Genomic DNA, 72,089 nt, shown 5'->3' on the forward strand with positions numbered 1-72,089 from the left:
TGAAGAAGATCTGATTTTCTAACGAAGTTTTCCTGTCCCGGCCTAATAAAAATAATATATTAAAATTAAAGTCAAAATTAGCCTACGGAGTCCAAACAAGAGTTGTAGAGCATAATCTCACCTACGCGTGGATATAAAGAACAATGAAAACGGAGCTTGTATGCGAAAGTTATGAATTTCTGAAGGACGGGGCGCGAACCTTAAAGCTGTGTCAGAGTTCACGACGTGAAAACAATGTTCACGACGTGAAAACAATGTTCACGACGTGAACTGACTTCTGACGCCTTCTGGAGCCTGACAGACACAAGTTGTGATGACGCATGCAGTGACGATCAAGTCCTACGACATGAGCTTTAGAAACTCACGACGTGAGGGTCAAAATCTAGCCCTATAAATAGAAATCAAGGGTCAGCCGATTTTGGTTGCTCCTCCCTTACTCTCCCACTCCCGATACACTCTCTAAGCCCTATTTTATACCCCCGAAGCCCCGACATCATCCCGAGACCCAAAGCGAGTCCCGAAGCCTGAAGATCCCGAGAAATGAAATTCCTGAGCCGAAGCTCTGCCCGCGAAAAGCCAATTTTTGTGAAGATCTTCCAGATCTATCGAAGAATACTACTTATACAAGCCGTATTGTTGTCCGATCATCTTCTGATCAAGTGAGAGTGTAGTTACTTTCTTCTAACACATAGATACGAAGTATTTGCTATGAAATACGTGCTATGTGTTTATATATTGCTTGTCTATTTGATATGGGCATAGAATTGATGTTTTATACAGGTGTTAAATGATTTAAACTGTGTAAGTATTTGTATCTACAAAAATGTTGGGTAGAACATGGGTAGATAAGATAGTTGGTGACTATGGAGTTAGCGCCTATTGTATAAACCTTGGTGACTATGGAGTTAGCGCCTATTGTATAAACCTTGGTGACTATGGAGTTAGCGCCTATTGTATAAACCTTGGTGACTATGGAGTTAGCGCCTACTGTTGAGTAAACCTTGGTGACTATGCAGTTATCACCTGATAACTTTGGATTTAGTACCTGATAGATAAACGTTGGCAGCAATGGACTTCGTTCCAATCCGTTAGATAAATCCTTAGGAATGAATGGATGAAGGATTGTTGATTCTTAGGGTAAACCCTTAAGAAATAAAGGAGAAATGGGGATGGGTGTTTGGGTTGATTGTTTGATGATTGAATATAATAAATGGATTATTGTGGGTTCAAAACCCTATATGCTCACCAGGCTCCCAAGCCTGACCCACTCAGTTTTCTTTGTATCGCAGTTATCGATGCGAAGACCCATTTCACTGAGAGATTAAAAGATATGTAAATCACTAGTGTAAATAAATGTACGATATGTTTATGCTTATGTTTCTGTATCAGAACATGACATCCCGATGTTTTATTATTAAATAAAAACACATTCTCTTTGAGAAATGTTTTGATAAGTTATTATCATATCTTGTTTTGGGAACAAATTCTGCAACTATTTTCTTTAAAAGATTACTCTGATTTTAAAAACAAAGCATAAATAAATCGATCTTTTCTGGCCGTGAAATTTGGGAATGTCACAGTTGGTATCAGAGCATTAGTTTAAGCGAACTAGGAATTTTGTAGGAAATTTCTAGACTTAAACTTAGAATGCTAAGTAATGATCGTGAGGAGTGTGTCTAAAATATGTTAGGTAGTACACCTAAATTGACACGAGCACTAGTTTATTTTAGGAAAGTTGCCTAAAATTCTTTTTTGTGCTAAATGTTATATGTTTCCATATATGACATTATTTGTTCGGATCTATGGTCTGTTGCCGACCGGATTGGGAAACCTTATGTGTTTAGGATTCTAAGTGTACGTCTACGATATTAGAACTAGCATGTAAACGTTTTGGAGTGATAAGGATGATATATGTATCTATCGTGAATGAGGATCTAAATTCACCTTATTCGGTGTATAGATCAAGAATGGTAAGAACTAGAAGCGGAGTTGGAAACGCAAATAAGAACAGGAATCAACCACCAGTGATTGAGCAAATACCTATTGTAGCTGCAGCACCTGAGCCAATGGCGATGGCTGGTGTACATGCAATGATGCAGGCGATGTTGGATCGTCAAATGGAGGAGACCAGACAGTTGCTTCGATAGAATCGTGAAGAAATGTCAATTCAAGTGGAAGAGCCCGAAGTAAATGGAGGGCATTCGGAAGGAGGGAACTACAATGGGACCGTTGGTCAAGTCAACCCACCAATAGTTCGCCGAAACAACTAGGATGGAGGAAATGACGGACATGGATGCAAGTACAAGGATTTCATGGCATCCAAACCACCGTGTCTTTCTGGGAGCCCGACACCGGTGCAAGTCATGGACTGGATCTTCGAGATGGGGACAATGTTTGAAAGTTGCGAGTGTAGCAACAGACAGAAGACCGATCTTGCAGTTCCCCTGTTAAAATCTGGAGTACTGAGCTGGTGGAACTTACTGGCTGGTTCGATGCCCAAGGGGGAAGCTACCAAGATGTCGTGGGAAGATTTCGTGGTGCAACTAAAAATGCAATAATGCTCTGAGCATGATCTTCTGGAAATCAACAATGAGTTCCAGAATCTAAAGAAGGGGAAATTAAGCGTCATTGAATATGCTACAAACTTTACGGAGAAGATGAAGCTTATTCCATACCTAATTCCAACTGAACTTTCCAAGGTCAACAAGTTTGCCAATGGATTACCAGCGGACTTTGGTCCGATAGTCAAGCAAGCAACCACTCTGAAAGCCGCCATCTGGGCAGCCAAGAATGTTGAGACCCAAATAAGGGAAAAGGGTCTGGAAAGAGCTGAAGTTGGAGAGAAAAGGAAACATGAAGGATCTTCAGCGATCAACAAAGAAAGAAAATTCTCAAAATCTGGGGGAAGAGATGAAGCTAAGTGGTGTGAGAAGTGTAAAAAGAAACACTTCGGGAAATGTAGTGAGGAGATGACTTGATACAAATGTGGGAAGACAGGGCATTACGCCAACAAGTGTGCGCCTATCAAGAAGGCGTGCTACAGATGTAATGAAGAAGGGCATATTTCCAAAGACTGCCCAAAGAAAGACACACCGCCACAGCCGAGGGCATTCCACATGCTCCTCGACGAAGCAGAAAACGATGGGAGGATTAAAAGATGAAGACTTCATATTCATATATAAAGTCTATATCAAGAAGCATAGCCTGTTAGAGGCATAGTATAGGGTGAACTTGAACTTTTATGTAATAGTTTCAAGAAATAATATAAACCCTGGTTTTGTTATCTGATGTGTTGAATGATTATATGATTTATGTATGGTGACTTGGTTGACTGCGAGACAATACTTGGGACGAGTATGAGTATGTGTGAATGGTAGTAGAGATCTATACTACCGGAAGCATAGGACTCGCACTTGGATCAGGGAAAGTCACAAGGTTACCAAGAAGCTGGTAATTGATTCCGTTTTATTCAAGTATGTCATTACCCATGTTTCGGTAATCACTAGTAGGATGATGGTTATTCCGACCCTAGTGGTCATATCAAACTAAGTCCGACTACGATGAGTTTGTTACGTGGTTCGGAGAACCAAGTTCGATGTAACATCTGACTTAAGTAAGAATATTGGAATCATTTTGCAAGCTTTATTTCGTTGTTGATTCTGGTACGTAATCATCCTAAGGGGGTGATAATTGTAACGCCCGTAGATCAGGGCTAGTCAATTTAGAGACGATAAGCATCAAAAATGGCTTTTGATGGAAGATTATTTAGAAGGATTAATCTTAAATAAGTTGTAGTATATGTTACAAGGAATCCGTACATATAAAGAACGTCGAAATCCGAGTTACAACGAAGAAGTTATGACCTATCGAAGTTTCGCGACAGAACCGGCACGACACATCGTGACGTAAATAGTGAATTTATGTTAGAGCGATATTTGTCCTTAGCGATCTAAATGAGAGTCGTAGAATACGTTAAACCGAGAGCGTGCATAAAAAGAACGCCCAAATCTGACTTCGTATGAGGAAGTTATGATTTTTCCGAAGTTTCGACTTAGCAGTATGCAGCCCGAATACTCGATTTGATATCGAGCGGTTTTTAGCTGAAACAATCTAAACGAGAATCGAATATCTCGTTATTAGTAGTCCAATGATAAAAAGACAGATGGAAACGCACGTCAGATGAAGAAGATATGATTTTCTAACGGAGTTTTCCTATCTCGGCCTACTAAAAACAATAGATTAATAATATATTAAAATTAAATTCAAAATTAGCCAACGGAGTCTAAATAATAGTTGTAGAGCATAATCTCACCTACGCGTGGATATAAAGAACATCGAAAATGGAGCTATTATGCGAAAGTTATGAATTTCTGAAGGACGGGGCGCGAACCCCAAAGCTGTGTCAGAGTTCACGACGTGAAAACAGTGTTCACGACGTGAAATGACTTCTGACGCCTTCTGGAGCCTGACAGACGCAAGTTGTGATGACGCATGCATTGACGATCAAGTCGCACGACGTGAGCTTTAGAAACTCACGACGTGAGGGTCAAAATCTAGCCCTATAAATAGAAATCAAGGGTCAGCCGATTTTGGTTGCTCCTCCCTTACTCTCCCACTCCCGATACCCTCTCTAAGCCCTATTTTATACCCCCGAAGCCCCGATATCATCCCGCGACCCGAAGCGAGTCCCGAATCCTGAAGATCCCAAGAAGTGAAATTTCTGAGCCGAAGCTCTGCCCGCGAGAAGCCAATTTATGTGAAGATCTTCCAGATCTACCGAAGAATACTACTTATACAAGCCGTAGTGTTGTCCGATCATCTTCTGATCAAGTGAGTGTGTAGTTACTTTCTTCTAACACATAGATACAAAGTATTTGCTATGAAATACGTGCTATGTGTTTATATATTGTTTGTCTATTTGAGATGGTCATAGAATTGATGTTTTATACATGTGTTAAATGATTTAAACTGTGTAAGTATTTGTATCTACGAAAATGTTGGGTAGAACATGGGTAGATGGGATAGTTGGTGACAATGGAGTTAGCGCCTATAAACCTTGGTGACTATGGAGTTAGCGCCTATTGTATAAACCTTGTTGACTATGGAGTTAGCGCCTATTGTATAAACCTTGGTGACTATGGAGTTAGCGCCTATTGTATAAACCTTGGTGACTATGGAGTTCGCGCTTATTGTACAAACCTTGGTGACTATGGAGTTAGCGCCTATTGTATAAACCTTGGTGACTATGGAGTTAGCGCTTATTGTTGAGTAAACCTTGGTGACTATGGAGTTAGCACCTGATAACTTTGGATTTTGTATCTGATAGATAAACATTGGCAGCAATGGACTTCGTGCCAATCCCTTAGATAAATCCTTAGGAATGAATGGATGAAGGATTGTTGATTCTTAGGGTAAACCCTTAAGAAATAAAGGAGATATGGGGATGGGTGTTTGGGTTGATTGTTTGATGACTGAATATAATAAATGTATTATTGTGGGTTGAAAACCCTATATGCTCACCAGGCTCCCAAATGGCCCACTCAGTTTTCTTTGTATCACAGATATCGATGTGAAGACCCATTTCACTGAGAGATTAAAAGAGATGTAAATCACTAGTGTGAATGAATGTATGATATGTTTATGCTTATGTGTCTGTATCAGAACATGACATCCTGAGGTTTTATTATTAAATAAAAATACATTCTCTTTGAGAATTGTTTTGATAAGTTATTATCATATCTTGTTTTGGGAACAAATTCCGCAACTATTTTCTTTAAAAGACTAATCTGATTTTAAAAACAAAGCATAAACAAATTGGTCTTTTCTGGCCGTGAAATTTGGGGATGTCACAGAATCCCTCAAACCAAGGCTCTGATACCAACTTGTAACATCCCAAAATTCAAGACCAAAAATTTCGTTTTTAATTAGGTTATTATAAAACCAACAGTACAAAAACATTCATAATAACATCACATGTCAAGACCAAAGTGTCAGTAATCAAAATTTTTTATCATAAAATAATATCAGAGTGTAATCCCAAAGATCTGATGTGCAGAAAAACATAATGTGATGCGTTGCGATCGAGCCGACTCAATTCCTTTGAAAACGAAGTACCTGAAACCAAAACTGAAAACTGTAAGCACAAAGCTTAATGATTTCCCCCGTCATACCACATACCGTACAGTAACATACATAGCCAATCATATATGGGTGCCGACCTCCCATTCGATCTATTTCAATCGGATAACTGCCTAGCATGTCTGGGTGTTGGCCTCCCTTTCGGTCCGTTTCAACCGGATAACAGGGACTATTTCACCCCTACCACTACCACATAATAACATAGCATAACATACATAAATATACTGTCAGACATATCTGTGTTCCCTACCTACCCCTTCGGTATCTTTCAACCCGTATCCGGGAGCTGACCTCCCCTTCGGTATCTTTCAACCGGTAATCGGGTACTATTTCATCCCTACTACTAATAACATGTATCACAGAGCATCCTAGCACACAAACATAACAGATAATGGCATACCAGATAATTATCACAAAGACAATCATCTAACAAACAACTCCTATTAGTGGACTGGCATTGTGGCCTTAGACCCACTTCTACTGGAAGGTAACTAACCTCACACTGCTGAAGTCCCGCAGACGAAACCCTGACGCTGGATGCCAGCTTCCCGAACTGTCAATATAAAAACAACACTCAATTAATAGTTGGGTTCCATCACAAAAATCATAAGTCCATGCTTGGGGCAAAAGACTGCTTAACCCCTATCTTAGCTAGATTCAACTCAAGGTCCAATCCAAAGGCCCAAAAGTTATACTATGAATCAAAGCCCAACATATGGCCCAATTTTCCAAATTGGGCCCAATCCTTTACATGGTCTTAATCAAATTTTCCAAAAGTTATACTTTGCCCACCTATTTAATCCAGTCTAACCATTTGGCATTTCTAATGGCCCAATGTCTCATAATCATAAAGGCCCAAACTATGGCCTATTTATGGCCCTATTTTCCAAATTGTGCCCAAACCTTCATATAGGCCTTACCCTAAAGCCCATCAACATATTCTAGTCCATATGATTATTTGTGGATGACCCATTAATAATCCAATTACCAAAGCCCAATGGAAAGGCCCAAGTGAAATTAGGGTTTTCACATAAAATGATGATTAGGGTTAAGTTTTCCTACTTAACCCATTAAGTCCAATATTGACTTAGGTTGATTGCAAATGATTATTAATTAATATATTAAGTTTACTGAATAATTCAAGTGTGGGTCCCGATCAAATTCCCAAAGTTAGGGTTTCACATAAAATGACAATTAAGGTTAAGTGTTTCTCACTTAAACTATTAAGAACTTAATCCATTAAGTCTATCACTCTACTAGATAAGTCATATGGTGTGATTGGGTGTAATTCACAATTCCATTCCAATGGCCCAAATGTGGGTCCCGATAAGTCCAAGGCCCATATATCCAAAATTAGGGTTTTCTAAACCCTAATTAAGGTTTCCAACCCAATCATAGCCCAATAGGCCCAATAGCTAGGTCTTTTGATCAATTAGGGTTCATTAGGCCCATTAGGATTTCAGTAGGCCCATTAGGGTTTTGCTAGTCGGGCACCACCCACTACCACCTCGGGTAGTGGTGGTCAACGGTTCACGGCGGCGGCGGCCACCTCACGGTGGTGGTTTTGACTTTCTTTTTATTATTATAGCTCCGGTTACAATGTGACAATGAAAATAACAAATGTACACACCCACAATCACTAAAACACACCCACTCACTATGGTACATGATGGCAGCCACCACCTCACGGTGGTGGCGGTGGCTTCCTTGCGATTTCCGAAGTAAATGGGTGGTGCAGCAGCTAGAAGAGGGAGGCATAAGGGTGGCGGCTATGAGGGTGTTCAGGGTTAGGGTTTGTACCTGGGGTGACGGGTTTAAATACCCCGATCCCCACAACTTGTTTCCATAATGACCAAAATGGTCCCTCCTTCACCCATTTCTTTCAAAATAAATCCATATTTTACCTTTTTAACCCTCAACATTAAAATTCATTACAGATCAAGTACAATACTTACCAAACAACCCTCCATTTTTGAATTTCTTTCCAAAACCAGTCTAGAAGTTACCCTTTTAACCCCCAATATCTCAATTATGACATATTCAACCCTTCCACCTCTTTTCCTTTCAAATTAAATCCGAAATTACCCAAATAGCCCTTAGTCTTCAAAATCCTTTCAAGTTAAGTCTCAATAATTTATCAAGTAGTCCCTACCTTCATAAATATTTACAAAACCAATCCAAAACTTATACTTTTAGCCCCTAACTTCTAAATTGTGCCAATTAACTCCTCGAATCCAACACCTTGCTATATAATTATTGATTTTAGAGCTATTATACAATCTTTAATTAATTTATTTATTTACTTAATAAATGGGGTGTTACAACCATATTTTTGGTCCTTGCTTTCTAAAGACCAGCAAGGAAAGGAGTAAGATTTATTTGCTATAATAAATCTAAGGTATGTAAAATCTTATACTTCTTGTATTTATGAAATAGCTAGGGTTTATTAGGGGTTTTGATGTTCATTATTTATTGCTATGAATTAGAAAAAACATAGATCCAAAGTAGTTCCCCATTCGGAGTACCTTGGATAATATGGGGATTTAGATGATGGTTTCCTTCCTGAAGGAGGAGCAAGTGGTGCCCCATTCGATGAACTCTAAGGACATACAACTACCGAAGGTCCCAACACTACTCTCACCATTGGTTTTGGAGGAGGAGCCGACTAAGGATGATGAAGAGGAGGAGGTCGGTGGTGCTGTAGGTTCAAATACCTTTGAGCCCTCTGGAGACGATTCCACTATGAAGGAGTCTGATCACATTGATTACTCAGAACCACACTCCGAGTATGAGCTAGAAGAGGTTGATGACACCACTACATCATCCTTGGAGGTCCTACCGTCACTTTGTAAACCTTGTTATAAACAAAATTAATCTTTTATAATATATCTCTATGTATTGTTTAATGTATCCAATAATTGTGATCCAACATCCTAATGTCGCACAGCCCGACGCTTCCACCACAGGCTGGGGGTGTGACATGTATATTCATATAAAATTTATAGAATACAAGTAGTTATCAAAATACTATTATATAACAAATGTTGAGGATCAATTCAAGTAATAAAATTTACTTATATGCCAACATGAAAAACTATACAAGCCACTCAAATTCGTCTATTTTTCTATTACATGTTTACCCTTATCGAGGTTACTTAGACATGAAAGGCATATTAAAAAACAAAGGTTAAGATACTAAAGTATAGTAACTCTAATAGTATATATATATATACACACACACACACATATATATATATATATATATATATATATATAATATCTACAAACCAATCATATCAATTTAACTAACTAATAACACAAATGAAATCTCATAATGCCTTTTCACATTGATTTAACATTTAAAAATAATATATTTTATCCCTAAGGCTCACCAAACCAATGGTTCTTTCCATGAGGGCTCACCATACTCAACACATCTCATCCCAAGGGCTCACCATACCTAATGGATGTTATTATTTCATTACCGTTTTACCATAATTAATGGTTAACATCACATAGGGCTCACCATACTCAATGAATATTGCTAAAAATAATTACCATACTCAATGGTTCTCATCACAAAGGACTCACCATAATTAATGAATATTTCCACCAAGGTTCACCATACTCATTGCAACATTTATTATACATGGTAGTTTCAATATAACTCAACAGTAACCATATTTAGCTACCATGTATTAAGGGATAGGGTAAAAGTTACTACTTTAACCCTTTTCTCATCATAACTCTCATTTACACCCACCAAAAAATTTACATGCTCATTTCCATTTTTCTAACACTTTCGAAGTTAGGGTTTTAATCCATCCTTCAAAATTCATCAAAACAAAAGTTTCAAGTGATTACTTATGAGTTTAAAAAATAAGAGTTCTACACCAAATTTTTCTTTATATGACCACACATAACATATAGGGTTCATAATCTCCTTCCAATTTGAGTTAGATTCTAATTTATAATTTTCTTTCTACAAAGGTTACAATGCCATATATAAGTGTAACATCCCCAAAACCAACCATAAAGTTTTTGAAATCAATCATGTCTCATCACATTACCATATTAAACATAGTATCATCATATTGTGGAAGCATAATTATTGTTTTGAAAATCATATCACAGAGTTTATAAATGTTATATATATGTCATGCCCTTAAAAATGTCCAGATGTCATAATTATGTCGGCTCCTACCCATCCATTCATCTGGCAGGCCTGCTATAAAAACATTAGCCAACAACTGTAAGCCTAAGGCTTAGTGAGTAATCACAACACTCATCCATTATACAGATCATATGCATTTCACATCATATCACATAAGAATCAAATAGTAATCACATATAATTTCATTCAAACACATAATGTGTGCTAGAACACATAACCCTAGTCAACTAGATTCCATCTGAGAGGCTTTTCTCTAGTTGAATTAATATTGACCACTTCCTTCCGAAAGGCTTGTCATGGTATTACATCCTTTTAATCCAACTAGATTCCCTCTGAGAGGCTTTTCTCTAGTTGAAATACGTATAACATATAGTCCATATAATAACTAAGTCCATGAGAACTCACTGGAATAACTGGTAAGATAAATCATACAACGAGCTAAGCGGCATCGATATTACCTCGAACCACTACACAATAATTATCCTAATTTAATAGTTAAGGTAAAACATTTATTTACACTTCCTTATCGATTCTAAGTCTATTAAAATCTAATCCATGAACAAAAGACCAATTTTCCCTCCTAAGACCTAAACCCAATACAATTGACCAAAAGTCAAACTTGGTCAAAAGTCAATAATCAATGGTTACCGTGTGTTGGTCAGGCCTTGACTGCATCATGGTCTAGTCATGAAAAAACAGTTGTTGGACTCCCTTTCCTATGACATCGTGGTCAGTCCTTGGTCTCCCCATGGTTGTTTTGGCAGAATACTACTCTCATTAAGCACTTAATCCATACAGATCGGGGCTTAGATTTTCATTTCTGATTCTCTTTAATGGTTTAATGGATAAAGTTTCCAACTTTTATCCATTATAATGACTAAAATTGATAGGAATTAGATAGTTAAATACTTAAAGGGGTAAAAGGGTAATTCCTAAGAGAGGTTGGTAGAGGTTTTCTAATAAATAGAGGGTAGGATTGCATTGTTAGTCAGGCAGAAATATCATAGATTCTTATTAGTCTCTAGAGTGAGATTGGATAATTGGCTAGGCCTTTGAGAGAGGGATTCATCCCTGGGCAATCATCCTATCAGGAGATTGTATTCTCTATTTTGTTAAATCCTCCATATCAATTCCACTTTTATCTATCAATCATCAATTGGTTGTTTATTCTATTTCAATTCTTCATCATTGGTCCGACCTACCCTTGACCTGCCCCACTCTACCGTATGAGGAGGATAGTTCAGCCAATAGTTGACAATCGATCTCAGGATTTACATTTAGATCAACATGTGGAACAAATTTGAAGATTAAAGCTACTATCAATGAGAAGAAGAACGTGAATTCCAAAAAGTGATGCTAACTTGGATGAAGCAACGTGGTCTTGACTTTTTCTCTGATATTAGCAATTTTCTAGATTCGATCGTGACGTTACTAGAAACGACGGTTGATGATGTGTAGCACCTGGTTCCCGGTACGTACTCCTCGTAATTAACATTTTTAAATTAATATATTTTTGTCTTGGACTCGGCGAGTTGATGGACCAACTCGCAGAGTAGGAGCGGGATAAGACGCGGGGACTGCACTTTGGACTCGGCGAGTCGGTTCTCGGACTCGGCGTGTAGACCCTGTTTGGGAAAAAAACCCTAATCCGGGTGTTTGCACCCTATTTAAACGCTCTAACTTGGCCTCCTTTGTCCCTAACACTTCCAGAGAGCTGAAGAGCGAAACCCTAGCCCCTTTTTGTCCTTGTGAGTGATTTTGGCCTTGTGAAGGAAGTTTGAAGCTTAAGAGAAGAGGAAGGAGGTGGAGGAGTGCAAGGAGGGGAAGTAGATCCGACATCTACCCTGCAAGAGGCTTCCATTCAGGTAGAAAAGTCCCTACCTTGATCACTAGTTCATTAGATCCCTTTTTGTCCCTAAAACAGTGGTTTTCAAGCCCTACAACACCATACTCCTTGTGTTTGTGCTTAATGATCCGAAAGGACTTCAGATCTAGACCTTATGGACGTATTAGGAGTATAAAGTTTTTGTGGTTGGAGTGATTGAGGTCCCCATTTAGTGTATGACCTCATAAAAAGCTTGGATTTTCCTTTTGGAGCTTGTAGGGCCATGCATGCACGTAAAGTTTGCAACTTTACGTGATAAGCATGCCCTAGGAACATAGATCTATGGTTTGGAAGCGTTGCATGTCTCAGATTTGGCCTGTATAGGAAGTGAGTTGAAGGGAATCAGCGAGTCCCAAAGCGAAACTCGGCGAGTTCTATGAAGATGGCCTTAGACTCGGCGAGTTGGAGGAACAACTCGGCGAGTTCTATGAAGATTGCCTGGTACTCGATGAGTTTTTCTTCAAACTCGGTTGGAGGTCCAACCCTTCGTATCTACACGTGGGATTAGCAATTTAGTGTGAATCAATAGTCCCAGAAACCCAAATCCTCAAAAAGATGCTCTGGTGAGGATTTGGAAGCGAGCAGGAGATCTGCTTGTGGGGACTTGGCGAGTTGTTCCTGAACTCGGCGAGTCGGGTCGCGAGTTGGTTCAATCGTCCCAAGTAGTTAGTTAAGGGTGACTCAGTGAGTGGGAAGAAGGACTTTTCGAGTAGGACCGGGTTAGTAGGAGAAGGACTCGGCCAGTCTATGCCATGACTCAGCGAGTCCAGTCAACTAGAAGTTGTCTTTGACCAAGGAGTTGACCTTCGACCAAGGGAGGGTCAGTCATTTAACCTAAGGGTATTTATGAGTGTCTAATCTATGTTCATGATTTATAGTTGGAGGATTACCGGTTCAGCAGTCAGGCGCTCAGCAAGTAGACTTTCAGCATCTACTTTCGAGGTGAGTTACCTTCTAGTAGCAGTGGGTCTACGGCCACAATGTCGGCCCACTAGTAGGAGTTGTATGATTAGATGATTGTCTCTGTGATATTCATCTATGGTTGCTACCATCTGTGTTATGTTTATGTGCTAGTATGATATGATGCTATGTGCTAGTGACAGTAGGGGAGATAGCCCCCGGTTTACCGGTCGATAGGGCCGAAGGGGCAGTCATGCCCAACCATGCTAGATAGATTATGTGTTATGTGTTATATGGTAGTAGTAAGGGGGTGAAATAGTCCCCAGTATCCGGTCGAGAGGACCGAAGGGGAGACCAGCACCCAGATATGCTAGTTAGTATCCGGTTGAGAGGACCGAAGGGGAGGCCAGCACCCAGATATGCTAGCTAATATTCGGTCGAGAGGACCGAAGGGGTAGGTCGGGAACCTAGATATGCCTGAAAATATATGTATGATATGTGTTTATATGGTATGTGGTACAGTGGGGGAACTCACTAAACTTCGTGCTTACGGTTTTTAGTTGTTTTTCCAGGTACCTTTTCAGCCAAGGGGAAGGAGTTGGCGTGGTAGTGGCATATCACACACACGCTCTTGTTTTTCCACACTATGAGACATTTTGGGATTTGTACTATGATATTATTATGATTTACGTTTTGGTCTACAGAAACGAGACATGTTTTATTAAATGATATGGTCGAATGATATTTTGTTACAAACGTTTTGCAAATCACTTAATTAAAAATGAAATTTTTGGCCCGTATTTTGGGGCGTTACGAGTTGGTATCAGAGCCCTGGTTTGAGGGATTCGGACACACCTTCGGAGGTGTCTAAACTCAAATCGAGGGATTAAGGAATTTCGAAAAAAGAAAAAGCTTTATAAAGGGTTAAGTAAAGAGTTTTAAGAAAGAACGAAGTGTGTGATGTGCGCGACCGGCCAAGCTCAAGTAAGTATTCCCCAAAGTACCCATACAAGTTTATGTTATGTTTAACAGTTTCAGTAGAACAGAATGCTAGAATAGGACTAAGGATCTAGGAGTGATGCCTTATGTGCCTGCTTTATGTGCTTCAGCTTATGAGAATTGCATGCTAGTAATGAGTAGACAGTAGTAGGACAACCTATTTAGGTTATGCCTGGTAGTATGAGCGTAGCATTATATGCTAGTTCAGTTTCTCACAATGAGGACATACTTGCTTGAGTAGTTTTCCTGCGTCCGAATGTTGCTTGATTTGTGCTTAGTAGGGCTCCAAGTGATGGGAGTTAGTCATTAGGTGAATACGTCATGTCACATATGATCAGGGTTGAATAATCTCAGAGTGCTGGATTTGGCCCTATTGCGTAGCTCTTGTTTGAGTCTAACTGTTGTAGGGACGAGTATGTTACTCGAAGGATTATCTGAGCCTCATCACATGTGATGGTATTCAGGTAATGGCTAATTGGCATTACAAGGAAGCCTTTAGTAGCTGAGGACCAGTTTGGGTAGAGCCAGATATTTTCCCTAGGGCAAGCCTAGAATGGGAGTAGCAGTGATTAGTAGTAGTGAAAGGGATCTGGTGGAGTCGAGGCAGTCCTTAAAGAAGGTACGGATAGATGTGGAAGGTAGTATGGGCCCGTACTACTGAAAGCAGAGGATCCATACCCGAACTAAGGAAGGTCGAGACAAGACCAGGGAACTTGATAGATGGTACGGATAGATGTGGAAGGTAGTATGGGGCCGAAAAGCCAACAGGGGCGGGGCCGCTGCAGAAAATGAAGCAAGACGCACGAGGGAGCGTGCAAGTTGGGATTGTCAGGCTTCTATAAGTGCGGCAAGTCAGGGCACTTCATCAGGGATTGTACCGCCCCTGCACCTGTGATACAGACGTCTGAGTTGCTATGTCTCCATTGCAACCAGAGGGGCCACAAGAAGGCCAGTTGCCCCTAGTTGACAGCAGCAACGGTGCCAGTAAAGGCGCCAGCTCCAGCGACCCTGCGGATCACTGATGGCCGGCAGGGCAAGGCAGAGGATCCAGTGGTGAGGAGCCGGGCGTTTCAACTGACGACCGAGGAGGCACGCACTGCACCCGATGTGGTGATGGGTATGATTCTTTTCCTCTATTTCATTTATATGATGTTATGATATTGATATGTGCTCTGTGTATATGCATTAGGATCGTTCCATGTGAACGGTATCCCAGTTCAGGTGTTGTTTGACTTGGGTGCCACCCGATCGTTTGTTTCTCTTGTGCTTAGCAAGAAGTTTACTGAGCCTTCGGGCATGTTGGGTTGCCCTCTAGAGGTAGAGATTGCCGATGATCGATCGGTGCGAGCATCAGCAGTGTTCAAGGATTGTGTTCTAAGGTTGTTTGAGGAGCGCTATTTAGTGGATTTGGTTCCCATTCTGTTGCGTGGGAACAAGGTGATCATAGGCATGGATTGGTTGAGCCCTAATGGGGCGGTGATAGATTATGCACAACAGCTGGTGCGGATCAGGACCCCAAGTGGGGGAGAGTTGGTAATCCACGGCGAGAGGCCATAGCGTGGACCCACAGTATGTTCAGCAGCGAGAGCTAGGCGCTACCTTCAGTAGGGTTGCGCAGGATATGTCGCGTATGTTATGGATACCCGGGAGGCGGGTAAGGCGACGGCGAGAGAGGTTCCAGTGGTGCGAGACTACGCTGGTGTGTACCCAGAGGAGCTTCCTGGAATACCTCCGGAGCGTCAGGTAGAGTTCAGGATCGACCTAGTCCCTGGTGCGACTCCGATAGCCAAGGCACCGTACCGGTTGGCTCCTCCTGAGATGCAGGAGTTTTCTACGCAGCTGCAGGAGCTGTTAGACAGGAGATTCATTAGACCAAGCAGTTCACCCTGGGGAGCCCTGATTCTGTTTGTGAAGAAGAAGGACAGATTGCATCGAATGTGTATAGATTATCGGGAGATGAACAAGGTAACGGTGAAGAACCGTTACCCACTCTCGAGGATTGATGACCTCTTTGACCAGTTACAGGGAGCATCTTGGTTCTCCAAGATCGATTTGCGTTCAGGTTACCACCAGATGAGGGTCAGAGAGGAGGATGTGCAGAAGACTGCGTTTCGGACGTGTTATGGCCATTATGAGTTCGTGGTGATGCCGTTTGGGCTCACCAATGCTCCTGCCGCGTTCATGGACCTCATGAACCGTGTGTGCAGACCGATGCTGGATCGGTCTGTGATAGTTTTCATTGATGACATCTTGGTTTATTCTAAGACGCAGGAGGAGCATCTGAGAGAGGTTTTGGAGACCCTGAGGAGGGAGAGCTTGTACGCCAAGTTCTCCAAGTGCGAGTTTTGGTTGCGCGAGGTGCAATTCCTGGGGCACCTTGTCAACCAGAATGGTATACTGGTTGACCCGGGCAAGATAGAGGCCGTGATGAGATGGGAGGTTCCGAAGTCTCCATCTGAGATTCGGAGTTTCATGGGTTTAACGGGCTACTATCGGAGATTTATTCAGGACTTCTCCAATATAGTCGTACCCCTGACACGGTTGACTAAGAAAGTCGTGGTCTTTCAATGGGGGCCTGAGCAACAAGCAGCGTTCGAGGTTCTAAGACAGAGATTGTGCGAGGCGCCAATCTTAGCCCTGCCAGAGGGCGTAGAGGATTTTGTGGTATATTGTGACGCGTCCATTTCGGGGTTGGACGCGGTACTGATGCAGAGAGGGCACGTCATTGCCTACGCTTCGAGGCAGCTGAAGCCTCATGAGGCGAACTACCCGACGCATGATTTAGAGTTGGGTGTGGTGGTCTTAGCCCTCAAGATTTGGCGACATTACCTCTATGGGGTTCGGTGTACCATTTACACGGACCACAAGAGTTTGAGGTACCTCATGGATCAGCCGAATTTGAACATGAGGCAGCGTCGGTGGCTTGATGTGGTGAAGGATTATGATTGTGAGATCCTTTACCACCCGGGGAAGGCCAATGTGGTGGCCGATGCGCTTAGCCGCAAGGCGGCGCCGATCAGGGATAATTGCATGCAGATGACAGTGGTGACGCCGCTTTTAGAGCGGATTCAGGAGGCCCAGCAGGAGGCCCTAAAGGAGGAACATCGGAAGAGTGAGCGCATAGTGGGTCAGGTTTCCTCCTTCGACTATGACAGCAGGGGATTATTGACATTACACCGCAGGGTGTGGGTGCCATACCTCGGAGGCATGCGCCAGATCTTGATGGAGGAGGCGCACAAATACCGATTCTCCATTCATCCCGGGGCGACGAAGATGTATAGGGATCTTCGTCTGGACTATTGGTGGCCCTGCATGAAGTGGGATGTGGCTTGGTACGTCGAGCGGTGCTTGACCTGTAGGAAGGTCAAGGCCGAGCATCAGAGACCGCACGACAAGATGCAACCGTTGGATATCCTATTGTGGAAATGGGAAGATATTACGATGGATTTTATCACGAAGCTTCCCAGGACTGCGCGATGAGTGGATTCTATATGGGTCATCGTGGATTGATTGACCAAGAGCGCCCATTTTATCCCGATTCAGGAGAGCATCTCGGCCGAGAAGTTGGCCGACATCTATATCAGGGAGATAGTGGCGCGACATGGGGTGCCAGTATCAGTGGTTTCAGATAGAGATGTGCATTTTACTTCCAGGTTTTGGAAGAAGTTTCATGATGAGCTGGGCACTCGTCTGCATTTTAGCACTTCCTTTCACCCGCAGACGGATGGTCAGAGTGAGCGGACCATCCAGACTCTTGAGGATATGTTGCGGGCATGTGTGTTAGATTTCGGTTGTAGTTGGGATACCTATCTTCCTTTAGCTTAGTTCTCATACAACAACAGCTACCACGCGAGTATTGACCGTCCTTCCTTCGAGATGTTGTACGGACGGAGATGCAGGACCCCGATATGTTGGGGAAAGGTTGGCCAGAGGGTCATGGGAAGCGCCGAAGTGGTGCTCTAGACGACAGAGAAGATTCAGCAGGTCCGGAGCAAGCTTCAGACTGCTCAGAGTCGGCAGAAAAGTTATGCCAACAAGCGCCGTTCAGACTTGGAATTCCAAGTCGGAGATATGGTTCTTCTGAAGGTGTCGCCATGGAAAGGCGTCATCCGATTCAGAAAGCGAGTAAAGTTAGGCCAAAGGTACATCGGGCCATTCAGGGTTGTAGCCCGGGTGGGCAAGGTGGCGTATAGGTTGGACCTGCCAGCCGAACTCAGCCAGATCCACAACACTTTCCACGTCTCTCAGTTGCGGAAGTGTTTGGTGGAAGACTCGGCAGTGGTGCCTTTGGAGGATATTCAGGTCGATGATAGCCTGAATTACATTGAGCGGCCTGTGGCAATCCTCGACAGGAAGTCGAAGGATCTGAGGAACAAAATGGTGGAACTCGTGAAGGTGCAATGGCAACATCGGAAGGGATCGGGGTGGACTTGGGAGCCGGTGGAAGAGATGATGGAGCACTACCCTGAGTTGTTTCAGGATCGAGCAGCAGACTTCGAGGACGAAGTCTAAGATAAGTGGGGGAGATTTGTAGCACCTGGTTCTCGGTACGTACTCGTTGTAATTAACATTTTTAAAATAATGCATTTTTGTCTTGGACGCGGCGAGTTGATGGACCAACTTGCCGAGTAGGAGCGGGATAAGACGCGGGGATTGAACTTTGGACTCGGCGAGTCGGTTCTCAGACTCAGCGAGTAGACCCTGTTTGGGCAAAAAACCCTAATCTGGGTGTTTTCACCCTATTTAAATGCTCTAACTTGGCCTCTTTTGTCCCTAACACTTCCAGAGAGCTGAATAGTGAAACCCTAGCCCCTTTTTGTCCTTGTGAGTGATTTTGGCCTTGTGAAGGAAGTTTGAAGCTTAAGACAAGAAGAAGGAGGTGGAGGAGTGCAAGGAGGGGAAGTAGATCCGACATCTACCCTGCAAGAGGCTTCCATTCAGGTAGAAAAGTCCCTACCTTGATCACTAGTTCATTAGATCCCCTTTTGTCCCTAAAATGGTGGTTTTCAAGCCCTAAAACACCATACTCCTTGTGTTTGTGCTTAATGATCCGAAAGGACTTCAGATCTAGACCTTATGGACATATTAGGAGTATAAAGTTTCTGTGGTTGGAGCGATTGAGGTCCTCATTTAGTGTATGACCTCATAAAAAACTTGGATTTGCCTTTTGGAGCTTGTAGGGCCATGCATGCACGTAAAGTTTGCAACTTTACGTGATAAGCATGCCCTAGGAACATAGATCTATGGTTTGGAAGCGTTGCATGTCTCAGATTTGGCCTGTATGGGAAGTGGGTCGAAGGGACTCGGCGAGTCCCAAAGCGGAACTCGGCGAGTTCTATGAAGATGGCCTGAGACTCAGCGAGTTGGAGGAACAACTCGGCAAGTTCTATGAAGATTGCCTGCTACTCGACGAGTTGTTCTTCAAACTCGGCGAGTCAGATGAACTGTTACTGAGTGAGAGGGGTTTAATGTATGGAGGTCCAACCCTTCGTATCTACACGCGGGATTAGCCATTTAGCGTGTAGCAATAGTCCCAGAAACCCAAATCCTCAAAAAGATGCACTGGTGAGGATTTGGAAGCGAGCAGGAGATCTGCTCGTGGGGACTCGGCGAGTTGTTCCTGAACTCGGCGAGTCGGGTCGTGAGTCGGTTCAATCGTCCCAAGTAGTGAGTTAAGGGTGACTCAGTGAGCGGGAAGAAGGACTTGTCGAGTAGGACTGGGTTAGTAGGAGAAGGACTCGGCGAGTCTATGCCATGACTCGATGAGTCCAGTCAACTGGAAGTTGACTTTGACCAAGGAGTTGACCTTCGACCAAGGGAGGGTCAGTCATTTGACCTAAGGGTATTTATGAGTGTCTAATCTATGTTCATGATTTATAGCTGGAGGATTACCGGTTCAGCAGTCAGGCGCTCAGCAAGCAGACTTTCAGCAGCTACTTTCGAGGTGAGTTACCTTCCAGTAGCAGTGGGTCTACGGCCATAATGCCGGCCCACTAGTAGGAGTTGTATGATTAGATGATTGTCTCTGTGATATTCATCCATGGTTGCTACCACCTGTGTTATGTTTATGTGCTAGTATGATATGATGCTATGTGCTAGTGACAGTAGGGGAGATAGTCCCTGGTTTACCGGTCGATAGGGCCGAAGGGGCAGTCATGCCCAGCCATGCTAGATAGATTATGTGTTATGTGTTATATAGTAGTAGTAAGGGGTGAAATAGTCCCCAGTATCTGGTCGAGAGGACCGAAGGGGAGACCAGCACCCAGATATGCTAGTTAGCATCCGGTCGAGAGGACCGAAGGGGAGGCCAGAACCCAAATATGCTAGCTAATATCCGGTTGAGAGGACCGAAGCGGTAGGTCGGGCACCCAGATATGCCTGAAAATATATATATATGATATGTGGTTATATGGTATGTGGTACAGTGGGGGAACTCACTAAGCTTCGTGCTTACGGTTTTTAGTTGTTGTTTCAGGTACCTCTTCAACCAAAGGGAAGGAGCTGACGCGGTAGCGGCATATCACACACACGCTCTTGTTTTTCCGTACTATGAGACATTCTGGGAGTTGTACTATGATATTATTATGATTTACGTTTTGGTCTATAGACACGAGACATGTTTTATTAAATGTATGGTCGAATGATATTTTGTTACAAACGTTTTGCAAATCACTTAATTAAAAATGAAATTTTTGGCCCGTATTTTGGGGCGTTACATGATGCTTCTAGGGATACATCTTCTGGAGTTCTAGATTCCTCGGGTACATCACCTGTCATCCCTGTACCTATGAGTGAGGATTCGGTATGTTAATCTCACTGTGATTCCACTCCAACGTCATCAAAGGTGGTGGAGAGCTCGTTATGGATATTGAATAAGATCGACTATGAACAGTTGGATACGATCAAACAAGCATCGTCAGTTTCTGAGTCTGAGATACACTTGTTAACCTCCTCCAATCCGAAACCAGATGGGGGGGGAGGGAATTTGGGACCGGATAAATCTTCAACGACTGGAGCAACGTACGAGCATCATACGTGTATACTTCCGATCAGGACATTGACGGAGTGCAAAGGGAGCTTCACGGAGATAACGACTCCGTTAAATGATGGATGGGAGGAGGGTTATTTAGGTCAACACAATAATGGGCTTAAAAATGACAAGTGGGCTGGAATTATATCTATGGGCCAATCTAATTTGAATTAGACAATGGTTTATCTAATCAGGAGAAAACAAGCCCTAGTGCATCTAAAACAACGGTAACACATTTACCCCTTTCACTGCTGTCCACGTACTCATCATTCCTTCACTAATCACTTCTTATCTCCCATCACCATTCACACAATCATACCAACTAAACCCTTTCCAAAGTCTTTTCAGTCCTCAAAATCACCCTTCCTTGATTACATTTCGTCAAGAAACGCTTAAGACCTCATCTAACTCAAGTTTCTACTTTTATCCTTGTGCACGAGTCGAATAGGGCTCCCTTTACGATCATGAAAATGGTTTGACCAAGTTAAGGTATTTTCAAACCTATAGAAATTACAATTCTAAGTTTCATGACATGTGTAAACTTGTATCTAGTAATTACATGCATACCCTTGGTGAACCACCGCATCATGTGTTGTCAATAACTGATTGTGGGGAAGATGGGTTAAATTCTAAAGAGAAATGTTATAAAGAAGTTCAGGAGATTCTACTTTCAAAATTCACTGAAACTTGTGATTGGTCTCTAATAGGGAAAATCATGGGGAAGAAAACAAGTGAGGCTGCTCGATTGTTAGTCAAAAAGCCCCGAATTATTAATGGTCTCATCACTGAAGGCTATATTTTGGATGCATGGATATGCGATGAGGGAAATTTAGACACGGTTTTAGGAAGGGTTTGGCTCAAAACCTCGAGTGAAGTCGATCAAATCGAGGATAAGTCAGCGATATGTTTGAGGTATCAAGGAGTGTCGGCTCATCTTCAAGGGCTAGTTTGGATAGTATTGGAAGCAGTGAGTCATCATCTTAGGGATCAGTTCAGTTGGTGGCCAAATGGAATTTTTTGGGCTGAGTTTTGGTATGTTGCCAACTTCAAGGGATCCATGAAGCTTACATATGAGATTATGTATGGCCGAAAACCATTAATGGAAAGTCAATACGTACCAAGAGGGATATGAGTCAAAACAAGATCTGTAGTTTATACGTTGGATTTCTCTTCCTTTATCAAGATGCAACCGATCCTTCTTACTTCATTGCTTACAAAAGCAATGAGTTCTCTCTTTGAACAAGTTTTACTATCAGAACGGGAATTGAGTGCTTTGGATTGGAGGGTTCCCATTTCTATACCTGTTATCCATTCTATCATTACTCACTGAAAAAAAAGGTTGAATGGTGGTTAATCTGGTGGAAAGGGCGCACGACTGAGAAGGCTATAGAGGAGGAAACATGGGCAATTAAGAGTCAATTTCTTGAAGCAAGTCTTGAGGTCAAGACTTTGTTGAAGGGGGGAGTAGTGATAGGAATTAGATAGTTAAATACTTAAAGGGGTAAAAGGGTAATTCCTAAGAGAGTTTGGTAGAGGTTTGCTAATAAATAGAGGGTAGGATTGCATTGTTAGTCAGGCAAGAATATCATAGATTCTTATTAGTCTCTAGAGTGAGATTGGCTCATTGGCTAGGCCTTTGAGAGAGGGATTCATCCCTGGGCAATCATCATATCAGGAGATTGTATTTTCTCTTATGTTAAATCCTCCATATCAATTCAAGTTTTCTTTATTAATCATCCATTGTTTGCTTATTCTATTTCAATTCTTCATCAAAAATCAACCAAGATCTCCAACCCTAACTTGATTTGTCCAATAAAGCTTAACACCCTTTGCATGGTTGGTCAAAAACACAAACAAGGATATTTTTCTTTATCTTGAGGGTCAAAGACTTGCTTATTAAATTTTCGGGGACCACAATCTGAGTTTATCTGTTGGGTTGACAAAGCAACAGGCAATAATTTGTTGATAATCAGTAACTTATTTTGACCAAAGAACAAAATTGAAACCCAAAATATGCACTTGAAGATAACGTTAACTCATAGTTGGATTTTCTTTTTTGGAACCATTGTGTATAAGTTGTAAGCTTTATGTTCCTCAACTAAGTTTCCCTTTTGTAACGCTTATTAATCTTTTTAATATGTAATGCTTGATTGTTTGTAAGTATTACCATGATACTTTTAAATTATGTTTTTTCTATCTTTGTAATATGTAACAAATATTAGGGCAATAATAATATTTTTTGTTACAAACTGCAAATCAATTATAAACATAATTAACTGCAATTACATTGGCAATAAAACTACAATCAAAGGGTCTGGTATATCTCATTCTGATGGAATGGGAAAAGGGTGCATGGTTTGTGTTTGGTAGGCAGTCTGAAACATATCAACCCGATAATATATCTGAACCATATTAGGTAATTTATGGATGTTCGAATGACGTGATACCACAATAGCATGGTCGCAAGCTATACCCAAATTGCGCCATTTCCCACATGAACATGTATGACGGTTCAAATGAACAACACAAGTTTTTTTTAAATAAAAAACTAGATAAATGTCGGATGGAAGCAGAGACGGGATCTCTAGCGGGATCTTTGTTGCTTGCCACCGAACCGACTTTTGCATCCTTTTATGAAGCACCATTTCAACATACGAGGTGAGTATGATAGTCAAACTTGTTGAAAAGTAAATATGATCAAATAAGGTTTTTGTACAAGTATTTAAATAAATTTAATATTTCACCAAGTATTTTACTTACCATTAATCCATGTTCATCGAAATTCTATTGACTGTAGTCACGAATTGCCTCAGTAGGCATTATTATTGGTACATTACGTTGATTTACCGATAACACAAAAAAAAATTACGGAACATCAATGTTGACTACATTCCAACAGATGTTAGCGTAATAAGCCTTGCCCATTTCGCATGACCGATGTTGGCAAGCGTTTCATGAGCATCAGGGGTCAGCCGACGAAAGTTTTCTTCAAAATCTGACATAGTATATGAGCCGGATGTCATCCAAAACAAAGGTTGTAATGTTCTGCCGGAGACGCCTCTTGTGCGCATATACTTGAACACACTTTTAGAAGTATACCCATGATAAGAATCAGAGAATACATGCTCTATGTAAGAACTAACGACATCGTCTATATTTGTTATGAACGATACTTCCCTACCCTGTCAACTTCTCTTAACCTCATAAGGAACCATGTACAATAGTAGAGATTTATTTTCCATTGCTAGAGCAAATGCTATATGGATGGTCTGGTTGTTCTCGTTGATAACAACAGCTATAAACATTGTTTTTAGGTGGTCCCCTCTAAGATGGACACTATATATGAAGATGACATGCAAGAAGCAGCATATGAATGCATGGACCTGTAATTTTTTGGGAACAAAAACGAATTAATTTAGATGTAGAAACATTATCAATTTTAAAGAAACAATAGAAAAGTACAAAAAATAAATATACCACTCATCCAATAACCGCAAAACAATTTTCGAAACGATCCATTAAATAAGTTCTGATGTGAGTGTAAGTATGCAAGTTAGTTCGCCTAACGTTATAAAGGTAAACAGACAATCTGTTAAAGCTTTCTTTGCGTTGACTTTCTGAAAAACTCATTTTGAAACAGTTTTATAAGCGATAATTACGAGTTACTTGGTTGAAGGTAAGGTTCGTGCGCGCGCGCGCGCGCACACACACATATATATATATATATATATATATATATATATATATATATATATATAGAGAGAGAGAGAGAGAGAGAGAGAGAGAGAGAAAAAAAAAGACGGATGTTATAATCTAGAGTAGTAACCCCGAAATATTCCAGAGCTCCAGAATATCATGTCGTGAAGTAAGTGGTCATTTTATAAAAGAAAATATTGATTATTTTTATTAAAATCACGGTTTATAATGATACATATCGCTCAATTTCCCTACAATAAAGTATATATAAAGAATGAAGTGAGAAATGAAAAAAAGATGCTCAAAGTAAACGTGATTACCTAGTCACTATCCATAAAAATTATTTGTGAGATGGTGCAAGGGTCCGTGAACGTTGAATGTTGAAACCTTCGATCTACGCTGCTAACCTTTTTGACCCTTTTGTCCCCCCTGGAATCTCTCTTTGATTAGATGCACATATGCTCATCACTCTCTGAGTGACTTCCTTCCATCGCCCACTCCGACTTTACTCCATTATTGACTCACTACATGAAAGATTCTCCATCAAACCTACAATCAGAGAATACATTATTGCTAATATGTTAGGCCCACTTCCCTTTTCTCTGTAAAGTTCATTTATGGAACCGTAATTTCTATGTTGTTTCTCGAATCGGCCTCTCGAATTTCTCCAACTTCAGCATAGATCCATATTTGCTTTCAGATTTGAGTGTAACCACACACTTCCCTCATTTGATTGAAATTAACGATAAGGGTACTTCGATTTCTCCTCGAATCTAAGACGGAAAAAGGAATTGGTGTTTTTTGTGGTGAAGACTCGCTTATCTGAGGTGGGTATCCATTTAAAATGTGTATATGAGCTAATATAATTTTGGGAAAACATTAGGCTGTAGCTTTGAATCCTTTGATGCTAGTTGTAGTAATAGTAAATGTAGTTTCAACGATTTCTGGATCATTTTTATTGATTTCAGAGGCATGACTACAATTAGAAGAACATTGTCTCCGGTGCCTAGACCGGGGACTTTGCTAGGTGGAGAAGCATGTTCTGTTTCTTCTCCATTGTCCAAGTGTTCGTCCTGTGATCAGGATTCGGTCCCCAGTTCATCTTTCACATCAACAGAATATGCTTTTTTATATCATTTTCAATCTTTTGTGCTAAATCTATTCCCGAAAAGAACTTGTAGGGCATTAGAAAAGCAAAAACCAAAAGGGAATGTTTGGAGGAGGTCGCTTTTCCATTTCTTAATATGTTTCCTCGTTGGAGTTTTCGTGGGGTTTACCCCAATTGTTTCCATAAAAACATCCTCCATTCTCACTTCAAGAAACCAAGATTTTTCCTTCGAGGAAATTGAAAAAGTTCAATCACACGATGTCAATCATGTGGAAGCTTCAGTGGCGAATAATATCACCAACGATATTGTTGTTCTTCAAAAGATCGAGGGGCTTGAAAGAAATTTGGGTAAACTTTTGATAATTGTAACCCCAACATATCCTAGGATGTTTCAGGCATATTACCTTAATCGATTGGCACATACATTAAGGTTGGTGGAGCCGCCATTGTTGTGGGTGGTTGTGGAAATGAGCAGCCAATCGGGGGAAACTTCTGAGTTATTGAGGAGAAGTGGTGTTATGTATAGGCATCTTGTATGCAAAAAGAACACAACAGAGATAAAAGATTTGAGAAATGTGGGTTTATTACATATTGAAACACATAAGCTTGATGGAATCGTGTACTTTGCAGATGATACTAATATCTACTCAAGTGAACTTTTCCACCATATGAGACAAATCAGGTACATGGCTTTGTTTCACTCCTCGAATGCTGTATTTGACCCGAATAAATTTGGTATAGTGTGACATTTAACCCTATATTTTACCAAAATAGGAATACATTCATGTAAATTTATGTTAATTTTAAGCTTTTCAACTTGAAGGCGATTTGGTACTTGGGTTGTGGCTGAACTAAAGACAAGCACAAGGGTAGGGACATTTGTGGGGCCCATTTGTAATGGGACACAAGTTATTGGATGGCATACAAGTAATGTTATGAGAAGATTCCATAGATTTCATGCGGATTTATCAGGATTTGCTTTTAATAGCACTATACTTTGGGACCCAAAGAGATGGCAACGTCTTACTCTTGAACCGATTAGGTTTCTTGATACTTTCCAAGTTAGTTTCTTTGTTTTCTTTTTGGTTAAATGCAATAAATAGCAATGTACTTTTATCCTTAATGATTATCTTAATGAAACAAGTTTTCTTAGAGGAACTACTTCCATGCTTCCCCAAATCTGATTATTTTGACCCTAAATAACCATAATAACACTTAAGACTGATTATTGTGACACATTATGATTCACAGGTGAGCACTTTGATTGAACAAATTGTGGAGGATGAGACACAAATGGAAGGAATAGCAGAGGATTGCTCAAAGGTATTCGTTTGGCATCTTCCTATGGAATCATCATCATCATCATCATCATCATCATCTTCCCATCCTCAAAAATGGTTATTTAATGCTAATCTTGATGCTGTACTTCCACTTTGATGCCACAATCCAACTATCCAACTTCTTCTGTAAGGTATAAGCTTAATTTGTTTGTATATTATCGCATCCTACTTTCATTTCTTTCTATTATAACATTGTACTTTGAAAATATATAAAGATATTTTCAGTGCTACGTATAGTATAATGCTATAATTTGGGAGATTTTTCAAAGTACAATGTCTTGACAAGAAAAAAAATTAAAGTACAAAACATGTAATAGAAAGAATTGAAAGTACACTAATAAATGAAAGTAGTTGCTATTTCTTGCATTTAGTCCTAGCAAAGGTAAGACGCTACAATAAACAAATAAATAAAATTTGTTGCTATATCGTGCATATAGCCCTAAAAAGGGCTAAATGGAAGAAAGAATCACCAATATGCTTTCATATATTTTTGTATTATCGCATCTTTTCTATTCAACATTGAAATTTCACTTCTTTTCTTATTAAAACATTGTACTTTAAAAACTCTACAACATTATACTTGATTTTTTTTTCTTACTGTGAAAATCTATCCAACTATACGGTGAAATTTGCTTTGTATTTGGATAACATTACTATAATTGGGTAGATTTTTCAAAGTACATAGTTGTAATAAGAAGAAATGAAAGTAGGATACTATATAATAAACAAATTGATGGGACTACTTTTCTATTTATTGCATATAACTCCAATAAAAAATTGTTTTGACATTCCATATCATTCTTTTATTGTTGGCATGAAAATTTATATTCATTCGAATCTACTTGTATTGCAGGGAAGATTGCTTGTGAACTCTTGTTTACTATAATCATAGACATCATTAGGGTTTGTATCTTGGAAGCAATATTTGCATATGTAGTTGTATGATTTCATTTTGTGTTTTCTTTTTTTGTTTTTTTTTGGTTTGTAAGATGAGGCGACAATTGTTGTATAGTTGCTAACTACCTCTCGATTCCTCTTTGGCTGCATTTTTCACAAAGAAGCGAAAAGTTGCTAGGAATTTGGGTAGAATGAGTTGTGTTTGGAATGATAGCATATGTATATGCACTTCCTCGAAACATTTGTTGTTTGTTACATTACATAGGACATGACAAACAAGTTGTTCAATGTTTGTGTTTGTCATGCATTGGACTGAGATTTAGACTGATGTCACGAGATACAAATTGCAGATCTTTATCCCACCAAAAAAGGTGGGACCAGGGGCTCGCATGCTGTTAGTTTTTTTGTCTGTGGACAAAACATGAATGGCCTTCTTATCATTATCATTTATAGTGGACCTCTGAAGCTTGGCATGTACTAATGTCCAATCTAGTCGTATATAACCAGGGTCGGTCCTGAAAAATGAAATATTCTTAAAGGCCTAGGACGAACAAGAAAAAAGGCCCTTATCTTTATTATAATTTTGTATTTTTAAACAAAAATATATAATGAGAAAAATTGGGCCCTATGTAGCTGCCCACTTTGCCCCTCCTCTAAGCCCCCCATGCATATAACAGAAGGATTTGTTGTTTACACTCTTCAAGTTGTAACATACCATTTATTTGTATTAATGAAGTATATGATCGAAGAAGGGAAAGAATATTGCTTATTGAGGAGCTAAAATGAAGATTTATTGAAAACTTGGGAGCAAAAGTTGTAAAAGAAATTGTGGGGGAGTCAGATGTAAATAACACAAAATGGAAGCGTCAAACTATATATATACATTAGGTGTATGCTCGTATGTTATTTAGAATAAAATCATGATAATTTGGTGAATCTAGCCTGGTGTAAAGAATATTGAGATTTCAGGAGGTCTAATTGTGAGCTTACGCAGTATAATCATTATATTAAGAGAAAATTACAAAAATAACCAAATTAGCTAATTACTTTGTAGAAAATAGCCAAAAAAAATTGAAGTTGCAAATTTAGCCACCGAAATTGCGGATGAAAATGGTCCATCTACGGTTTGCCTATCCCATCTGTGAATGTACAAGTGGCTAAAGCACATACGTTTTTTAGCCACTTGTACATTCGCAGATGTTTTTTTTTGTGTATATATAAGGAAGAATCATACTAAAATCGCAGATGGACAGTGTCCATCTGCGATTTCCTCTCCCTTTGATCTGCAATTATGTTTATTTTATTTTATTTATTTATTTTAAATTTTGACTATGAAATCAATAAGTTTGACTACGAAATCAATAAGTTTGACTACGAAATAACCTTATTGAAAAATGAAGAGTGAAAAATGAAGGGAAATCGCAAAGGAATGGCCTAGAGAGAGAGTTTCTTTAAAATGAAAAGTGAAAAATGAAGGAAAAAAAAAACGTTTTTATACTAAAAAAAAGGGAAATCATAGATGGACTAGTCCATCTGTGAAGGTATAAGTACCTAAAGCACAACTGTGCTTTAGGTACTTTAGGTACTTGTACCTTCACAGATGGAAGGACAAAATCGCAGATGGACCATTCTCATCTGCGATTCAGTGACTATTTTTGCAACTTCGATTTTTTTGGCTAAATTTGAAAAGTAATTAATGTTTTTGGCTAAATTTGTAATTTTCTCTTATATTAAAATAGATAGCAACACATATTCGACACTTCCTTACATTGCATATTCGATTTGCCAACTTTAAAAATCATAATAGAATAGCGGACTATTTTTTCATACCCAAAGTTGTATTTCTTAATAATAATAACAACAACAATAATAATAAAAAACAACAACAATAATAACAATTACATGAAGCTTCAAAATTCTCATAAATACCAAATATGCTTATTTTCTAACCATTCATTTAAAATCTCAGCTTCCTGTCTAGCTTCTTGTCCACTGGGCAATGCAAGAATTATTGAAGCAAATACAGACTTCAAATATTGCCATATTTCACCCATTTTAACTACTAAACACTCGTTTTCATCAATTGTTAAAGAATCAAACAAAGGCTTCAAAATTCTCACAAATGGAAGCCAAATTTTCACCATATGAAGCCGTTTTATAGTAGATAGGATTACACTCCCATATGATATTGCCTCTAAAACTTTGGAAGTTACCTTAATATTTTCTGATACCATGATCCAATTCTCCACAAAATCTTTTAAAATTTATAATTTGGTTAATATTTGACAAGCCCATGACATATCTACTAAAAAGTATTGAAACTGATGCATTTGTGCATCCCTTGTTTCACAAGCTAGGTTGACTGCATTGTTGAATCTGGTTGAAAATTCCTTGAAGTATTGTTTGACGTTGGATTTTACCTCTTGTTTATTTTATTCCATTTGTATTTGATGGGGAAATAATTCAAAAGCCATTGACCATGGACTGTACATTAACAATATTCTGAACAATACATGAAAATATAAGCACCCAACTACACAAGATTATATTGAAAAAATATGGGTACAAAACAGAGCAAGAATAACAGAAATAGACGAAAACAGGGGAAACAGATTACAATTACAAAGGAATCGTTGCTAACTATATATTAACAACTAATTTGCAAATTGACCAAAACAACAAACATCAACATAACAACAAACAAAAAACAATAACAATAACAATAACAAAACACCAAAACTCTGAAATTCAAACAACAAAAATATGACCCAATCAGTCTTAAGAAACTATACATTAGCAGCAAACAATAACACAACAACAAACAACAAAAATCGGCTATATAATAGCAAAAATCGGAACACCAAATAGGAAAAGAACTACAATAAAAGATAAAAAAAAACGGATCTTTAAACAAGAAAAGAAGTTACCTGATGAGAAGAGGAACAAAAAAATCGGACCTTCAAATCGACGATTCTTGTTGTTCAAATCAGAACATAAAAATCGAAACTTTAAATCAAGGATCTTGTTGTTCTATGAAGAAGAAAAACGTGTTGAAAGAGGATAAAAACCGAAGGGGATGGAGGCGCTGGTAGTTCTACAAAGGCAAGGGTAAAATTGGAAACATAGAAACCCTTTCTCGCTCAGCTCCTTTTTTTCTTCTAACCCACTCAGATATTCCTTTGTGAGTCAGACAACCAAAATTAATCTATCAAACACCTACATCTGACCGAGTCAGCCAAAAACGTCTGACTCGACTCGGTCACACACAAATCAAATAGAGCCTTAGTCTAAAATTGTCGTTTGTAAGATATTTGCCTATATAAGGCTTGTTCTACTAATGACAAAAAATCAGAGTTGTTTTGTGTAAGACTTGCAATTTATATTTCTGAATAGCAAAGTGCATCCAACATCTAGATTCACACCCTCCATTATAATCACAACATTCAGGTTAGTCTATCTATTTATCTTTATTATTATTTCACACATCCGTTTTATCCCAAACGTGAGGTAATGATGTGATTTGATTTAACTGTTCTTCCAATCAAGGTTACATAGGGTTACAATTCTTGTAATAGGTGTTTATTTCACTTAGGGATAGACTGAGATCACTTGTGTGTTTAAATTAAAAATCTCAAAATAAAAATGTGTATTTTAACTTTCCAAAATGACAAATTTGTTGAAAGGCAATTCACCATTTTATATGGAGTATTTTAAGTCAGTTTATTTTATTTTGAATAAAGCTATATATTTTTTCACAAGTTTTTCTTCAACGGTAGAAAAAATGTATGAAGATTATAGGTTGATTGTGTGAATCAAGTGACTGATAATTTGATTAGGTCATTTGAAGAATATCAACTTTTTATTTTTCCTTAGAAATAATGTATTTTGTTAACATGTTTTTTAAGTTTAGGATTAAGGAAGGGTGTTGAGAAATAAAAATAAATCTTGATCAATCATAAACTTGAAAAATGTGGTAGTTAGAAGTTTTTAATTTGTTTGTTTGAAAGTGTAGGATATAAATTGTTGAAAATAAAAGATATGGCTATTAATGACAAGTTGTACAAAGTTGGAGGTTACCGAAGCTATAGAAAGAAAATAGAGGGACTACTTTTGTAATTTCCTGATTTATAAAATGCACATATTAAATTAGTGATTGTCTTTGGCAAGTCTTGGTTTGTCTCTTTTATTCAAACCCTAAGCCTCTCTCCCTGGCTTTTACTCTTCTTTCCATTATTGTATTTTGTTGGAACACTATAAAAAAATATAGGTATTATTGGCGACAAATGTCACCGCTAAATTGTCGCCGTTAAAGGTATTACCGATGACTTGTCACCGTTATTACATCGCTGCTAGTAGTCTGTCGCTAAAAGACTTTTATCCTCAGTAATAACTATCGCCGCTAACAATCTTTGTCGTCAGTATTAACGATCACTGGCACAATGTGCGTCGTCGGAACTGTAGTCCCTGATATACGTCGCCGGTAATAAGTAGTGTCGTCGATAATTCTATTTATTTATTTATTTTTAAATAATTCTGCTAAAGTATTTAATAAAAATCTATAGATTGCAATACTAAAATTGTGTAAAATACATAATACATAATCCACATTGTATTTAGTCATTACATAAACTCCTAATTAATAAACATCAATTACATACTTAATTAACAAAAATCCGATGATAAAGTATTTAATCATTAACAAACATGGAAAATACTAAACATAAATTAACTAATCATCATTGTCGTCTTCTGACTCATCATTCTCCTCATTATCACCCGCGATATCCTCTTCATCTCCACCACCTCTGTCACAACCTTTTTTTTTGGAATCGATTGAGTTTCTTGCTATATGTCGTGTTTTTTATAATAACATTAACGGGATTGTCCACCTACAAAATAAATATGAACATTAATAATAACATCCTAATTGACAACATAACAAAACAACAATAAATATAAACCAAACTAGATAACAAACTTCCAATTACCAAAAATACCAAATACCAAACTAACATACACCAAACAAATTTCTAATTACCAAAAGTATCAAATACCAAAGTAACATAAACCAAACAAACTTCCAATACCAAAAATATCAAATACCAAAATACATAAAGCAAACTATATAACAAACTTTCAATTACCAAAACTAGCAAATACCAAACTAACAACATACCAAACTATCAAGTTACAAGTTATCAATATACAAAAATACATATCAAAATTTAAATTACCAAAGATACCAAACTAACATAAACTAAAATACCAAAGTAAGAACATAAACCAAACTTCCGATTATAATGAGTATCAAAATTACCAAATTAACATGCATTTATCAATCTTTATATGAGATTTTGAAATTAAAAATAAATTGGTTTATGTTACGTTTACCTCCATTTGTTGAGGTTGTTAGGATTCTTCCTTACAATAGTTTGAGGGTCTACTAGAAGGCATACGCCCAATCTTCATTTGATATGTCCTCGGAGCACCTAACACATTTTCAAATGACGTTATCTCAACCGTTGTTGCTAGGTTAGTTCCTTCGGGTAAACCTTATGTTTGCATTTCTATCTCTGGCGCTATTTCATTATGTATGTTCCAAAGATAATATATTGATATCTCTTTAAAAAAAATAATAGATTTATATATATATATATATATATATATATATATATATATATATATATATACACACACACATAAGAAAATTATTCTTTAGATAACCACTTACATATTGTTGCTCGCATGATACATTGTCAAAATTCTCATTTCTATCGACATGAGATTTACGAAAAGTTTGAAGTCTACTCCAGTTCTTTGGACATTAAAAATTAGATTAGACCTTTATAAATAAACAATTATATATATATATATATATATATATATATATATATATATATATAGAGAGAGAGAGAGAGAGAGAGAGATAGAGGAAGGATCATTTGAGAACTTATAGTTTCCCGAGAACCCGAGAACTAAAAGTGGAACGCTGGATAAAAAAAGAATGGTCAAGATGCATAATGGCGTTTTTGTAATTAATCAGAAAACTAAAAAGGAGGGGGCATATCAATTAAATTATATAGGGGTAATATAGGAAACAAATATATAACTAAATAATATCTTAAATCTATTTTTATTAATCGACATATGTTAAATATGTGAACTAATTATTTTCCCCAGATCTCTTTCTCCATATATCTCGTTGTCGTTCTCTCAATCCTGCAATATGCTCTAATCGACCACTCATACGTAATCATCGTTGTTTTCTCCAGATTAGGATGTCAATGGAAATCTGAAGAAGGAGTATGATAGATCAGAAAGCATTTTTGTACAATCATAATTTAGATTCAGAAAAGAGACTCGTATTGATGAAATCGAGGAGTTTGGCAAGTTCTTCGATTTCAACACATAATTTTAGAAATCCAGGTATATCGATTTGTATTATTGCATTAATTTCGATCTAGTGGATTGTAACAAAACTAATATTAAATTGTTGGTTATTTCAATTAGAGATGAAATGAATCTGTATGGCATCAAAGCGTTACTCTGTTCTTCATTCAACAATGACGATCTCACCTTTAAAACCGTTTTAATTCAATTTTTTCTTCCTAATATGTGGATCTATTCATTCTGCACTCAATTTCAAATGGTGACTTCTTCAAATTCCATTTGATATAAATTAGGTAATTCAAGATTCGGAGATTCTATTTTGAGGTAATTATATATAAGTTTTATCTGTTATTGCAGAAGTCCAGCATATTACAATACTAAGGAATTGATGATTCCATTAACAGAACTGGCAACTAAAACCGGAATCCAACATAAGGCAACCGACATTGAAGGGGAATTACATGAGATGGGAACAAGATTTCTGTATGAGAGGGAGAAAGAAAAGGCAAGCTGAAAATCGTTTGAAGGATATGAAAACTCAATGGGTGAGGATTTGAGAAAAATTAGCCATTGTTGGATTGAATCTTCCTTTAGACCCTACTGTAGTGGAGGATGATCTAGCTAAAGATCACGGAGATGAAATATGTCATCAGGTTGATGTTTTATGGTTTGTTTGATGAATTGCTGCTCAATCAAAATCTTGGCTAGTTCATTCATATCTAGAATAAAATCATTCCGATAGAACACACACACATCTGAGAACTATATCCTATGTATTTTTTCAGAGCATTAGCTACAAAGGGTTGTAGATATGGAATTTTGCCCGACTTATGGGATGTTGTTGAAGTATGAGTTGCCAAATTTGCATCTTCCTTCCAGATTTTTCTGCCCCACATGTCCATATGTTAGCCAAATATAGCAGAAGGTAATAAAATTATCAATTTATCATACTCAATCATGCAATATTGCAACACATTGTTTTTCCTTTTCCTTGTAGTTAAATGCATCTTTTTTCTTCCCTTTTACAGGTCAAGATCAAAAGAAAGCAATTTTTAGTTAAAAAGGAGATTGACCCCATCATCACCCAAGATGACATGAAGAATGCACCAAAAACAGATCAAGGTATTTATATGCTTCACAATTTGAGTAAAATGATGCACTTTTTCTTTTTTCAACTTTAATTTATGATGTTCTTTGTCTCTTGCAGCCCAGATTGTGGTCACAACAAGGCTGCATACATCCAGTTTCAAACAAGGTCAGTTGATGAACCCATGACAATAAACTTCACTTGTAAGAAATGTGGTAAATGCTGGAGTGAGGACTAAAATTCAAACCGAAGGGAAACCTGGATTTTTTTTTGCCTCAGATATTGAAACAAAGTATTTCTATTATACTTTTGGTACTAATGAAATGAAGGTATGATTTTTTTATCTGCTTTACCTTTTTGCTAACAAACATGAATCTACAAATCTTGCTAAAATTCAGAATTCAGCTTTTGGGTTTAAAAGACGGGGAAGAAAATGTCCATTTATCTGATATTGTGATTTACATGTGAATCACTTGTGACACATGTGAATCATTTTTGATTTACATGTGAAGCACATGTAATTTACATGTAATTCATCTTAATTATTTATTTTTTCTAGCCATATAGTTTATTTTAATTGTTTCTATATTGAGCTTCATGAATCACTTGTGATTTACATGTGAATCACTTGTGATTCACATGTGAATCACAAGTGACACATGTGAATCATTTTTGAATCACATGTAATGCACATGTAAATCATCTTAATTATTTATTTTTTCTAACCTTATAGTTTATTTTAATTTGTTTCATTTTAGCAATATATTTGTCACACCCCAAAACCGAGAATGGCGGAATACATTCTGGGGTGGAGGACGTCATGTACAATATCATAACAATGCATAATAGTAAAGACAAGTAACAACATCCATTGCATTAATATAATAATTTTAATACAAGCGTGTCCTGTACAGTTTGTTAGACACCAAAAGTATAATCAAAATAAAAGATGAGTCTTGTATGTACTCCATTTTCTCAAAAGCTTCATCTGTACCTGTCTACTGATGACCTGAGAATACAAGTTATTTTGAAAACGAGTATCAGCATAAATTTGGTGAGTTCATAAGTATTTAGTGTCATTGCTTGTATAAAAGTGTTTACAATCATGTAATATAATAGTTGTTATCAATGTTTGAAAATAGTATGATCCCTAGAAAATCCTATATTTTCCAGCAAAAGTAGTCTTCTACCAAGACTCAGTTATTTGTATGTTTGATCCTTTGAAAGTGTAAAAGTTTTCCCAGTGAAACTATTAGTATGAAAATATAGTTTTAGACTTCATTCATGTAAAGTAATTGGGAAAATAATATTTTACCCCAACAGTGTCACTGCCGGATGAATGTAATAAAAATGCAGACTCCAGGTAGTATTAAATGTACAATACACCTCAGGGAGTCTGTTTCGCCTTTAATTCTTAATGTGTTAATTAAAGGTCCGAATGTGAACTCGTATGTAACCATGCTGATTGACGATCGAATAACAGATGACCCTCTAGGTCATACGTAGTATGGTGACATTTTGTCACCCCTGGGCCTAGTCGGCTCAAACTGTAGCTAGCAGTCGGGATGTGGGAGTGTCTGTCCCGTATAGATCTATACACATAATGCCCGCTCTCCCTCCAGGAGACTCTGGTTACAAGGTGATAGCACAGTGAAGTGTCGTATCGAGAAGTAGTATGTCACATTCTGTTTTAGTATATTCTCTTGTATTAGTGTATAATGTACTTTCTGGTATAATGTATAGAGTGTTCTCTTGTATAGTATATAGTATTCTCTTTACATAGTATTTAGCATGTATCGACTCGTAACTGTACTGTGACAACTCTAAATTTATTCCGTCACTATAACCTATTTCCGTTAATAAAAATATAGTTTTTATTTTTATTAAAATTTTCCGTTAACTTTTGGATTAAGTTAATTAAATTGCGACTTTTATTTTGACTTCATAAGTGTCGGAAACTTTTGGAAATTTTTTAGTTTCAACTAAGTCGGGTTACGGCAAATTAATCGGGTACGACCAAAAGCTCCGTTTAGCGTCGGTATCGGGTAGATTTCCTCTGGGCCACAAACTCAACCTCTATATAAGGGATTGAGTGACCATATTTTGAAGCTTTTTCACTCTCTTAAAACACTTTCTCTCACTACTCTCTCTAAAACTCGGGTTTGATCCAAAAACACCCCTTTCAAGCTTCAAATTGGTAAGTAATCTATCCTAGCTTGTTATTAAGCTTGTTTATCATGCAAATTCGTGTTTAAACCATCCAAATGCATCAAAAACTTGTGTTTACAGTCCAGGAATATCCCTAAAACGTGAACACCTATAAATGGGGTTTTGGAGCCCCGAAACCCTTCCAAATCACTTCTAGTGCTTAGATATGACTTAGGGGCTTGCATGAATGGACTTAGAGCACCAAAATCTTACCATTTGAGGAGTAAACATGAGTTTATGGCCCAAGAACATGCTTGGACCATAAACCCTCATTCATGGACCATAAACACCATTTAAGGGTGTAAAAGTGCGCCTAACACCTTGTATGGCTTTGGGTCTAGAACTTTGTATGCTTAACCTATAACCACCAAAACACATGAATCATGGACAAACATGAGTTTAAGGCCATAAACTCATGTGTTTACGGTAGTAAACTCAACAAGAACACCTTCATAAACCGTAAACTCCTTTCCAAGGTCAATTCAAGTCCCGATCACTTCCTAAGCCTTTGATTCAACCCTAGAACGTTCCCTTGTGCATTGTAAGACCATTTAGCATCCAAGAACACACCACCCATGAGTTTACGGCTATAAACTCATGGGGATATGGTCAATGGGCCGTAAAACTCCTCAAAGAGTTTACTCTTGAAGAGCAAACTCCATATTTAGGCCCTACACACCCTTAGATGGAACCCGAATCATTCTAAACACTTGGGATAAGGTATTATCGCACCTCAGAATGTATTATCTTATTTAATTAGTAGTTCAAAGTCTAATTAGATACAATTATGTATCTCTTCATGTTGCATAGGATCCTCGCGCGTATTCAAGCCCTAAACTGACACTTAGCATCCAACCAACACTTTTCTCGACTGGTGAGTTCATACCCCTATGCTTTTTCCGAGTTTTTCATGTTTTTTCAGGGGGGGGGATACAAGTAATTCATAAAGATTTTAGTAACTTAAAAACTGATGTAATTATACGATTTTTTGATAAACTTTTAGATATCTTTATCCCTTTTGTAATATGCGGAGCATAAGGGATGTTTTCTCAATATAATTACATAGTTTTCAATACAGTGTGGGAAACTTACCAAACCAATCAAATTATTATGGGAAGAATTTGGGATTATCATTACTTGTTTTTACGGATTCAGATTTCATGCAAAGTCAATAGATAAACTATGTCCGATTTAGTTTATCCATGTTAATTTAGAGTATTATGCTTAATAACCACTTTGAATTCAATTATTAATACTCTTCTATGTTCCAAACGATTAGGAAATTCGATAACGATCAAGTATACCGTGAATAATTTAATACTAGCTTGTGAGATTCGTCTTCGTTATACCCTTCGGGTTATCAATAAATCCTCTCCGGAAGTATAACCAAAGTCTCTTGGAGGGAGAGCATGGAATTTGTGGATAGATCTATTCGGGACTGACAATCCCACACCTTAACTGCTAGCTACAGTTAGGCGGGCATGCCTGGGGTGACAAATTTCGGATATCGTTCGACGCCTAAAGAACGTCAAGGAGGTCACGGGTCAAATCAGTATGGTTATACGACTCACAATACGTATTAAACGAATTAGCTTTATTCACGGATTTCTTTCTGTCTTCTATAGTCTTATTTATGTAATAAGACTACCTACTTTCATACCTGATGGTATTCCAGTGTTTAAATCTGTAGTTTTATGTATTAAAACTACCTACTTTCGTACTGAATGGTATTCTTATCGACAAACATGTTAGAAAATATGGGATTTTCTTGGAAACATGCATATGTATTTCATAACTCAGAATTTATGGTTTTTGATATATCTGCATACTTTACTAAAGGAAAGGAAGTATTTCCACAAGATTTAAAAACCAGATTTTCCTCACAAAAACATGCTTATGAACTCACCAGCTTTATGCTGATATTTCTAAACTGCTTGTATTCTTAGGTCAACATTAGACAGGTAACCTGCTTTCTTTTGAAGAAGATGGAGCGTATAGAAGTCTCGTCTTTACTTTTGATATACTGATGTATATATAAAACATGTATTACTTTGCTTTTAATCAAATGTAAATTCCCTATGTAATGTAATGTAATGGTTGTGTTTACTATGCTTACTATGTACATTGGTTGTGATACTTTACATGACGTCCTCCGCCCCGGAACGTTTCCGCCATCGTTTTCGGGGTGTGACATGTACTACTATAGTAAGTGTCATGGTAATAGTGGTAATGAGCGGCAATCCTTAACTATACCTATTATAGTTAAATAGAAATGTTAATTGCATGCCCTTGGTACACAAAGGTATTGAACTGAAGCGAAGACTTTTATATCCAACACAAATATACATATTATATAACTAAGAATTCAATGACAGTCGGACAGATGACAATATGCCCTAAGTCCACATCAAACAAGAACAGGAAGTAAGGTAAGCTATCAGTCCTAAGTCCTTCAAGTCTTATTATATAAATATATTGGTGTAGATATGGTTTGGGAACAAAATAAGTTTAAAAGAGTTTGGAAATACTTTTATAACAATTTATCATGAAAGATGAGTTTGATAAACATTTAAAGCAGTTGTGTTGGCAAAGCAGTTAAAAGTATAGAAAATCCTCTTAGTTGCAAGTTATAAATCACATGTGATTGATACTATAACTTGTTTGATTCAACTTGTATTCCCCCCATAAAAGCATTTAAAAACATTTAAAAGGTTAATTAAGGGGTATGAACTCACCTACAGTGAGTGGAGTGGATGGAAGTGCCGGGTAGGATGCTAGGTGTCAAGTGAGGACTTGGACACACACACGGATCCTATGTAACATGTATTGATACATAAATGTATCTAATTAGTCATTTTATCACTAATTTAGTAAGTAAAGACACTCTAATGCATGAAAACACTTTGTTTCAAGTGCTAGGAGTGCTACGGGTTGTTTCTAAGGAGTGTATGGCCTCACTATGGAGTTTACATTTCAAATGGTCACCCCTATGTGTGTTTACGGTTGGAGGACCATTTCCCCCATGAGTTTACGGACGTAAACTAATGGGAATGGTGTGTTTGTGTGTTTTAAGGTCTCATGCTTCACAAAGATGGGTTCTATGTTTGAATCAAAGGCTTAGGAAGTGGTTAGGGCTCGAAATGGCACCCCTTTGGAGTTTGCGGCCTTTGGACCACTCCATGGGAGTTTACGGTTGTAAACCCTTGGGTTCACGGCCGTAAACTCTTGGCCACTTCATCCTTTTCGTGTTTTGTGGTTCTTAGATCATGCATTCAAGTTTCTAGCCTCTTGTCCAAGCATTAGAAAGTGTTAGGGGCATCAAAACACCCTTTGGGGGTGTTTACGGTTTTGGGAGATCCCCAAATCGTAAACTCATGTTCTTGGGGTTTTTTGGTGTTTAGTCCATGGATTATCAAGTATACTAAGCAAACAACTAGCTAGGAAGAGTATACTTACTTATAGGAAGCTTGTAAGAGTGTTTAGGACCCAAAAACACTAGGGTGTTCTTGGTGTTTTGAAGATCACTTGAAGATCTATGTAAAAATAAAAAATCCAAGGATGAAATGATGTAAAAACACTAAATTAAGTGTTGTATGAAAAAATATAGGAAGGAAAACTTACATTTTTGGCGGATTTGGAAGAATGGACTTATGATACTTGAGAGAAAAACATGGTGTTCTTGAGGTGGGAAGTGGGAAAATGAGAGAAAAGGGTGTAAACTCATGCTATATGCATGGGTCTTGGGAAAATGGTCTTTACGGCCCAAACACCTCTTGTTTGGCCATGAACACCTAGCTAAGGTGTTGGATTGTTTTGCTTGATACACCTCACTAATAACGACACTTCCTTTTATTTAATCGTTTGACGAAAAATAAAATAAAACACCAAACGGACTTAAATCTGGCCAAAAATGTACCGAAATGTTTTTTTGACTAATATTTGAAGCGTTTGACTGTGGAAATTATACAAATGAAAATTTCGGGTTGCCACAATATCACAAGTGAATGACATATGAATTACATGTGATTCACATGTAAATCACAAGTGAATCACATGTAATTCACATGTAATTCACAAGTAAATCACAAGTGATACACATATGAATTACATGTGATTCACATGTAAATCACATGTAATTTACATATAAATTACATGTAATTCACAAGTGATTCACATATGAATTACATATAATTCACATGTAAATCACAAGTGAATCACATGTAAATTTCATATGAATTACATGTGATTCACATATAAATCATAAGTGAATCACATATGAATTATATATATATATATATATATATATATATATATATACACATGTATTTTTGTGAGTTTTCTTGTATTAATCAATTTTTTTTTTGTAGATTTACAAGAATTTGAGGAAAATATTGAAGAGGTGAAAAATGATATATTAAAGAAAATATGGAAATATTGACACGAAAACATGAAAACGCTTTGAAATTTTGTAGTATTGTTTTTATAGATTATTAAATAAATATGGATTTTATTATATGATTACTTACGAATATTATACTATAAGAAAGATGCATATATGTACTTTAAAAATATGTATATATGCACCTAAAACGTTAATTTTTTTGTTAAAAAATTAGAGTCTTTTTTTTTTAATAATTTATTGATTTTTAAAAATTTACTTTTTAAAAAAATGTTGTTTTATAAAAATATTGCAGTTTTTTTTTTTTGAAAAAAATAGAGTTTTTTTGAAAAAAAACATTATGTTTTTTCTCATAAAAAAATGCAGATTTTTATAAGAAAATACAGTATTTTTTTAAAAAATGGCAGTTTTTTTTTATTTTTTTTTTTATTTTTATTTTTTAAATATATATATATATATATATATATATATATATATATATATATATATATATATATATATATATATATATATATATATATATATATATATTTCAATTAGAAATTGAAAATATCTCCATGTTTTTACAAAAATCGAAAATTATTTTTTTAAAGAAAATTTAAAATTTGATTTATTATGTTAATTTTTAGAACTTTTAATTAATATTTCCAATAACAAAAAAATTAAACATTAAATGAGATCGGTAAGATGACGATCATGCCCTTAATGAGTTAGTTTTGATCTAGCGCTCCACCTTTAGTTCTCAGGTTCTCGGGAAACTATGAGTTCTCAACGGATCTTACCCCTATATATATATATATATATATATATATATATATATATATATATATATATATATATATAACAACTTACTTCTTTGTAACACGTATTGCTATACGTGCCCGACCTCCCGTGGTTAACTACTTTTTGGTGTTGGCGATTTACTATATTTGTGGCTGACCGATTTTCGTGTTTCTCATTTAAGATAAACTGTATTGCGTTCTCTTGATTTGCAGGATTCATGTTATTAATTGGTGTTATCCATACTATCTCAAGGTTCGACTCCCCTCCCTTTCACTTAAAATACTTTTTGGAGTCTTTGTAACGGTTTGTCAATATCACATTAATTCCTTCCCATAACTGAAGATGTTAGAGATCCCGGGAAAGCTCATCAAGATCAAAACTTTTCTATAAATAAAAAAGATCAATAAATTAAAAACCAATTAGAAATAAACATTCAATTTACTTATATAACAAATTTACCTTCATATGTTTACTTAAAACATTCTTTTGGGTGGGGATTACATCTTTCCAATTATCTTTATTGAAAGCAATGTTCTGCCACACATACACACATACACACACACACACACACACATATATATATATATATATATATATATATAGGCTTGTCTGTAACATCCTAAAATTTAAGACTTAATTCTTAAATTAATAAAGTAAATAAATGAAAGATTATTTACTTAGTTAAATCATCAAAGTTTAATCGTATCATTATTTGATATAAAGTTTAAAAAGCTAGAAGTGAAAATAATAACATTTTAAAACTTGTAGGACCATTTGTGACAATCGGTGAAACTTAGGTTTGACTAGAGATTTGACCAACTTAATAACTTGGACTAAGTTTGTGAATATTAGGATGGAGAAGGACCATTTTGGAATTTATTGAAGCTTATAAGTTAGTTTGGAGTTAACTTGAAAGATCTTTTGCACGAAGGGACCAAAAGTGGCAAGTTGGGAAAGTTTAAAGCTAATTAATGGGTCTTCTTTCCCATTTGCTTGGGAAGAATGTAATTGAGAGAAAGGAAGAGGGAAATGGGGAATTTTGATACTGAAGAGCTCTTAGGGTTGATTCAAAGTGGAGATTTGATTGTCCAAGTGTCACACCCCCAAACCAAGGATGTCGGAAACGTCCGGGGGTGGAGGACTTCATATATAGTATCATAACAACAATTGCAATAGTGATTTAAGCAAACACAACCAACATATATATATATATATATATATATATATATATATATATAATTGAAAAAGTTACATCATTGTATGAATTACATGTTTCAACATCAATTACAATATGTTGACAAAATATGAAATGTTTGACGCCTTAACGTCCCATCCTCAAAATGCTCTTGATTTCCTGTTTAGAGATGTCCTGAGAATACAAGTTGTTTGAAAAAAAAATGTCAACACAAAGGTTGGTGAGTTCATAAGCTTTTGACAGTGAGAGTTTGAAAATCGATCATTGTAAAGAGATGTATGTTACCAAGAAAAATCCAATATTTTCCTTATAAAAGTCGTGTAGTTCTAAATACCAGGACCGAAATGAATGATGTGTAATACCAAGAATGAAAATATACCATAATATCTGTAATTATTGATATAAAAAGTGATTTTAAATGGACATAAAACCCCTTTTGTTTTATAAGAATCCCGTAAACTTTATGTATTTTTAGCTCCCTATGTGAGTCGCTATAACCATACTATGACTAGAGGTAACCTGCACAACGTCTTTTAGACACCCTGATCCTATGACTCTTGTCACCCGCAGACCCGCCGGTCCGGCTGTAGCTAGCAGCGAGGTGTGGGATGTCAACCCCAATATAGATCTATACACAATTATCACGCTCTCCCTACAAGAGATTTTGGTTATAACTTACAGGAATTTGGATCCCGCACTCGGACGTACGAGGAGAGAAAGTCTCACAATTTGAGTTAACAAGTTTACGTGTAGTGTGCGTAAGTGTAGAACCTTTTTGTATGAATGTACCCTTTTTGTACGAGTGGGTTATGTGATAAATCATACACTGTACCTATTATAGTTTATTCAAAACGTTTGTAATGTATAAGAACTCTTTTATGAAAATACATTAGTGTTATAATCCATAAATCATGCTTATTATGTCTTAATATTCGAGTTCTAAATGAATGAATAATCTTATCATGAATGACTAAGTTTCAGTTTATGATGTTAAACTAACAAGGAAACACATTCAATATTTACAACTTATTGTTATACACTTTGCTCAACATAATACAAAGTGTTATGAAATTTATATGTTGTTAATTAACTTTAACCTTTATACGCTGTTTTAGGAAAGTCATAGAAAAATCATACGAAGTCGAAAACTAGATCCGTAAATTCTGAGAGTTCCTAAAATGTGTCTAGTTTACTCATAATTTTTATCATGATTTTTGGAAGCCTTTAACTTATATTAAAATACTCATATTCACAGACTGGTCCGGATTTGTGTTTGAAAAGACAGGCTGTTTTGTAAAAATCACCATAAATTGTAGAAAAATCGTGTGGAGATGTGCAAGTAGTCATTTTAAAGTTAAGAAGTGGAACTACTTGCACCTAAAACAATTTTGAAAACTAAAATTTTTAAGTTGTCCAAAAAAGTCTGTGAATGGAGTTGAACTTTTGTGATGAAGGCTGTTAGAAACGTGTAGTTATGTTCTTGGTGTTTTAACTTGTATCCCCCCCCCCCCCTAAAAACTTGAGAAAACATAAAAATGTAGGGGTATGAACTCACCTTAAGTGATTTCAGTAGATGATTGTTGAAGAATGGAAGTGTTTCACTCAAGAACACTTGGAGATGCCTTGAAGATTTTCGAGAATCTAGCATCATAGTTATGAAGTTTGTGTAAGCAATCAATGATTTGAGTAGAATGAAGTGCAATAATCACAAGGAGGATGAATTATACTTACTAAGAGTGGAATAACACTTGATGATCAGCCTTGGGATCTTGAATTAGAGAGAAAAGTTGAAGTTGGATCTTTGGTGAAATGAGAGTAATTGAAAGAAAATGAGGAGAGAGGATAAATATCTAGCTCTCAAAAACGTGGGAATAACTTGTTAGAGAGGTAAAAAGGACAAGGAAGTGACAAGGTATGGGTTGGTGGTGAATAGTGACATGGAGTGGGTATGTGAGTGGTTGCTTGTGTCATAACTTAAAGGAAAGTCAACACTCCACCTTTGTACTTCACCCACTCTTTTGGATAAGGTTTTATCTTTAAAAACGTGATAATTTAATAATTATGGGTCCTTATATATTAAAATAAAGTTTTGGGTGAAAATCCCGTGTTAAAACAATTAAAAACGGGCCTAAAACGAAAATTTAGTCGAAAACCGGGAAGAAAAGCATTCCTAGCGAGACCTCTCGGTCCTAGGCCGAGGTTCGGTCCTTGCTGGTGCCGAGTTGGAAGCGAAAGGTGCGAACCAGAAGCGAAGGGCGAGGGGTCAGTCCGAAGGCTCGGTCCGAAGCAAGACAGAAACGAACTAGACCGAGGGAACCTTGACCCGAAATGGACCGAACGTTCGGGTTTGGGTGAGGCATGCGAGGTTCGGTTCCAGGAGCCTTCGGGTTCGGTTCTTTGAGTGAGGTTCGGTTCAGCAGCCTTCGTCTCAGGAGGTTTCGGTTCCTAAGAGGGGTTTCGGCTCCTTAAGTCCGTTTTTCGCTTAGACTTCCGTTTTTGGGCTGTTTTTGCCAAATTCGAGGGTCGGGATGCCCCGAGTGATTATAGAAAGTTGGGAGAGATTTCGAGAGAGATCCCACATACTCAGAGAGATTTGGGAGAGATTTGACATACTTGGAGATATTTCACATACAAAGAGATATTTGGGAGAGATTTCACTTTCTTAGAGAGATTTGGGAGAGATTTGACATTCTTGGAGAGATTTCACATACAGAGAGATATTTGGGACAGATTTCATATTCTTAGAGAGATTTGGGAGAGATTTGACATTTTTGGAGAGATTTCACATATAGAGAGATATTTGGGAGAGATTTCATATTCTTAGAGAGATTTGACATTCTTGGAGAGATTTCACACACAGAAAGATATTTGGGAGAGATTTCATATTCTTAGAGAGTTTTGGGAGAGATTTGACATTTTTGGAGAGATTTCACATACAGAGAGATATTTGGGAGAGATTTCATATTCTTAGAGAGATTTGGGAGAGATTTGACATTCTTGGAGAGATTTCTCATACAAAGAGATATTTGGGAGAGATTTCATATTCTTAGAGAGATTTGGGAGAGATTTGACATTTTTGGAGAGATTTCACATACAGAGAGATATTTGGGAGAGATTCTCGATAAGAAGAGATAGAGTGAAAACGATTGAGAGCGGTTTCGTGTGTGACGAATGTGAGTGTCCGGCTTCGCAATGTAAGGTCCGTAAACCCCGTTATGCCATGTTTTAGGATCTTACACACTCCCTATGAGTATGCAACATTGTTTTATTGTTCTTGTTCATTGTTTATCACTAAGGTTAAAGAAATTTAAACACACGAACTTTCCAAGTGATGTTTTCTCATTAAGATAGTGAGTTATACAGAAATTTACATAATACAAACCCTATTATACAAGGTTTAAATGAGTTGACTGGTTTGACTCGTTGACTTTGTCCGGCTTAGACTTGACCCGAATTCGACTATTGTCACATCACCCCCCGTTAGAGGGAATTTCGTCCCGAAATTTACGCTTTGGCCGGGACTTTAAGAGTTTAGGAAAAGATGCGGGTACTTTTGTTTCATTTGGTCTTCGCGCTCCTAGGTGAACTCAGGTCCTCGTTTAGCGTTCCATCAAACCTTCACGATGGGAATACGACTTTGTTTCGTTCTTTTGACCTCCCGATCCATAATCTCAACTGGATCCTCTACGAAGTGGAGATTTTCGTTAACTTTGATCTCGTCGAGAGGTATTACAAGTGTCTCGTCGGACAGACACTTCTTCAGGTTCGATACGTGAAAGGTGGGATGTACCTTATCGAGTTCTTGAGGTAATCGAAGTTTGTATGCCACTGGTCCCATCCTGGCAAGGATTTCAAATGGACCAATATACCTTGGATTCAGTTTCCCACGCTTGCCAAAACGTACCATTCCTTTCCAAGGGGAAACTTTTAGTAGCACTCGATCACCAACCTGGAATTCCAAAGGTTTGCGTCGCTTATCCGCGTAACTCTTTTGCCGATCTCGGGAGGCCTTCAGCCTTTCTTGGATTTGAACAATCTTTTCTGTGGTCTCCCTTATGATTTCAGGACCAGTAAGGGTGCTATTATGGACTTGCCCCTAGCTATCTGAGTATCCCCCACTTCAGCCCAACATAGGGGTGATCTGCACTTGCGACCGTAAAGAGCCTCGAATGGAGCAACCTTAATGCTAGTGTGATAGCTGTTATTGTAGGAGAATTCAATCAGCGGCAAATGGGTATCCCATGCTTTACCAAAGTCTATCACACAGGCTCTCAACATGTCTTCTAATGTTTGTATAGTGCACTTGCTTTGCCCGCCGGTTTGTGGATGGTAGGCCATACTCATGTCTAGCCTAGTTCCCAAGGATTTCTGCAGGGACTGCCAAAATCGCGAAGTGAATCTACTATCTCGGTCGGAGATAATAGATATTGGTACACCATGCAGTCACACAATCTCCTTGATGTATATCCTGGTTAACATCTCCATCTTGTCGGTTTCCTTTATTGGCAGGAAGTGCGTAGACTTGGTCAATATGTCTACGATTACCCATATAGTGTCAAACCCGCCTGAAGTCTTAGGCAGCTTGGTTATGAAGTCCATGGTTATCCGTTCCCACTTCCATTCTGGTATATCAGGCTGTTGTAGTAGTCCTGAGGGTTTCTGGTATTCCACCTTGACCTTGGCGCAAGTCAGACACTTGCCCACATAAGTAGCAATCTCGGCTTTCATATTCGGCCACCAGTATAACTTTTTGAGGTCTAGATACATCTTGTCTGACCCTAGATGGATGGAGTATCGAGTCTTGTGTGCTTCATTCATGACCACGTCTCGGATCCCACCGAACTTCGGTGTCCAGATTTGGTTACTGAGATAACGAGTTCCGTCATCCTTGACTTCTAAGTTCTTATCCATTCCCCTTAATGCCTCACCTGCCACATTCTCTGGTTTCAAGGCTTCTAGTTGGGCTTCCCTGATTTGCGTGGCCAGGTGGGAATGGATGGTCATGGTTAAGGATCTTACTCGGCGGCCCGAGTATTCCTTCCTGCTTAGGGCATCAGCCATTACATTGGCCTTGCCCGGGTGGTAGCGAATTTTGCACTCATAGTCGTTTAGCAGTTCAACCCATCTCCGTTGCCGCATGTTGAGCTCTTTTTGATTGAGGATATGCTGAAGACTTTTGTGATCGGTGAAGATGGTGCATTTTGTGCCGTAGAGGTAGTGCCTCCAGATCTTTAAGGCGAAAACTACCGCCCCCAGTTCAAGGTCATGGGTAGTGTAATTAACTTCGTGTGTTTTAAGTTGCCTTGACGCGTAGGCGATGACTTTCCCTCTCTGCATGAGCACACATCCGAGGCCTTGATTTGAAGCATCGCAATATACCACGAAGTCATCAGTTCCTTCCGGAAGAGACAAGATTGGCGCACTGCATAGAGCTTGCTTTAGTGTCTGGAAGGCGGCTTCTTGTTTATCTTCCCATTTGAACATCACGCCTTTCCGAGTCAGGGTGGTGAGGGGCTTAGCAATCTTGGAGAAGTTCTGTATAAATCTTCGGTAGTAGCCCGCGAGTCCCAAAAATTGTCGGATTTCCGTTGGCGTTGTGGGTGCTGCCCAATTTTCAATCGCCTTGATCTTTGAGGGATCCACATGTATTCCTTTCTTGCTTACCATGTGGCCAAGGAATCCCACTTCACGGAGCCAAAATTCACACTTTGAAAACTTGGCGTAAAGCTACTTGGATCTTAGCGTCTCCAATATTAGTCTCAGGTGTCGCCTGTGTTCTTCTTCGTTTATTGAATAAACCAAGATATCATCGATGAATACGATCACAAATTTATCCAAGAAGGGTCGACACACTCGGTTCATCAGATCCATGAACACCGCAGGCGCGTTTGTTAACCCGAATGGCATCACTACGAATTCGTAGTGTCCATAGCGGGTTCTGAATGCCGTCTTGGGGATATCTTCTTCTTGAACTCGCAATTGATGGTAACCCGACCTCAAGTCAATTTTTGAAAAGTAGCTCGCTCCCTGAAGTTGGTCAAAAAGGTCATCGATTCGGGGTAGGGGATATCGATTTTTGATGGTAAGTTTGTTTAACTCCCTATAATCGATGCACATACGAAAGGATCCATCCTTCTTTTTCACAAATAGAACTGGTGCTCCCCAGGGTGAAAAGCTCGGTCTGATGAATCCCTTGTTTAATAGCTCGCTCAATTGACTAGACAGCTCTTGCATTTCTGCCGGTGCGAGGCGATATGGTGCTTTGGCTATAGGGGTAGCACCGGGAACCAAGTCGATTCGGAATTCGACTTGTCGTGCGAGCGATACACCTGACAGATCTTCTGGAAATACATCGGGGAAGTTGCACACTTCCAGAATGTCTTTGATGTCCTTTACCCTTTGATTCTTATCTACGATGTGAGCTAAGAAGACGTGGTATTCCTTTCGGAGATACTTTCGGGCTTTGACACAAGAGATGATTTGTAGGTTCGCACTAGGTTTGTTGCCATAAACGGTGAGGGTGTTGCCATTCGGCTGATTGAGGCAGACGGCCCTTTCGTAACATAAAATGTCGGCACGATTAGGACCCAACCAATCTATACCAATGATGACGTCGAAACTTTTTATTGTGACTGGAATTAGATCGATTTTGAACAAATGGTTGTCTAGAGTGAGGGTACACCCTATGTAAATATCGTTAGCGCGCTCAACCTTTCCGTTTGCCATTTCTACGACGTATGAATCTTTTAATGACTGGGAATTTTGCCTAAGTAAATGTTTGAATTGGTGGCTTATGAAACTTCTTTCTGCCCCACTATCGAAAAGTACGCATGCATAAGAATTATTGAGGAGGAACGTACCGGTAACCACCGAGGGGTCCTTGACTGCTTCTCCGTGTCCCATCGTCAGGACTCTCCCTACACCATCGACTTTAGTGTTTCGTGCTTTTGGGCAGTTTCTTTTGAAGTGCCCTGCCTCTCCACAGCCGTAACAGGCTTGGCTTGCCTCGGTGCTGGCGACAGGGGTGGCTTGAATGGTGTTTTGGGTCGACCCTTTACAGAATCGTGTAGTGTGCCCCTTCTTTTTGCAGTTATTGCAGTGTAATTCCCGACAGACACCATTGTGGTGGAAGCCACATTTGTCGCACTTAGGGAGTGTCCCGACATATTGCTTCCTTGGGGCCGGAGTGGATGGAGTAGTAGCAGCATGGATCGCGACAGTTTGCTGCTTCTTGGAGGATCCTGGTGTCGACTGTTTCTTCTTGTTACTCCAGAACTTGCTTTTATTGTTATCTCCTTTTGTTTGACCGGGGGTGGCGATCACGGTACCACGGCTGGCCCTGTGATCGATGAGTTGTTGTGCCAATTCCTTGGCACTCTCAAAGGTAGTAGGTTTCGAGGCCAAAACACTATCATGAATCTGGGATGATAGCCCCCAAAGGTATCGTTCTACCTTTTTCTCCTCCGGAGTGACCATTGCAGGACAGAGGAGTGCTAGGTCATTGAATCGGGAAGTATAAGCTTCGAGATCCGTCCCCGACATCTTGAGATTCCAGAGTTCTTCTTCGAGTTTTTGTATTTCTCCCCTCGGGCAATACTCCTTTAACATCAACGCTTTTAAGTTTTCCCAGCCTATGGAGTTAGCCACTGCAGGAGTAAGTGACTTAACTCGGCCATTCCACCAAGTAAGAGATTTTCTTGTGAAAGTGAATGCCGCATACTTGACTTTGCTCGCTTCAGGACAAGCACAGATTTCGAAGACTGCTTCGGTCCTTTCGAACCATTGCATCAGCGCTATGACGCCCCCGCTTCCGTCGAAAAGATTGGGTTTGCCATTCGTGAAGTCTTTGTAAGAACATTCCTTAGTACGCCCCGTGCTGTCCCCCTGATTCGAGTTAGTATTCCTGGATCCGGAACCGCCGGAACCATTTGTACCCATTTGCGACATTGCTGCCGCCACGGCTGCTGTTACTGCAGCCTGAAACATCACCGGATCAAACTCCGGAGGTGGTGGCGGAGGGGGTGGTGCTGAGTTTCCGGAAGGTCTTGGTCTTTTCCTTGGTGGCATGGTTCTGACAAAAAAAATAAAAAGAAAAGGCTTTTCGGTAAGACTTCAATGGTGATAACGAGTCGAGCGTTACTTGTTTCATCTTAATTGTATTTTGTCCAAGTTTATTAATTTAGAAGGTAATTCATAGAAAATTTTATGCAATTAAACTTATGAATTAAATAGTGTTGACCCGAGTAGAGTCATGTGTTTGGTTCGTGTCAGCATCCAAGGAAGTAAAATACATGCCACATTCATTGATAATTTGTTAGTACATATTGTTTTGAGGAATTTGACCTCACAAGGGTCTACATTTCATTACAATAAAAGATAAAGTTTTGGCAGTACAAAAGCCCCTTTGACTAGTGTGATCACTTAGTCGCGAGGTCAACCTATTCGCAATAAAGAGTAGCACCAACGCATACTCGAAATCCTAGATTTATAACAAAATATGAGTAGCGCGAACACTACTCGCGGCGAGTAGCTCGAAATCCTAGATTTATAACAAAATATTAGTTTAAAGTAAACGAAGCACTGTCCGAGTACCGAGTCACCACCTTATCAGGTGAGTGCATAGTTACTTTCAGCTTACACATAGATATGAAGTATTTCATATAAATTACGTGTTGTGTGTGCATATTATCTGTATACTTTTTATCTATGCTGGATGAACAATTTTATACATGTTTTAAATGATTTAAACTGTATATGTATTTTATATCTACAAAATGTGTTGGGTAAAACATGGGTAGATGTAATAGTTGCTGTGTGACAAAATAAAATGATGAGAGGCCTCGTTATAGATGTTATTGATGATCCAGTCAGCTAGCGGAGTATAGATGACGACCATGGACTATTCTAGACAGTCCAGTGGAACACTAGCAGGCTCGCAACCTGTAGGTGTTTATTTGAACTGTGTGCTCACCAGGTGTACTTCATCCCCTACATGGTTTCCTTAAGGACATTTATTGTTGAGGAATCCCCTTAGCAGTAGTGTCCATCCCGATGATGATCCTTAGGCTAGGTCCTTTATGATAGGTGTTTAGGGACGTAATGAGAGGATAACAAGAATGGGTAATCGGGTTATTGTTGATTGATAAAAGTAATAAACTTATTTATTATGGGTTGAAAACCCTATGTGCTCACCAGGCTCCCAAGCTCGACCCACTCAGTTTCTTGTATTACAGGTAGTGGCGCATGAGCATATATGTGATGTCTTGGGATGAGAGATTAAGGGATTTTAGGTCTGTAAATACGGAATAAAGTAGTAAGGCCTATGTTGTATTGTTTAAGCTTATGATCTGTATCGAACATGACATCCCATGTATTTTTAATGAAATACATTTCTATGGAAATGCTTTTGGTAAATCTTTATCATATTTTGTTTTGGCACACTTTTATTTAAAATGTTACTCTGATTTTCAAACAAAGCATAAACAAAATCGGTCTTTTCTGGCTATGAAAATGGGGATGTCAGAGAATGTAAGCATTTGATGAGTATATGATACTCATAATCATGATTTGATACTAAAAATATGATTTGAATTCAATAACATGAAGGCTTGAGTGGTTTATGGTTGAATTTATGGAATAATTGGCCATAAGGGAATTTTGGGATATCTAAGGAAAACCACATGATGATTGATATATAATAGGTGAATGACATTCATGGCTATGAATTGACACATTAGAGATGGAATTGGAACATAAACATGAATGATCTCTAAATCTATAAGTGATTCTAGTGATTGTTTTAGCCTAAAGGGCAATTTGGGAAGCATGGAAAAGAATTGAGGATTACATGGTTAGTTTATGTACTTACAATGATATTAATGAAGGTTTTATGTGCTTAACAAGATTTATTTGAGTGTTCAATAATTTGGGAACAAGCCTTGAGAGTTTTGGAATGTTCAAGTGAAAAATGGACTAGTTTACCCTTCTTTTAAACACTTGAGGATCATCATAATCTTAAGGTTTTAGTGAAAACTTAATGGATTAAGTGGAGTGTTTAAGATGATAAAACACCTCCTAAACATGTGTGAGAACCCATACAAATGGTACAAAGTGATTTGGAAAAAGGTCTTCAAGAACTATGCAAAGTATAATGTTATTCTAAGAAAAATTGAGTTTTGTGTGTGTGCAGACATGAAAAGACGGCCCGTGTAAATACATGCTTTAATTTACACGGCTCGCGTAAATCCCTGTTATAGGTTTTGTTGTTTTTCTTTATAACTTTTTCATACGGACTCGGATTTACGCACGAGTTTCACCTACATTCATATTTTTTCACAAGGAATAGTATGAAGCAATAAAATTTAGTATTTGAACCTTTGAGGGGTATTTTGGTCATTTTAATGACTTATGTCCATATATGGTGTATGTAATGTTTGAAGAGGATTGCTATAGGGAAAGGAACTAGAAGAGCACTAGATAACCTATATGTGATTGAGGTGAGTACGTGTTGGCATTTTCCCACTTTGGGGTACATGGCAAAATGATTTTTATGTTAAAGAAATATTAATTATTTGATATACTAAATGTTTTTGAAATGAAAGTATTAAATGCTTTTGAAAAGAATGTTTTGAAGAATGCCTTGAAGGCAATAATGTTTTGGAAGATCAAATGTTTTGAAATATAGATGCTTTACTTTTGAAACAAGTTTATGATACTAATGTATGAATTATGTAAAGCATGCAAAGTAATGACAAGAAATGTAAATTAATGAAAAGGAATGGAAAGTAATGAAAGGGAATGGAAAGTAATGAAATGAAAACTACACGGGCCATGATACATCGTAAGAGGCACCAGAGGAATCTATCAGGGTGGCGTCTCCCCTTCGTGAGATAGATGTCCTAATGTAAATGATGCCTTGGTGGATTGATTTGTTCTTTCCACCTTGGTCTAGACTTGGGAGTTGTTCCTTTATTGGACGAAGACCCTAAGTATAAAAATGACAATGATTTAATACTGGAATTAGCCCTTAATGATAAAAATAATATGGAATATGGAAATATTTCATTTGAAATGAAATGATAAGATATGAAATGAAATGAAATGATATTATGATTCATATAAAACGAGTTTTCCTTGAAAGCTAGAAGTGAAAATAAAAACATTTTAAAACTATAAGGACCATTTGTGACAATCGGGTGAAACTTAGCTTGACTAGAGATTTGATCAAATTAATAACTTGGACTAAGTTTGTGAAGAATAGGACGGAGAAGGACCATTTGGAATTTATGGAAGCTTATAAGTTAGTGTGGAGTTATCTTCAAAGATCTTTTGCAAAGAGGGACCAAAAGTGGCAAGTTGGGAAAGTTTAAAACTAACTAATGGGTCTTATCTCCCATTTGCTTGGGAAGAGTGTAATTGAGAGAAAGGAAGAGGTAAATGGTGATTTTTGATTCTCAAGAGCTCTTAGGGTAGATTCAAGTGGAGATTTGATTGTCCAAGCAAAAGGAAGATGAATCAAAGGCTTTTTAAGGTAGAATCCCTTCTCCTCTAACTCTCAAATTCGAATTCATGACTTGGGGGAAAGCTTAATGTCGATTTTAGATTGTTATGATGGTTGGGGTTTGGTTTTCTATCCTCCCTTGAGTTGTTTTGATGATCACAATCTCAATCCAATCATCCCATTGATGGATTTGAGGATTTGAGTGAAAACCCTCATGAACACTAGAAACCCAAATTGGGGATGTTGAAATTGAAGATGAAATGAGATTGGATTTTATGACCTAGATGACATTTGATAGCAATAAAAGCAATTGGAATGCTCAAATTCATCCATGATGGTGTAGAATCAAAGAATAAAGATGGATTTTAGATGGTTATGTGAGAAATTGTGATGAATACAATGAAATTCTTGGAATTTGAGAATTTTATGAATATATGATACTCATAATCATGATTTGATACTAACAATATGATTTGAATGCAATAACATGAAGGCTTGAGTGATTTATGGTTGAATTTATGGAATAATTGGTAATAAGGGTATTTTGGGAAATCTAAGGATAACCACATGATGATTGACATCTAATAGGTGAATGACATTCATGTATATGAATTGACACTTTAGAGATGGAAATGAAACATAAACATGAAGGATCTCTTAAGCTATAAGTGGTTCTAGTAATTGTTTTAGCTTAAAGGGCAATTTGGGAAACATGGAATATAATTGAGGATTCCATGGTTAGTTTATGTACTTAAAATGAGATTAATGAAGGTTTTATGTGATTGACAACATTTATTTTAGTGTTCAATAGTTTGGGAACAAGCCTTGTGAGCTTTGGAATGTTCAAGTGAAATTGGACTAGTTTACCCTTCTTTTAAAGGATGATCATGACCTTAAGGTTCAATGAAAACTTAATGGATTAAGTGGAGTGTGTTAAGATGATAAAACACCTTCTAAACATGTGCCAGAACCTATACAAACGGTACAAAGTGATTTAGAAAAGGGTCTTCAAGAACTATGTAAATGATAGTGTTGATCCGAGAAAAATCGAGTTTTGTTTGTGTGTGTAGACATGAAAACACGACCCGTGTATAAGGATGTTTTAATTTACACGGCCTACGTAAATCCCTGTTAGAGGTTTTCTTGTTTTCTTCATAACTTTTGCATATGGACTTAAATTTACGCACGGTTTTCGCCTACATTCATATTTTTGCACGAGGAATAGTATAAAGCAATGAAATTTATTATTTGATCCTTTGAGGGTTATTTTGGTCATATTAATGAATTATGTCCATATATAGTGTAGGTAGTGTTTGAAGAGGATTGCTATAGGGAAAGGAACTAGAAGAGCACTAGCTAACCTATGTGCGATTGAGGTGAGTACGTGTTGGCATTTTCCCACTTTGGGGTACATGGAAAAATGATTTTTATGATAAAGAAATATTAATTATTTGATATACTCAATCTTTTTGAAATGAAAGTATTAAATGCTTTTGAAAAGAATGTTTTGAAAGAATGTCTTGAAGCCAAGAATGTTTTTGAAAGTAAAGAATGTTTTGGAAGATTAAATGTTTTAAAAACATATTTGAAATGTTTTCAAATATAGATGCTTTACTTTTGAAACGAGTTTATGATACTAATGTACGAAATGTGTAAAGAATGGAAAGTAATGACAAGAAATGTAAAGTAATGAAAAGGAATGGAAAGTAATGAAAGGAATTGAAAAGTAATGAAATGAAAACTACCCAGGCCATGATACCTCATAAGAGGCACTAGAGGAATCTATCGCGTGGTGCCTCCCCTTCACGAGATAGATGTCCTAATGGAAATGATGCATTGGTGGATTGATTTGTTCTTTCCACCTTGGTCTAGACTTGGGAGTGGTTCCTTTATTTGACGAAGACCCTAAGTATAAAAATGGAAACGATTGAATACTGAAATTAACCCTTATGATAAAATAAAATGGAATATGGAAATGTGTATTTTGAAATGAAATTATAAGATATGAAACGAAATGAAATGATATTTATGATGCGTATAAAATGATTTTTCCTTGATGATGCTTGAAACTGATTTATGGTCTAAAACTATGTTTTGCAAAGATGAAACGTTTTTGCTAAAAAAGTGATAAATGTTTTGTGTCACTGATGGTAATTGTTTCCTTGAGAAGGTACTAGGATGTAGAACACTTGTTTGGCTTGTGAAGCAAATATGTGTTGTTCATTTGGTTACCATTAATGTTCAGTGTTGATACAACACTGGTGAGATTATTTTCAGATGTAACCCCCTTTGACGTATCATGTAACTTCCCAAAAATTATTAGTAAAATTTTTAATTTTCAAACACTCAAAAGATACAACCAAATGTTCCAAACCAATCATAGTATAAATATTCTCTACATCAGAGTGAAATCAAATAACAATACGAAATAAAATCAAACGGGATGTTGTGCGATCATGTTGGGCTCTTCCCTTCAGAAATGGAAGTACCTAGAAATTTCTTAAAACACAAAACATAAACACAATGCTTAGTGAGTTCCCCAAAATACCACATACCATAAATACATACATTCAAGTTCCATGGGATACCCCCATTGTTTTTGCTTGAAATGACATGGGTTGCCCCTATGGTCTAACATCCAAGTTCCATGGGCTACCCCCATGGTCTTTCATGCAAATGCAATAGGCTACCCATGGTCTTTCATACAAATCCCATGGGCTACCTACCAGGTCTTCCATGCAAGTATCAGAAAGACAACTAACACCCTACATAATATAGTGAGAAAACTTACTTAAGTCACGAAGCCAGCTAAACCACATCTCAATATCATGCAACCAGTACTACAACACACCTATCAAATCATACAAGGTCCAACCTTAGCCTATGCCATGAATCCATCAAATTGACCAAAAGTCAACCATGCTAAAAAGTCAATGTTCAAAATCAAAGTTAACAACCAACAATACCAAATTTGACCCTCATATAGTGACCATCCCTTGGACACGTCATGAGACACACTCAACCCAATTCCAAACTCAATCCCGTACTAACTCAGCCAACTCGGTCACAAACAACTCACTCTGCGGGCACCACGACGTGAACCCTCCTTGGTAACGTCGTGAACATAACATGGAAAAATAATCAAGGGATCCTCTATCGTCACATCGTGACACTCTCCATGCCACGATGTGACCACTATATAAAGCAATATATTAATGGTTTGAGTCCTTAATCCATTAAGTCTTCAATTCAAACTTTCCAAAGGCTTTAAGGGACCCTAGAGGTTCATATAAATGAAAACTTTATGGACATGCATGCTCCATGCATGTCCTCTACCCAACCTAGGTCAAAAGGAAAGAAAATGACCTAAAACTCATGAAAGGTTCACAATACACAACCAATCCTTAGATCCATAAGATATGATGCTCTAGGGATTCTAGAGGACCATAAAGTTGCCAACTTTATTCCATCCATTCACTCAAATCAAAACCTTGAACCAAAAGGGACTAAAACAACTTAGATCTAAGAGAATAAAACATAAAGATAGAAGCTTGAATCCTTAAAAATGGTCTAGAAGGTGATATCAAGGATGAGAAAGTGTTTCTTGCTTGATCCTTGCACCAATTCTCCTTCCGCTTCTTTCAAAGAGCACCAAGACCACCAAAATGAGCCAAAACCACCAAGATGGACTAGGGTTAAGGTTTATGAGGTTTGAGAGAGATGGAGGCTGAGAAATGAACTCTAAATATGAGTTTAGGGTGCTTAAATATGAAGGAAAACCTAAAAGATCATGGGTTGGGGTTGCAACCCTTGTCACATCGTGACCAAATACATGTCATGTCGCGAATAATCTTCCATATATGCGTTTTTCAATTTGGCTTGTCACATCGTGACCATCCTATGGTCACGTCATGACATTTGATTTTTCCTAAAAATCATGCCTTTGACTACTTTATGCCCATTCTAATCTAATATAGAAAATGGGTGTTACAACTCTCCCCCTCCTAAATTAGATTTCGTCCTCGAAATCATTCCTTATAACTTACTCTACCACACCATTCGGCCTCATCTGAACTTCTCGAATTCCAAATAGAACTAAAAAATAAATCATCTCACACAGACAACCACCTTTCAACATTGCTAGCGAAGCCCAATGTTAGCAGAAATCACACACCTTGACAATGAAACGAACCTTAACACGCCACCCATAACTAACAAAAGGAAATCTGACTGCTTTTCCCTTGAACTAAAAAACCTATACCCTGTATGACTTCCAGATTGATAGAACCATTACAAACCACCTCCATAATGACTTTAGTCCACAACCTGAACTGAACAAACCCCTCCGAACTTGATTTATTTCATTGATAACTAGAAAAAGAAAATCCCCAAACGGCTGATCAATATGCTTCCCAATTCCAAAATGTTCTAACACCCTTACCATGCTAAACACTATCGAGTCCCACCCACATGAGTCATACACTCAATGGTTCACGATACACTGTGATACTATCTAATCCACTAGAATGCTAAGATCACATATCATACTAATATTGCCATCATTCCATCACTAGCCTGGAGACACACGACTAACACCACATGCCATGCGCATAAACTCAAACGAAGGTTGTGATCCTCCACAGTCTTGCAATTAATCCTGGGATGGTCTAACTCATCCTAGAGAATGCTACGATGCAAGTCGCGAAATTACAACACTTCCAAAACCACATACCAACCTAGTGAATGCTACGGCTACCCCACAGTCTTACAACACTTCCGCAAATGCATACCAACCTAGTAAATGTTGTGGCTACCCTGCAATATTACAATACTTCCACACCTGCCTACCAATCTAGTGAATGCTAAGGCTAGCCCACAGTCTTACAACACTTCCATAATTTCCTACCAACCTAGTGAATGCTATGGCTACCCCAGTCTTACAACACTTCCACAACTACCTACCAGCCCAATGAATGCTACGACTACCCCATATTCTTACAATACTTCGATAACTGCCATGGGCCTAACCCATGGTCTTGCTAACTACACTCAGGAATACTTAACCAAAAATCAATGAGTCAAACCCCCAACCTGCTGGAACCTACTAGGCATTCAGGTCATGCTATGAATCCCAAATTCTTTGCTAGACGAGAACAAGCAAAGAGGTCCTAACACAACCCTCAACCTGAACCTAGCCACAAACCCAAAATGTTCCCCTACAGATCACGTCCCCGAATGAGATAATCTGAATCCTTAACATTTGATTCCCTAATTACAAGAGACCAATGAACATTATTCCTTGCATAAGCCTCGACTCATACTACAAACATGACTAGCTATCCTCTGGCCCTTAGTTACGCAACTCTAAATTGATATGCACTTGAAAATATTTCCTTTACTCCCAAGAGATTCTCTTCCACTTGGAATCAACTACTCTTTAACGCCTTCATAAGCATTTGAGTTTTCTAGACAACCCAAAACTTCGCGACTTGGCTCTTAACATCCACACCTAATACTACGGGCCATAATAGAATCTCAATTCCTCAAACCACTTCAAGAATGCCACTATATGTTCACAACCCATAGCGATAAGACCCCAAGATTTACAACTTGTGTTCACAATCCATATCAATACGCAGCCTAACCATAAACCTTCTCAACTTAAAGCAATATCTCAATCTTAATTAACTGAACATATCCTTCAATTGTTCAACTTATCAAACGAAACTTCCCGTTTGAAGGAAAACTCCATAATTAACCTGAATGGTATCAGTATCGTGATTGGATTGACTCATTTACCAACCTTACTGGTACGACCTGTTGAAATTGGATTCCGCGTAGATATGAGGCGCTTCCTGAAAATTGAACAATGCTCCTCCGACACCCTAACTAGGGGTCAAAAATATCCAATGCTCCATAATTGACAAAAGATTAATGCACCCACAACACCGTCAACTGATATAACTCGAAAATTCTCGAACAATCTCAGGCAATGAACGGAATCCAATCCCGCCAAACTTTTAACAGTGTATACCTCCAGATCAACACACCCCTCGTGCGATTTCCTGCACTTTCCGCAATGGTATTGGCCTTGCTGGCCTTTAGCTCGCAAATTGAAAATCTTGGGCTTTTTAACTGAACCCTCTGCTGGCCCATATTGTGGACCCAACGAAGATCTCTCCCTGAAACAGGTTGTGAACTCATCCCATGACATGGTATCCACCTCAGTAATCGTAATAGACCGTACAATCAAATCCTAACAATTCTATGCTGCATGGTGCAACAGGTCTAAAGCAAACTGAACCTTGGCTTCTATGGGATATGGAATGGTGCAGAAGACACCCTCTATCTCCTCAATCAACATGAAATAAGAAACATGAAATTCTTCCCACTAACCACAAGAGGTTGATACATAGCTATGTCGGTAGGTGACGTGATGAACTCACATATCCCTTCATAAATCGGCTCAGCACCAGAGCTTGAACTAGAACCTAAACCAGAACCTCTTCCTCTAGTGCTTACCATCACACTGAAGAGTAACCATGCAACTATTCTAAACATATATAAGGAGTCCTCATGACTTTCCTTGATTTGAATACGTATCCTATGCTTTTAGTAGTACGATCCCAATACTACTTTCCACACCTATGCATACTTTCCTCAATCATCCCGGGTCCTCTAAGTCAATTCCTCATACTGATACTCCCAATACCTGCTAAACAACGTACCACCTGTGCTAAAGTACTTCCTAGGCTCTCCAAAGATCTCCACCCCACCTTGCTATCTGCTGCTGAAAGACTCCTATTAATATCAACTAACCACTTCATGAATAAAATTACATACAACACAACTTAAACAATCTTTACACTAAAAGACTTACAATGGTTAGAATCGGACAAGAGCTAAGTAATAGGGCCGAATCAACCATTCTAAAATTATTTAATCTTTGTAGCATGTAACTTAACATATTCGTTTAATAGTTAACTCACGTCAATATGAGTCATGCAATGCACAAAACAAGCAACATTCGAGCAGTAAGACTGTATAGGCCACAAAGCATAAAAGGCATCCTTGCTAATATGCATCTCTCCTAATAGTTATCCTAGCATGCAACCTTAAACATAATATTATGCTAACTTCAACATGTATGGGTATTCTGGGAATCACTTAATTGAGCTCGATTGATTGCACGTATAGCACCCCTTTTATTTGTAACAAATATTTTTAGAAAATTTATTTTCTTTCAAAAAGATTATCAATTCCTCAGTTTGAGTTCAGACACACCCAAGGCTGTACCCGAATCCATGAAATCAAGGCTCTGTTATCAATTTGTAACACCCCAAAAATTAGTAGCAAAATTTTCATTTTTCAAACACCTAAAAGATACATGTACAACCAAATGTTCCAAACCAATCATAATATAAATATTCTTGACATCAGAGTTAAACCAAATAATAATGTGGAATAAAATCAATGGGATGTTATAGGATCATGCCAGATTCTTCCCTTTAAAACTGGAAGTACCTGAAAAAATGTTTAAACCACAAACTATAAGCACAAAGCTTAGCGAGTTCCCCAAAATACCACATACCATACATATATTACCATGGGCTACCCCTATGGTCTTTCCCTGAAATGCCATGAACTACCCCCATGGTCTTTCATGAAAATACCATGGGTTACCCCCATGGTCTTTCATACAAATACCACAGGCTATCCCCAAGGTCTTCAATGCAATTATCATAAAGATAATTAGCACCCTACATAATGCAGTGAGAAAACTCACCAAACTCACAAATCCAGCTAAACCATGACTCATAGCCACGCAACTAGTGATAAAACACACCTATCAAATAATTCAAGGTCCAACCTTAGCCTATACCATGAACCAAAAAATTAACCAAAAGTCCACCATGCTAAAAACTGAATGGTCAAATTCAAAGTCGACAACCAACAATACCAATAGTTGACCCTCATTTCATGACCAGCCCTTGGACACGTCGTGAGAATGCACTCAACCCGATTGAAAACATGATCCAACACCAACTCATCCAAGTCGGCTATGAACAACTTAGTTAGCAGGCACCGCGACATGAACCCTCCTTGGTCATGTCGTGAAAACAACATGACAAGATAATTGAGGGATCCTCCATTGTCACGTTGTAACACTCTCCATGCGATGGCGTGACGTATGCCTGAGGCAAAATCTTAATCGCTTGAGTCCTTAGTTTATTAAAACTTCAACTCAAACTTTCTAAAAAGCTTTTAGGGACTCCAGAGGTTCATAAAAATGACAACATTATGGACATGCATGTTCCATGCTTGTCCTCTACCCAACCTAGAAAAAAGGCAAGAAAATAACCTAAAACTCATGTAAGGTTCAGAATCCACAAACAATCCTTAGTTCCATAAAATATGATGCTATAGGGATTCTGGAGGACCATAAAGTTGCCAACTTTATTCCATTTATTCACTCAAATCAAAACCATGAACCAAAAGGGACTAAAACAACTTAGATTTAAGAGAATAAACCATAAAGATAGAGGCTTGAATCCTTACAAATCGACCAGAAGGTGATATTAAAGATGAGAAAGTGTTGTTTGTTTGATCCTTTCACCAATTCTCCTTCTACTTCCTTCAAAGCGCACCAAGACCAGCAAAAGGTGCCAAAACCACCAAGATGGACTATGGTTAAGGTATTTGAGGTTTGAGAGAGATAGAGGCTGAGAAATGAACCCTAAATCCAAGTTTAAGATGCTTAAATACATAGAAAACCTTAAACATTCATGGGCTAGGGCTGTAACCCTTGTCACATCATGAACAAATACATGTCACGTCATGACTAATCATCCAGATACATGTTACTCAATTTGGCTTGTTACGTCATGAACATCCTATGGTCGTGTGGTGACACATGATTTTTCCGAAAAATCATGCCCTTGAATCTTTTATTCCCTATTCTGATCAAATATGGGAAACGAGTGTTACCTATCAAACCTATTGCAATGAAATAGTACAGCTGAAAAACCACATTGTCAATACAACTCGATAATCTCTTCTAACTGGTGATAATATTTCTATTTATGTCCAATGCATGTCTTGAACCCAAAATGGGCCAATAAGGGAAAAATATGACCTAAACTCCATGCATGGCATCAAAACTTGTCTAATGACCAGATCCAAGCCACCACAAGGTCACCTTGACCTGGGGATTCATAAAGTTGCAAACTTTGTGAGATCCATCCATTGCAACATCCAAGAGTATGGAGAAAAATGGACAAAACTCAAGATCTAGCTACATATAGGAATAAAAATCGGATCTTGAACACTTACAAGGGTCCAGAAGAGTGCCAAACTGAAGATGAGAGCTTTGCTTCCTAGATCCTTGCTTCATTCTTCCAACTTTCTTCTTCTTTTCCTCCAAAATACCAAAATAGCTCATAAATGAGACGGAAGTATGATTATGGTTCACAAGGGCTGATATAAGGGTTTGGAGGCTGATAAAAGATCAACCCTAATGACTTAAGGAGCTTAAATAAGGTGCAAAACCCTAAAATTTAGGGTTTCTCATCTAGCCACCAACACGCCGAGTTTCCCTCACCAACACGCTGTGTTGGTCCGTAAAAATACATAACCCAAAAGTCCTTCAACACGCCGTGTTCCAATGGAAAAAACATGCTTAAAGGAATAAATCTCATACGTGGGATTCGGGATGCTACATGTTGAAACCCTAGCCTCCTTAGCCATTTTCAAAAATTAAGGAGTCATTTTTAGGGTTTACCTTGTTTCCTTATTTGTTATTTTAAAAGCCTGAAAATATTAACAATTAAAACCTGATAAACCCTATGATTATTTTTTTTCAAAAATTAGGAAGCTTAGGATTATGATTAAATTTAAATTATTTTATTAATTGTAAGTAATTATTTAATCCATAATGATTTAGTTAATTTTTTAATTAAATGATAAAGATTATGTCAAAATTGGTTTATTTTTAAATAAAATTAAATTTTATATTAATTTTGAAATTTAAATTTAAACCTAGTATTTTAGAAAAGTTTTAAATACAAACTTATACAATATATAATTAAAAGATTAGTATATATTATATGTATAAGACAAGTCAGTCAAATCGCTAGCACGCCTCATTCACATAGCCATACTATAAGGGGAGTTTAAGGAAGCGAAATATAAAATGACCGTCATTAGATATCCACTCTTACCCACCGCTCTCTTGTATGGTGGAGGGTCGTTAGCTGAACGGATTTGATAGGAATTAATCTGATTAATAAGTATAATGAAATAAAGTAAATAAACCATTTTAAAAATACCACTCTTATTTTCTTTAGGAAAAATGTGAAAAGTATGCTAATCCATAAAATTGCACATTATGCTTTATATGTAGTTAGTGGAGCATGTGTGGTTAACCGATACACTAATAGAGATTATAAAGAGTAAAAATGGGAATCTTGAAAATAATCATTGTTAATGGAGCGCGTGTGGTTATCCAACACATTAATTGGGGATGATAAATGACATCAAGAGTGCCAATCATATTTGTATGGTTATTCACATCTTGTTTGTGATCATCAACATCCCAGCCACAAATAGAAAAGCATAATCTAAGATTAAACATGTCATTGATAAGATTCAATGAATCTCAACAGATTAATGAATTTCATAGTTTGAAATTGGTGAATTGCTTTTACCTACCTTTTATAAATTCATAATAAGATTACGACATCCCTCTTCTTAGTTGTGAATCGTTATATTGGATCCTAGCCTTAAATATTAATTATGGTTTAAAATATTAAGCATTTATATCATCTAACTAAAACTCTTTTTCTATATAGATGTCTACTCCTAGTGATGCTTCTACTTCTCAAAACTCTTCCCACATATTTTCACTCCTCTCGATTGTGTCCAAGGTGACATTGGATTGCACCAACTACAATGATATGATGCAAAAGATCAAGATGACTCCTCTATATTAGGGCATAGAGTATGTCCTAGATTAATAACTCGTCAAGATCGATGAGGCCACTGCTACTCTTGAAGAAATAGCCTCCTACAAGAAACACTATGATGATGCAACTAAGGTTGCTTGCATCATTGTTGCCAACATGATTCTTGAGTTGAAAAAGCTCTATGAGGACTACTGGCCATACGAGATGAACTTGGATCTTATGGAAAAGTTTCAGAAGAGATCTCGTCAAGAAAAGTATGAGGTCGTCAAAGCTCTAATGGCTTGCCAACATGATTCTTGAGTTGAAAAGGTTCTATGAGGACTACTGGCCAACTCCACAACCTGTTGCGAATGGATGAGTCAGGAATGAAGAAGAATCAAACTCCTAAATCTTATAATGCTCATGTCCGTGCCGTTAGGAAAAAGAGAGGAAACAAAAGGAAAGGTGCTCCTAAGCAAAACTAGAAGGGCAAGGCCCATGTTGGATCGTCTTGAAATGGACTAAAAGCAAAGCCTAGTTTTTATATTCCTTCTGTTAGTGATCCCAAAGAGGCCATTTGTTTCTATTGCAATGATAAGGACCATTGGAAATGAAGCTGCCCCATGTACTTATTAGACATCAAGGTTGGGAAAGTGAAGCTATTGTTGGCAGGTGTTTACACTATTCAAACTAATAACTCATAACCTATGCGTTCTTGGGTCCTTGATACAAGATGCGTTTTTCACATTTTTTCTGATTTGCAGGGTCTAAGAGAAAGTGAAGAGGTGGAGCATGGAATGATGAATCTAATCATGGGCAATAGGCGATCTTCTCCTTTTACCAAGACTGGAACTTATAGTCTTATGCTTAGTGGTGATGTTAGATTAGATTTAGTTAATTGTTGCTATTTGTCAGAAATGATGCGAAACATTATTTCCGTTCATGCACTTTTTAGACAAGGTTTTTGATATTTTTAATGGCATGAATGGATCGATTTTGGTTTATAAAAATGAAATTTTTATGTTTGAAGCTTTACCTTGTAATGGAATGTATGAAACAGTGATTTGTGTTGATAGCTTAGCTAATAATGTATTTCATATTGATTTGTCTAATGGTTTAGACAAGACAATCTTGTGGCATTGTCGTCTTGGGCACATTAACAAGAAATGCATAGCCGAACTCCAAAAGGATGGAGTGTTGGAATCATTTGACATAAGGCTAGATGATGAATGCAAATCTTTTCTTTTGGTGAAGATGAAAAAATCACCTTTCACTAGATCTTGTGAAAGAGCTGAGGGTTTGTTGGATCTCATACACACATGTGTGTGGGCCCTTCTGATCCACCAAAAGGAATGCTAATTGATTTTATGTGACATTTACCGATGATTATAGCAAATATGGTTATACCTACTTAATCAAGCATAAATCAGAAACTTCAAAAAATTCAATGAGTTTAAACATGAAGTTGAGAATAAATTAGGTAGAAAGATAAAGATGCTACGATCTGACAGAGGCGGAGAGTATCATAGTATTAAGTTCCATGACTATCTCAATGAATGTGGAATTGTTTCACAATTGACTCCTCCTAGGACACCACAACATAATGGTGTGGCTAAGAGGCGTAATCGGACCTTGTTAAACGTGGTTCATTCCATGATGAGCCGAGCTTCTCTTTCCATTTATTTATTGGGGTATGCCTTAGATACAACCAACCATATCTTCATTCTTGTCCCTACCAAGAAGGTTTCCAAAACACCTCACGAGATGTGGAGAGGAAAAGTTCCCTCGTTAGCATATATAGGTATGGGGTTATGAATCTTTCATTAAATGAGAGACTCATGACAAGCTAGAACCTAGAAGTGAGAGATGTATTTTTATTGGCTACCCAAAAAAGTCTTTTACATATTTTTTCTATAGACCTATTGAGAACGTGGTCTTTGTAACACGAAAAGGTGTATTTTGCGAGAGAGAGCTCATATACAAAGATGACAATGGGAGTACCATTGACCTTGAAGAGATTCAAGAGTCAACTAATGAAGGAACCTTATAAAATACTAGCGCTCAACCACAAGATGAGACTCCTATTTAACCCATTGACAAATCATTACCTCTTTGCCGATCTAGTAGAGTTAGCATGCCACCTGAGTTTTATGGTTTCCATATAACTATAAAGGGTTACACGTTTTTCAGTGATCGTACACTGGTAAATTTGGATGAGCGAGCTAACTACAAGGAAGCAATGGCAGGACCTAAAGCTGCCAAGTGGAAAGAGGTAATGGATAGTAAGATCAAGTCCACGTATAATAATCAAGTTTGGAATTTGGTTGATCAAGAACCTAGTCAAACGACAGTTGGCTGCAAATGGATCTTCAAGAAGAAGACCAACATGGATGGAAAGGTACACACTTTCAAGGCATGACTGGTTGTGAAGGGATTTACTCAAACCCCATGTATTGATTATGATGAGATGTTCTCACCAGTTGCCAAGATAAAGTCTATTAGGATAATGCTTGACATAACTGCTTTTCATCGTTATGAAATATGACAGATAGATGTCAAAACCGATTTCCTTAATATGAAGTTGGCTGAAGATGTTTACATGAGTCAGCCAGAGGGTTTTGTGGATGCAAAGTTTCCTAATAGAGTGTGTAAGATTGAGAAATGCATTTATGGATTGAAACAAGCGTCTCGTAGCTAGAATCATTGATTCCATGAGAAAGTCAAAGAATTTGGTTTCTCTAGGAGTGAAGATGAGTCTTGTATATATGTCAAGGATATTGGGAGTATATTAACCTTTCTAGTATTGTATGTTGATGACATACTCCTTATAGGAAACGACATTCCAACTTTGCAAGAAATAAAGTCTTGGCTTGGAAAGTGTTTTGCTCTGAAGGATCTAGGAGAGGAAACCTATATTTTTGGGATAAGAATCTTAAGGGATAGAAAGAAAAAGACTAATTGGTCTTAGTCAAAGTATATACATGGACAAGGTACTAAAACATTTTTATATGGAAAATTCCAAGAAAGGAGGGCTACCTATTCAGAGTAATGCCAAGTCGAGTAAGACTCAAAACCCTAGTACAGATGAAGAGAGAGCAGAAATGAGTCGAGTCCCATATGCTTCGGCTTTATGATCGATCATGTATGCTATGACATGTACTCACCCTGACGTGTCATTTTCTTTAAGTATGGTCAATCGTTTTTAGGGAAATCCTGGCAGAGCGCATTGCATAGCAGTAAAGAACATTCTCAAGTATCTGTGAAGGAGAAAGGATCTGATTCTCATCTTGGTGGCAGTGATATGTTGAGAGTAAGTGGGTATAGTGACGCAAACTTTCAATTAGATAGAGACAATCTTCGTTCTTAATCTGGTTGGGTGTTTCTGTTAAATGGAGGAGCAGTCACTTGGAAAAGTTCCAAGTAGGTCATGATAGCTGATTCTACTTATGAATCATAGTACATAGCAGAGAGTGAAGCATCAAAGGAAGTGACTTGGCTGAAGAATTTCATCGGTGATCTCAAAGTAGTTATGACCATTTAGGAGCCAATGGAACTTTTCTGCGATAATGAAGGAGTAGTTTCTTTGACCAAACAACCGAGAGATCATGGTAAAGCAAGACATATTGACAAAAAGTACAATTATATAAGACATAGAGTTGAAGAAGGTCATCTCATAGTAAAGAAAGTTCTGTCAAAAGATAATACTGCAGATCCTCTTATAAAGGCTTTGAGTAGTGTAACACTCTAAATTTTCAAACAAAATTTTCATTTTTAAACTACATAAAACTGAATGTCACATTTATCAAAAACCATCAATGTATCGTTTGTCAAAACACAAATCAACAATTTAACTGATAATATCCCAAAATCCTCAACAATAATCTCGAACAAGTGTGTACAATCAAGCCGGTGCCTTCCCGTGATCCTGAGAAGTACCTGAAACACATATCATACAACAGGGTAAGCACAAAGCTTAGTGAATTCCCTAAAATACCACATACACAAATAATAAGCCTCTCATGGCTATAGCTCGGCATGGACCCTCCAGTTATGCGTATCAGTGAGAACTCTCCGGTCTCACAGCTCGGTATGGACCCTTTGGTCATGTGTCTCAGTGAAGAACCTCTGGTCTCATGGCTCATGTTAGACACTCCACTCCTATATCTCAGTGAAGACCCTCCGTTCTCACAACTTGGTTTGGACCCTATGATCCTAAATCAGTGAAGCATAGAATAATATAGCATATATAACAAAGACAAATGCATAATATCACATAACTCAGTATAAGCACATAGGACCCTCCGGTCACACAGTATTACCGCTCATGTAAGTATAGTGAGAAGACTCACCTCATAAGTAAGCAAGTAGATCTAGTACCCCACGAATAGTCTAGACCCTGCCTATATAATATAATCATCTCTTATTAACACTTAATAATCACAACTCTAAAAATTTAAGCCAACCCCATTCCTCACTATCATAAAGGGTGAAAGACTATTTTACGTTTCCATAGTCTCCTCACTCATGTCGTGACCAAAGCCTAAATGTCAACGGAAGTCAACGCGTAAGTCAACAGTCCATGTTGACCCAACTCGTCGAGTGCATCTATGCAACTCGTCGAGTTCCTTCATTTTCTCTAAAGTATTGGAAAAATCCAACTCAAATCGTCGATTTGTCTCATCAACTCGCCGAGTTGTAGCGCTTTCAGACTATTGGGGAAAACCCTAGCTAACTCGTCGAGTTGGCTCATGCACTCGTTGAGTCCCTCTATAAAAATTCTCATTCAGACGATTCTAAGCAGAAATAAGGTCCCAAACTCTAGATCTAGCATCCAAAGGCTGAAATACCACATAAAGTTGCAAGCTTTACATTTATGCATGGCATCTAGGGCTCGAAATGCCAAAACAATCTCTATATAGGGTTTAATGCATAAAAGCTTGCCACTAGCTTGATAAAGATTGGACCTTTGGGTTCAAGGGACCTCATATTGTCCAGATCCGAAGTCTCAACTCCATGGCAAGCTCAAATAACTCTAAAACTCAAATAAGGATGGAAAAATGCCCTAAACTCCCTAGAAAAGGGATCTTACAAACAATGAGTAAGGTGGTAGCTTTTCACCTTCAAACAAAAGCTAGGAATGAATGAGCACTGGATCCAAGATCTCCCCCTCGTCCCAAGCCTTTTGCTCCTCAATCTTCCACCAAAAATGCACTAAAATATGTAATATTAGCCTCTCTTTCTCTCACACAAGGATATAGCTTGATTAGGGTTTCTCTCAGAGTGTTAAGATGATAAGGGAGGTGGAAATGAAGGCTTAAGGTCCTTTAAATAGGACTCAAACCCTGAATATTAGGGTTTTATCACTCATCACCTACTCGGCGAGTTAGGGTCCTCAAACTCGTCGAGTAGACTATAAA

At 37.9% G+C, this 72,089-nt stretch overlaps 1 protein-coding gene across 1 annotated transcript; it reads left to right on the forward strand.

Annotated features, from left to right (window-relative positions):
* The first annotated feature begins 25,132 nt into the window (after positions 1 to 25,132).
* LOC145056689 (putative beta-1,4-xylosyltransferase IRX9H) lies at positions 25,133 to 28,455 on the forward strand. The gene is made up of 4 exons (XM_079004397.1): positions 25,133 to 26,612; positions 26,754 to 26,991; positions 27,182 to 27,401; positions 28,124 to 28,455. The coding sequence occupies exons 1-3, from the start codon at positions 25,795 to 25,797 to the stop codon at positions 27,365 to 27,367; spliced, it is 1,242 nt and encodes a 413-aa protein (XP_078860523.1). The 5' UTR covers positions 25,133 to 25,794; the 3' UTR covers positions 27,368 to 27,401; positions 28,124 to 28,455.
* The last annotated feature ends 43,634 nt before the right edge of the window (positions 28,456 to 72,089 follow it).

Source organism: Lactuca serriola, chromosome 6 (assembly GCF_051521515.1).
Source record: "Lactuca serriola cultivar US96UC23 chromosome 6, Lser_US96UC23_V15, whole genome shotgun sequence".
Taxonomy (NCBI): Eukaryota; Viridiplantae; Streptophyta; class Magnoliopsida; order Asterales; family Asteraceae; genus Lactuca; species Lactuca serriola.

Coding starts and splice junctions, on each gene's coding strand:
- LOC145056689 (XM_079004397.1), top strand. CDS start 25,795: ATGACTACAATTAGAAGAACATTGTCTCCGGTGCCTAGACCGGGGACT. Junction 26,613..26,753: donor CACCATATGAGACAAATCAG/GTACATGGCTTT, acceptor TTCAACTTGAAG/GCGATTTGGTACTTGGGTTG. Junction 26,992..27,181: donor GGTTTCTTGATACTTTCCAA/GTTAGTTTCTTT, acceptor TATGATTCACAG/GTGAGCACTTTGATTGAACA.